This window comes from Pinus tabuliformis, chromosome Q (genome assembly GCF_031772625.1).
Source record: "Pinus tabuliformis cultivar Carrire ecotype Pingquan chromosome Q, CPIR1, whole genome shotgun sequence".
Taxonomy (NCBI): domain Eukaryota; kingdom Viridiplantae; phylum Streptophyta; class Pinopsida; order Pinales; family Pinaceae; genus Pinus; species Pinus tabuliformis.
The window spans coordinates 506241753-506313841 of NC_142296.1; the positions used below are offsets into that span (position 1 = coordinate 506241753).

Here is a 72089-nt window from a genome sequence, read left to right on the forward strand (position 1 = left end):
GTCGTAACAGAGGTTAATGACTTAGGTATAGGCCTTGAATATCGTGATGAGGCTACATGAAACCCAGATGCAGGATCCTAACTTGGGAGTTTAGCAGATCCACGCACAATTGAAAAACTTATGCCTTGAGATACAGAGTCTGAAACAGGACAAAACAACCCAACCAGAAGTGCGCGAAGAGGTGTGGTGCGTAAAATGCAAGGGTCAGGGTCATGATAAGGACCACTGCCCTGTGTTTGTGAATTACCTTGCGGGAGGAGGACAAATGCCATTAAGGCCAAAAGCACAAGCAAGACCTAGCACAACACCTACTTTGTGGTGCATGGTTTTTCAAATAGGAGGAAAGCATGATATGAAAAAATACCATTTGTTGTAGAAGTACATGCAGAATTTGCAACAATTGCTCTGTAATTTTTGTAGATCGGTTGGACAAGATGAGCGAACTTGTAGAAGCTATGAGCTGATGATGGACAGAACTCCCACCTATATAGTTCAGGCTAAAACGCAGCCCATAGACCAAAACATAGGAGTGGAGCGAACCGAATTTCAGGGGCGTGGATGAGGCCGAGGTGGAGAAGGACCTGGAAGAGGTCATGGAAAACTAATATGCTACAATTGTGGAGGGCTAGGACATTATACCCATGGTTGTACGAATCCAATGCGCCCATCATGTCTGTATTGTACCTTATTTGATCATGAGATGGAGTATTTTCCTACGTTGATGGCTAGGATACACAACAAGGGAGCGCTACCACCTCCCCTGACTCAAAACCTGTAGATGATGAGGTCTGAGCCGCATGAGGAAGATCCAAATGTGAACATTGTGCTTCGAAGTGGAATCGTGACATTGAGAGATGATAAAGGAAAACAACCCGAAGATGGTACTTGGGTTCACAGGGCTCCAACGAAAGAAGTAGAGTTTTATTTGGAGCACGCTAAGGAATCCTTCATGGAAGCTAAGAAGATCTTCGCTAATGCCTCCACTTTAGAAAGAAAAGATAGACCAGAGCCATACATGGACCCATCTATGCTTACGACATTCTTGGAAACATGCATGAAGCTACTACACAATAGTAAGGCTGTAAAAGGATTGCAGGAATTCATTAACAGATGCGTTGGGACTGTGACAGGAGAATTGCACGTAGTCCAGAAGATTGGAAAACACAAGTCTAGGACAGGAAGAGAAATGAGGTTAACTACACACATTGGAGAATATGAGGTGGACCAAGTAATTCCTGACTTAGGATCGGATGCCAACGTTCTGTCGAAGTAGACATGGGAGTGCATGGGGAGGCCTACACTGCAATGGTCTCCTATTCAGATACGAATGGCGAACCAGCAAAAGATAATGATATTGCAGGGAATCACTATGGATATTGAGGGAGTGAGCATGCTAGCAGACTTTGAAGTAATAGAGATTATTGATGACAATAATCCCCACCGGTGCTCTTAGGAATTGATTGGGCCACTGACATGGATGGGGTGATTAATCTAAAGAAGCACAATAAGATTTTTGAGAAGAAGTCTTTGCACATAGTTATACCTTTAGACCTTGCTGAGGGATTGTGCTACACAAAGTCAGTGCGTGACTATGAAAGTGATGATTATTTGGACTGCATCTACAAAATAATTGTGCGATAAAAAAATTGGATAAATCCCACTGTGGAGGGATGGATCTGATGGGAGTGTGAAAGATCTTGTACTTCAGATTCAGATGAGGAGATAGAACAATGATAGAACCAGTTACACGAGGTAACCACACTTAAATGTAACATGAAAACAAAGTCACTACACTGTGTATCAACAGAAGTAAGGGAGGTGCTAGAAAAGCAACGTTTCCAGGCCTTGAATTGGGTACTACGCGCTACACTCACAAGGTGGTGGGGTATGCACAAAGGGAGCTTTGAGGATTGGCACGAATGTAGGAGAATGGTGCGCATGTAGTTTGGGAAACCTAGTGTGCGATTGATGGATAAATGAAATGAGCAGGATAAACCACACACAAATCTAGCCAGGTGGATGCCGATATATGGAAAATAACCTACGTAGATGCACATGAACTTCACGTTGGGAAATATGGTCAATAAGCATGTGTTGGGAGTGAAAATGCATGAAAGGTTCCTCAAGTTGGAACGATAGAGTGTGGAGAGAACAAGCATCCATGGGGAAGCATTTAAGGATGTGTGCAGAGCACTGAACAAGGTATATAATGCGCAATGAAGTGATTGGGACCTATGTTTACCAGCAGTTTTATGGACTTATAGGGCGATGTGGAAGAAACTGATGGAACAAACGCCTTCTAGGCTAACCTATGGAGCGAACATTGTAATTCCAATGGAGTCCATCATGCCTAGTTTGCGCATAGCAGTGCCCATGGATATGACAGATCGCGGAGCCTTGGAAGAAGGGATCACATAGTTAAACGAAGAAGAATGCTTGGGACCTAATGAAGACATCCAGCAAGGTGATCTTAGGCTCCAAGAACTCATGAAGGAAAAAGTTCGTTTAAGGGCGAAAAGCATTGTGATGAAAGAAGAAGTCAAGAAGCTTGAGGAAGGAATAAAGAAGGACTTTCTTGATAGAAAGGTCATGGTGATAAGATAGGAGGCACACAGTTCCATTGAAAAATTTAGGAGCTACCACCAAGAGTTGATCAGTGTGATGCCTTGGATCGGGTCATATATTACTAAAGGGATCATCGATGGTGGCACAATGCAGATGGTAAAGTGCGATGTAGATAGTAAAGTTAAAAGGCATACTTTTCCCAGGAAAAGTGATTGATGGTCAATTGAAGCCATATACAGGGGGCCCAGCTACCTGACTAGCCATGCGAAGCACAGTCTTAGTGCTCCAGGTAGTTAGAAGGAGGTGCCGGACTATAAACTACTCTACCCAAGAGCTGCGTGATGATAGGACTCCACGCAAGAGCGAAGTGTCACAAGGTCCACAACAGCGCAAGGGTAGCTGCACTACCACACGGGTTGGTTGGAAAGTGACCGTTATAGTCACTATTCATGATGTGATTCTTGGTATGAGACCAAATGGAGTGGGCGGCAGGTATTTAAGGTAGACTTTATGGGCTAGATTTGGGAAAATCTGTCACCAAGGGAGCATTAATGAACTGGATTTGGGGGGAACGATTGAATTTGAATTCAAAAGGCACTATAAATTTCAATGGGCTACCTAGCAAACAACACTTGGCCATTTGAGAATTGAGCTATTGTGCACCCAGAGATCTATGAACCCATATTTGTTTGATGTTTTGAAGTCAAAGGCATTGTTTGAGCACTTACCTGAGCCATTGAGAGATTTGTGGAACAGCAGTATGACCACACCAGAGGAAGCCATGGATATCAGCGAAATGACCACTGAAGAGGTTGTGTAGGCCATGACTATAGGAGATGCCCCCAAGAGCATAAGGATAGTCACGGAAATCCCTAAATCACCATGCATGCTAAGACCCAAGAAAGATAAGCAACCCATGGTCCCGATGCGCGTGTCCCCTAGAAACCTACTGCGAACTAAACTGACCCTGGAAGAAAAGGGGAAAGAGGTTAATTTGGAAACTGATGAAGAGGAGGAAGACCTTGAGGAAATACTTGTCGAAGAGGAGGAGGACAAAGACATGGAGGTGGAAACTGATGATGCAGACCCTCTAACCAAGCTGCTTGCATATGTTCCTCCACAAAAGGGAAAGGCGAGGGTGCCCAAGGACCTAAATCAGAGCAAGAGCTCTTTGCAAACTCTACTACTACATGACGATATATTTTTTGAAGAATCACACTTGGGACAAGTGCCAAGTCTAAAGTTTGAAGAGTAGGATCTCACAGACAACAAAAAATTCCCACACTTGGCAACTATGCAACTCATGAAGCCAAATAAAAACACTTTGTCAGGAGTCATAAAGTTGGAGCCGCCCAAGTGGTTGTAGAGAAAGCAGGGTTGTTGAACCTGCTCTAGGTGCCACATTACCATCGCGCCCCAGTAACTATCTTTGTCATCAAGAAGCTACTCTTCCTGGTGCATGATGGGTGTTTGTGGCCGGAGGAGCCCATCCCCATCACGGACCACTTGATTCATATAATTACCCAACTCCCTCGCAAGGGGTAGGACCCAACGGATATTTTAGAGGGTAAGAGAACCCAATTGGCCATTGTAGAGGCCATGAAGGAAAAATTCAAGTTGGAGAAGAAGAAGAGAGGGTACACAATCTCCAGTATCAAGAATAAGGTAGTCAAATTTGTGACCCAGATATTGGCTGGCGAGGTTATGCAAAAGTTCCACGCAGATGAGGTGCCCATGCCGGTGGTAGCACTTGCTATGCAGTGTGCAAAGGGCATCTAGTTTAACTGGTAAGAGTACTTGTGCAAGGAGTTCTGGAGAATTTCCACGAGGCACAAGAATATGGGAAGACCTTCCACTATGCATGGCTTCTGCTGTCCATAGTGCTAGTAGCTTGGGAGTTTCCTGTGGATAGCCAGTTCCCTATAATTGCATGGGACCTTCTAGAGGCAGTGAAGTATGCTTCGCTGTGGAACACTAAAGACGTGCAAAGGATCTGAGGTAGTAAGATATTCTAATTGTTCATGGACATGAACATTAGAATGGGGATTAATTGCAAGCTGTGGTTATCACCCACTGTCTATAATAGCCTACAAAGATTCACAAAGTTCAAGTCGGACATCCATCACGTGTACATCAGGGCATGCAAGGACCCCATGAAGAAGTGGAATGAACTTCCGTACCTGACCATGGACAATGTTATATTCATCGTGCTTGAGTCATGGCCACCAAAGTGGTGCATTCCAACCATCTCCGCAATGGAAACATAAAAGTTTGCTGCATAATGAAAGAAGGAGGAGGCAAAACTGTAGATGGCACAGTTGGAAGAGAAGAGAAGAAAGGAGGTAGCAACAGCTAAGTAGCAACAGGCAGTAGAGAAGAAGTGTGAGGGCCATAAGTCACTATCACCTGAGGAAGAGCTTGAGACATAGGAAGGTGGCACGGACCCAGAAACAACATCCACACAGTTGAAGCACCAGCACCTGAGACAGTAGGTGGGGCCGCAAAATAAGTTGAAAGCTTCTAAGACTTCTTTTGACACGATCACCCTCACTGAAGGAGATATCCATGATATAGGGGAGACGGTGTGCGATGTCATCGTGGAGGCCTTCCAACAGTTTGCGGAGGAGAATCATATTGTTTTGGGGGCCCTCCGGGCACAGATACAAGAGTTGCATGTGCGCACTCCTCAGGCTGGTACTCTCTTGACCAACCTTGTAGTAGGAATGGCCGCAGTTGAGGAAATGTTGCGCACTAGCATGACCAAAACCATAGTGCTACTAGAGGGGGCAATAGTTATAGTGAATGAGGCCAACAGGCCTATGGTTAGTTTGTTTAAGGGAGTAGGGATCAACATGGCTGCGCTCCCTTGGGAGACACTCTATGTCTTGTAGGACAAAGTGACTGTAGAACTGCGGGCTAGGGAGGGCTGCACACTTCAGGTCTTGAGCGAGTAGAAAATTCATCTGGAACTACTGAGCCAGTAGCCCAATGAGGTAGTGGCATAGAATCGATAGATGGTGCAGGTGGTTGAGGAGGCCTACTAGATGGTCCCTAAGTTGTCCATCCCAGCAGAGGCAACAGTAGAGGCGTGCATCTAAAGGTTAGCATCAAGGGTGAATGAGGCACGAGAAGAGATGGCTAAGGTTCATATGGAGTTGAACCTTCAAATAGTAGAGCTGTGATTGAAGGGGCAACCTTCAACTCCTCCAAAGGTGAGGGAACAATGCACCAGCACCATTACATCGGGGATGGAGGAGATCAACAGTGCAGAGAAGGACTGCACCAAAATGTTGGAAGAGTCATTTGAGGTCCTCACCACTCCGCAGGAGGAACCAAACATACAACACTTAGAAATAGAGGTGCATGAGCTAAAACAAAGATATGATGATATAAAAGGGACCGTGCAGATGGTGGCCCTTACATAGAGGCTTGCGCAGATGCAACAGGCTAAAGCGCTTAAGGAGTAGGTAGATGCAGCGTGATATAAAGAAGCAGTTTTGAAGGTGTGCGTCCAGCCTTGTATCAATGAGGAATTTGTCAATACAACCTTGATCGAATCCAAGCTTGCGTGGATGCAGGGAATGCAAGAGAAGATACAAGGAAGTAGTTCAGATACAACAGTCTCTAAACAGCACGTGTAGGAGATACAACAGGAAGTTGCTCAGTGTCCTGCCAATCTTGTAGCAGTTTGGGCAGAATTGGGAGGTCTCCATGTGAAGATATATGCACTAACAGAGTGACTTGAGGGTGAGTCACGAAGTTTTTGTTGGGGGCTTGTTGGGCGCGAGATCCCCCAAGGCAAGTTGTTAGGCTTAAAGCCCAGATTTTGACCAAATCCGATATAAAGACTCTGCGTTTTCTGGGCACGGAGCGCGAAGATTGTAAATGATTCATAGGGTTGTCCACCCTAATTTTTGTAATGTAATGTCAGATTTAGAAACCTACCCATGGTCCACGGACCATGGGATTGTATGAATAGATCAAGGCTCTAAGTTGTAAAGAGGGAATGATAGTCATGAATGAAGGATGAAGAATTGAGTCTTATCTAAGTGTAGAGTCAAGTCTTTGCATCGTAGAGTAGGAGAAGGCTCTGTAGCTGAGTGCATAGAGGCCTAGTACTCTACAACTGTGTGCGTGGACCCCTACAATATAGTGCATAGGGTGGGTCGAGTCTGTAACCTTTGGAGAAGTCATAAAGAGAAGTTTTACATCATTTATGTGTATATTTTTCCTATTTTGTGCATTGAATGTATCGGATATAAATTGCATTTCTATTGTCTATATGATGTGCTAACTTTATATGAATGTGTTGATAAAGTGAATATAAGATAAAGTATCTTTTTACATGAAAAATACTAACTGTTATAAGAAGATAATTAAGATCCGCGGTCTAACTTGGGGAAGTAACGCAGATTACTGCTAGAGCAGCGCGAACTCACCTCAACCCCTGGTGAGGGCTGTACGAAGGTGATTATAACAGATCACGAAGGCCTCACAGGTCAGGATAGTGTGCGAAATGACCTGCATGAAGGTGTTCACTGTTGGACTAAACTAACCCCTCAGACATCTCAAGGGTGCGGAAACTTGGTTCTAGCATCCCCCCATACTTCTTCGGGTAAGACCTCAGTTCACGCTCCGCAAGCTATTGCAAAAAGGGCTAGTAGTGTAGGGATTTGTTTGCCTAATTAAGTTCAAACCTGGGTCAAGCCTCCTCAAGCCAACACATGAAAATCACACAAATTCCATTCCTAGTGAATAAGAAGGCCATGCAATATTTCTAGGGGAAAATCAATTTCCTCCACAAGTTCATCTCTGACTATGCCCAAATTTCCAAACCAATACAAGAGTTGGTGATGAAGGATGAAATCTACAAATGGGACAAAATGGAAAAGGGTGTGTTTTCCCATATTAAGTAGGCTATAGCAAAAGAACCCACATTGTACAACCCAGACATCAATAAAGATTTTTTGCTCTACACTTTCACCTCAAACACCTCTCTTATTTATGTACTCACGCAGAAGGATTAATTGAACAATGAGATACCTATCTCCTTCATGAGCCATGGGTTACAAGAGTACAATCTACAAATCAATCCAATTCATACTATCAAGGGCCATGGTCTCTACTGACTGGAAACAAAAGTAGTAAATATGAAGGAGGAAGAAGAAGAGATTTTAGGATGGGAGTGAGAAATTGAGATGTATCACATTGATAAAGCCTCCCCCACTACAAGCATAAACTCTTGGTACATCGATGTGCATCAATACCTTTAGCACGACATAGTTCCCTCCCAATTTTTTGCATCGTAGAAGAGGGTACTCAGACTTAAAGAATTATCCTATTAGTTGGTGCATGGGGTGTTTTCTAGAAAGCACCACAGTGGAGTACTTCTCAAGTGTTTGGAAGCACATGATTTAGAAAAGGTATTGCATGATCTCCACAATGAACCAGTCGAGGGACATTTTGTATAAAAAACTATAGGGCATAAGGTTATGCGAGATGGCTTTTATAGGTCTACATTATTCAGAGACGCTCATGAATATGCCTATAAGCATTTCGTCTATCAAAGGTGTGCCAGCAGAAACAAGAAGGAAGTCACCCCACTGCAGCCCATTGTAGTGGAAGAACCCTTTGAACTCTGGGGCATGGACATTATTGGGAAAAATTTCCCACACTCATCAAAGTAGCACCGCTACATCCTAGCTACCTCATATTACTTCATGTGGTGGATAGAAGCAGTGCCTCTCAAACAGGTGAATGATCATGAGGTAATCATCTTTCTATAGTAGAACATCGTTACCAGGTTCGATGTTCCTACTTCACCTTTTTTTAGAATGCAACATATTGTTCATTGTTAAAACTCTATGATTTTGCATTAGAAAATGGTATAATATTGAAACACTCAAATAATTATTATCTACAGTGGAATTGTCTTGCTAAATCCATGAATAAGAATTAGATATGCATTATAAAAAAGACCATATTCTCTGAGAAGCGAAATTGGCACTCTGCTATGATAAATGCCTTATGGGCTGATCAAGCCACATTGAAACCATCCCTAAACACCTCTCCTTACTTCCTGGTGTAATGAAAAGAATCCATCCTCTTGCCAAAAATCTACTTTCCTGCTCTCCAACTCTCACAAGAATCCCAAGGCAAGCCATGTAAGTTAGTTCAACGTAGGATGGACACCCTTCACAAGCTAGAGGAAGAAAGGTTGAAAGCTAAAGAAAAAATTTGACTTTACCAAAATCATATCAAGAGGTGGTTTGACGAGAATTCTACAAGGAAAAACATCTTCAGTGTGGGTGACTTAGTCCAAAAGTGGGACAAATCCCACGAGGACAAATTCAAACACACTAATTTTCAGTACCTGTGGATTGGGCCATTCATGGTGCACGAACATATTTTCCAACACACGTATCATCTTTAATCAATGGATGGGAAGATTGAATCTCTTCCTGTCAATGGCCAAGACTTGAAACATTATTTTCAATAAAAATATGGGGTTTTGCCCTACACTATGTAAATATTCTTTTCTTTTGTTATTTGTCGTTTGTTTGAATTTTTCCCATTACGTGAATAAGTGTTGTGCATGAATATCTTGTGGCTTCTAAGTATGTGTGTGGCTAAACTGTAAATAGGCTTGTGACACTTCAACATTTGGCTAGCCTTCTATCTGTCTTCCTTGTGTTGGTTACATGTTTTAGAAAATGAAGTTCCGAACGAAAAATATGGTCCATCTGTAAGGAGAGTTTTTCTCCAACCATGAACCCATGTCTAGTCCGGAAACCTCATGCCTATACTTGGTTTTTTATTTTATTTTGTTTTCTCAAGATTATCCAACTAGTAGAAATAGAGAAGAGGAAAAATCTAAATGAGCAAACCTAAATTATAGGTCTCTATATGCTTCTCTGAAGGAACAACCTCTCATGCACTCAATAAGTCGGGATCCCTCTTCCTCCCCAAAATAAATAAGTGTCGATGCACAATTATCTTTAAATAAATAAATAAAAGGTGAAAGAAGAGAATGGCTTCCTACGTAGAGAGGTGTAGCAAGCAAATCCACTAGGGTAGTGTCTGTTAGCTCTGAAGTGTAGCGCTGCCATATTGGAGGCTAAAGGAGGGAGATGATCTGCTTTGTTGTCCCAAAAAGGGCCCCACACGGGCCATCACCCCACTTTCCTCACCCTTCCACTTACCTTCCATTCCGCTCATTTCCTAACCCAACCCTCACATCCCCACGGGACCCTTTTTCTCACCTTAAGCCTAAATAAATTAACCCAAAAACCTTACTTTTCCATCCATATGTGCCCTCCACACGTTTTCCAAGGACATATTGTACCACCGTGTCCCTCCACCATTGATTTTCCCTCCGCTGATCCAATGGCCCACGTCTCACCCGATCAATGGAACCTTCCCGATCGTTCCCCGCCGTCAGATCACCCCTGCCAGATTTGACGGCTATCGCTCATATCGCATAGGGAACTAGCGAGAAGAGTACACACCCTATAAAGGCGGTTTTTCTCTCTCTTCTGCTGTGATGTGTCATTCGTTGAATGGAATTGGGCGGACTCCACCATTTACCACTTACCACCCGATGAGCACTTGATATAAACCATAACCGCTTGAGCCAAACCACCCCTTGGTGTTATTGTTCGCGGACCTCCTCCACCCGAACCATTCGATCTACTCACCCGCCAGATCTAACGGCCCGGACATGTTCTGCTCCCACCATGACCTTAATCTTTCTACACACGTTCTCCACCATGTAGTCCCCTTGATCTGATGACCCTCATTCACGACCGCTCCTGATCTTCCTCCATCTCTCTGTTACTTCTTTGTTCGTCTGATTTGGCACGTCCGTCCCCCCATGCACCTCATACTCCACTCCCTATCTGTTACCCAATGGAGAAGGTGGTTGGCTCTGTCAGTACGATGACAATCTGACTGCTGAGCCGAATTAATGGAAAGCATGGCCAAAGGAAGAAGGACACAGCATGACCTAACAATGGGAATTAAATAGCCATGGAGCTCCACTGTCATAATCAAGCCAACTACCTAATAGGGTAGCGCAGTACCAGAATTGATTAATGTTTTCGTGATGGAAAGGATATTGCGCCCTGGAACGCAATCAGATAGTTAATGATAGTAGGTGGTCGATTAAGACATCTCCAGCCCTAAAATGGCTAAGGATCATTGTAAAGAAAAACTGTAAATAACCGAAAGCAAGATGTAATCAGGGTTCAACTTCTAGAGACTGTAGATACTTTGTTCCTTGCAGCATCTCATCTTCATTTTCAATAATACAAGCTTCTTTTGTTGTTACATGCTCAATGTCCATTTCCCTTTTGTTCTAAACTTGCACCTGGATTGGTTTATTCACGCTTTCTCATATGTCTAATGCTAGATAACTATCATCTTATCTCTGCATTGGTGGATTGGGTCTGCTATTGAATAGGTCATCCATGTTTCTTCTGTATCTAATGCTAGATAACTGTCATCTTATCTTCATTTAGATAGATTGGATTTACAAGTTTTATTCCCTGGCTGCAGCTGGCCATCATATGTTATGTATGCATCTGATGGTGTGGTTAGTATCCTTCATTCATTCACTTAATCTGCAAACTATTGAGCATTAGTGGTCTAAAGCCTTGTAGGCTGAGGGTGTTCATGCATGTATGGAGTGAAAACAGAGTTGAAATGGTTATCTGGCTTGAACCGAGCCATCATCCATTCCAATAGTTCTTAGAACAATATTGAAGATTATATGTTACCAGGCATCTCCGAGCTACAACCTAAAAAAGTTTCCTGGAGTGATAACATAATTGGCGCCATTGTTGGGGAGATGAGATTGAAGCTCAACTTCCCTGGGAGACGACATAGATCCATATTTGATGATAGACAAAGTTTGGACACATTTTTGGTCGCAATCATCTATCTGGCGACTTTACTGGAGGCCGAATCTCTTGGCAACTCCACTTCATAATTATGGTTCAGTTTGTGAGGCATACTTGGAGAAATCCTCAGAAGTCACCAGTTGACCCAGTACCTGACACTGAAAATATCATCAAAGAAAGAAAGGTATCATAGAAAGGAGCATTAGGATTAGGTAAATCTAAACAATCCCCTATATCTCTACAAGAAAGGCTTGTAATAGAACAAATACAAGTCGAGAGTATAGCCTCTAACACTAGTAGTGAAGAAAAACTTTCAGAGATTCATAAAGCTCCTTATTCTTTAGGTTCTCCTCTCGCTTTAAGCCTAAAGGAAACCTCACCTCCTATCCCTCATACTCCTTTAGTCCTGTCAGTCGCTCCTCAGCTTTCTATCATTCAGACTGTCAGTACTCTTCCATCCACCATAGCTATGGCGGGTCCACAAGCACTCATAAAAATGGAAAGAATCATAGCTGCTAGCTATGGACCTCTAGTACTGCCCACTCCTTTGAATGCAATGCCTACTGGAGAATATCAGAAATACATTCCTAAGTTCACTGGGACTAAAGGGGTTACTTATGAAGAACATCTTGAGTCCTTTTATAGCTATGCCGATAATCTAGACATTAGTGAAGATGATGTGTGGATGAGAGTATTTGTCCAAAGCCTAGATGGAGATGCAAGAAAATGGTTCAGAGAATTGACCCCTAGATCTATAACAGATATTGAGGCCGTAGATGATGTGTTCCTGAAGCATTGGGGGGATAAGAAAGATCTTCTCTACTATCATACTAAGTTTGGGAACTTGAAAAGGGAAAATGGGGAGTCACTTTTTGATTTCAATAAAAGGTTTAACCGCATGTACAACAAGATACCATCGGAAGTGAAACACACCCCTACCTTTGCTAAGCTCACATATGCCAAAGCCTTTGATTCTGACTTCTGCCTACTATTGAGGGAGAGAAGATGTGCTTCTTTGGCTGAAATGTAAGATGTAGCCTTAGAAGTAGAGTCCAACATCATGGCTGCAGAGAAACTCAAGGGACATGTTGATCGAAGGAGGCAGAGGGGTGAATCTTCTTCATCTTCAGACCCCAAGATAGATAAAATGACCAAGATGATAGAGTCACTAGCCTCTGAAATCTCCAAATTAAAGGTTGAGCAGCACCCAGGGAAAGGAAGAGTCCCTAATACCTTTGTTCCTAGGAATCCCAATCCATATAGAAAAGCCAATGAGCAGTTGCAGATTATGCAAAGGAGCAAAGATGCCAATGAAGACCAAAGGGTGAAGACCCCTTTCCAAAATGTAGTCATGGAAGAGGAACAGTTTGATGAAGATGATGAGATCCATTGCATGGAAGACAAAGGCAGTGCCTCCTTCTTGACCTTGGCTGCCTATGAAGAGTTGTTATTTAAGGACCAGAGCAGCCATGAATGGGATGGTGGGGCTGTTCTACAAACTGAAGATCAACAAAGATACAATTTGAGGTTGAAGACGAACAATGCCAAGGAAACCCATGTTCAAAGAGTTGTTGTCCTTGCAATGCAGCAAACTAATAGGCAAAAACGACCAACAACCGATCCCATCATTCTCAAAGCTCTAGCTCAAGAGGTAAGAGGTCCTAACAAGTTCCCTTCTCCTTTCAGTTTTGAATCAAAAATCTAGAAGCTTAAAATATCTATACCTCTGGTAGAACTAGTGAAGAATGAAGCCTTTAAGAGACCCATCCTTGAGGCCTTGAGATTAAGGCCACTCAAGCATCCAATGACTATGTGAATTTACAAGATGACAAACCTGTAGTCGTTCTTAGCCCAATGACTGAACCTCCTGATGACAATTCCCCATCATTCTATGTCTCCTTAACTATTAATGACAAAATCCTTCACAACTGTCTGCTTGAAACAGGTGCCATCCATAATCTAATGCCCAAGACTGTCATGGATGAGTTAGGCCTTGACATCACTAGGCCTTATCATGACCTATTTTCTTTTGACTCTAGGAAGGTGAAATGTTTGAGATTAATCAAAGACCTAGCCATCACCCTGTCTCAGCTGCCTATGAAGAGCATGATAATGGATATTGTGGTAGCAGTTGTTCCCCCTAAGTTTGGTATGCTTCTTTCCAGGGGATGGATCAAAAGATTGGGTGGAACGTTACAAAATGACCTGTCCTATGCTACTGTCCCAGTTTTTGGAGGTGAGAGTAGGAGATTATACAAGGAAGCTCAGTTAGCTTATATTATCAGTGATGAGAAGCATCCCACTAATCATCCCATCTATGCTGTTGACATTGATGTTGGAGCCTATATTCTCCAAATAGAAGAATCCTAGTTGGCCTCCATGCAGCTCAGGAAACTAGTTTTCTAGATCATAGAGGAAGAAGGTCCACAAATTTGGGACATGTTCTTTGATGGAGCTTGGAAGCTACAGGAGCAGGTGTAGTTCTAGTATCTCCCACACAAGAATGCATACATTTACCTTTCAAGCTAAATTTTCAAGTCACATATAATATAGCAAAATACGAGGCTTTGATCTTAGGCTTGAACACTGCTAAAGAAATGGGCATCAAATATCTAAAGGTGTTTGGAGATGCAGACCTTATTGTTCAACAGGTGAATCAGACATTCCAGGCAAGGCATCCCAGGCTGAAATCATATAGAGATGAGGTATGGAAGCTTAAGGATTCATTCAATAGCTTTAGCATTTCATACATCCCTAGGGCTAAGAATCAGCTTGTTGATTCCCTTTCTATGTCTGCTAGTATGGTTGTTCCTCCTAGGAGATGCAGACCTTATTATTCAAGAGGTGAATCGGACATTCCAGGCGAGGCATCCCAGGCTGAAAGCATACAGAGATGAGGTATGGAAGCTCAAGGATTCATTCAATAGCTTTAGTATTTCATACATCCTTAGGGCTAAGATTCAGCTTGTTGATTCCCTTGCTGTGTCTACTAGTATGGTTGTTCCTCCTTTACCCCCTAGGTTGACTTATGAAGTCCAAGTAAAATACAGACCATCATTGCCTCATAATGTCAAGTATTGGAAAGTCTTTGAAGATGATGACGAAGTCAATAGGTTTCTCCAAGCCATTCATGAATTCTATGAAATGAAAATTGATCAAGAGAATGAAACCATGGAGGAATGCCATAAGTCTCAGTTGAGAAACGAAATTGGTCAAGATAGCATTGTCCAACTGCCTAGTAATCATATACCCAAAGGGCTCGTGCCTCTAGAGAAGTTGTTTGATCATAATGATGTACCCTATAAACCTGCCCAGAAAGAGAATGAATCTACAGCCCATAGACATAATATAGGGAGCCCATATCACCTAAAGTACATAAATCTATCCGCCCACTTGTCTGTTACCTAAAGCTCTAAATATTGCACCTCGATGAAGCAATTTACTAATGTCTTTTCCTGGGAATACAATGAACTTAAGACTTATAACAATGTAAACTTTGAAACGAGAACTGATACTGTTACCCATTTCATAGAGATAGTAAAAAATTGACCCAATTTTGAAAAGGGGCGATGCAGAACACACATAATTTTTTTAGAATTAGTTTTTGGCATTTTAAATAACCGACACAATTACTCGTTTCATAGGAGTAGTAAAAACGTGACCGGATTTTGAAAAGTGGTGATGCAGAATACAATTCTTATTTTTTAGAACATATTTTTGACAATTTAAATTTTCTTATGTATCAAATATAAATATTTGTTTTTAAATGTTAGTGATTTTTATGCTAATTTTGAAACGTGTTGATGCAACGTGTTATATAGCAATACCTTTTTTTAGACGACTTATTATTCACACTTTAAAATTTATTATGTCCAAAAAATTATGATTACTTAACGAAGTTTCAAATTGTTTTATTTTTATTTTTTTAAATGTTGATTACTTCAAGAAAAAAATATAAAAATATATATTAAAAAAAGACAAAAAAAATATTAATAAAAAAAATCATCTCGTAAACCATAAAAGAATTTGGAAAGAAAACATAATTTAATATATATATATATATATATATATATATATATATATATATATATTATATAATTAAGTAAGTCAAAAAAAAAACAAACAAAAACAAGAAAATAAATAAATAAAAACAAACTAGATTAAAAAAAAATAGAAAATTAACGAAAATAAAAATAAAAAACTAGTAAAATTAATATCAAAAACATTTAAAAAAACTTAAAAAAAAAAAAAAAAAAATTTAAAGAAACATGTATTTTTCTATTTAAAAAATAAAAAACAAAATTTATTAAACTTACATTTTTTTTTATTTAAAAAAACTATATATTAAAAAATAAAATAAAAAAATTAAACCATTTATTTATTTATTTAAAAAAAATAATAATTATTATTATTATTTTTATTTAAAATTTTTTTAACATTTTTTATTTTCAAAAAAAATTATTAAAAAAAAAAAATCTCCCTCCTGGCCGCCCGTGGTGGCGCAGCCTTGAGCGAAGGGCTTGCATGGAATCGCCCCTCCACCCTCTCGGCTGCTTGTGGTGGCGCGGCCCCAGGCAAAGGCCTGCATGCAGGCCCTCCACCCGGGGCCGCGCCACCACGGGCGACCGGGAGGGCGGTTTTTTTTTTTTTTTTTATATCTATATATAAAACAAAAAAAACTTGACTAAAAAAATTAAAATATTTTAAACCATTTTTATTTAACATTATTTGTTTATTTATTTATTTATTTTAACATTTTTTATTAAAAAAAAGAAAACAAACAAACAAACAAAAAAAACAAAATGGTTTAAAATTTTTTAGTATATATTTAAAAAAAAATGTTTAAATAAAAAATTTAAACTTTTTTTTGTGTGTTTTAAATAAAAAAAATGTAAGTCTAATAAATTTTATTTTTTATTTTTAAATAGAAAAATTCATGTTTCTTTATAAATTTTAAATGTTTTTTTATTTTTATTTTTTATTTTATTTATTTTTTATTTTTTTTTAATTTGAGAAGACATATATTTTGAATATATATATATATAGTTTCATTTATTTTTGTTTTTTATTTTTTTTAAATGTTTTTAATATTAATTTTACTAGTTTTTTTTTTTTTTTTTTTTTTGTTAATTTTCTATTTTTTATTTTTTTAATCTAGTTTTTTTTTAATTTTAATTTTTTTTTTTTCTAGTTTTTGTTAATTTTTTTGTTTTGTTTTGTTTTGTTTTGTTTTGTTTGTTTGTTTGTTTGGTGTTTTTTTTTTGTTTCTATTTTTATTTACTTAATTTTATATATATAATTTTTTAATTTTGTTTTTTTTCCTAATTCTTTTATGGTTTATGAGATAATTTTTTTTTGGTCTTTTTTATATATATTTTTAAGTAATTAACATTTTAATCTTAATTTTAGTAGTTTTTATTTTTATTTTTTGTTAATTTTCTATTTTTTGTTAAATTTAGTTTGTTTTTAATTTTCATTTTTTTTTATTTTTTTGATAATGTTTTTTAAATTTTTCTATTTTTACCTACTTAATTTTATAGTTTGTTTTAATTTTTTTTTTTTCTTTTCCATATTTTTGTTTTTTTCTTTTCCATTTTTTTAAATATGTTTTTTTTACTATTTATTTGTTTATAATTTTTAAGGTTTTTTTTTAGTTTTTTAATTTAGTTTTTTTTTTTTTTTTTGACATTTTTATGATTGATTTTTTTTTTTTTTTTTTTTTTTTTTTTTATATTTTGTTTTTAGCATATACTTTAATTTATGTTTTGTTAATTCTTTAACATTTTTTGTTTTGTGTTTTTTCATTGTTTTAATTTTTAATTTTATTTTATGTTTTCATTATTTTTTTGAAATTTTAATTTTTTTCAGGGTCATATAAAATATTTTAAGCTATTATTTCGAAATGTTGAAATATTACTCTTGAAAAAAGAGTGTTATCCCAACGTCAACACTTTTTGTTTTGAGGGTGTATTTTGGACAATTTTTGCACAAAAAACTAGTTTTCACCGCCATTTTTAAAACATGTTCAAAATTAACCCTAGGAAAAAAAAGAGTTATTCTAGCATCAACACTTTCATTTTAGCACTGTTTTTTATGTTTTTAAGGGTTTTTTTTTGCTAGAGTTCCCGTTTTGAGTTTACAGTTCCCGTTTCAAAGTTTACATTGTTTTATGACAAAAACATCATCCAGCATAAGATTCCACTAGAGAAGGACACCATCCCTTTTAAGTAGAAGTTGAGACCTATCAACCCTCTATTACTACCTTTGATTGAAAAAGAAATTAAGAAACCGTTGGCTGCCATGATCATAGTCCCCCTAAGGTATTCAAAATGGATATCTAACTTGGTGGTAGTAAGGAAGAAAAATGGAGAAATCAGGTTGTGCGTTGACTTCATGAATCTGAACAAATTCTCTAAGAAGGATAACTATCCCTGCCCAAGATGGAACATTTGCTGCAAAAATTTTAGGTGGCTAGAGTCATGTCTCTCTTAGACGGTTTCTCAGGTTACAACCAGGTTCTTGTACACCCCGAGGATCAAGAGAAGACTGCCTTCACTACTCCTTGGGGCACTTTCATGTACTCCAAGATGCCTTTTGGGCTGATGAATGCTAGGGCTACTTTCCAGAGGGCCATGGACATAGCCTTTGTGGGAGAGAAGGCAAGTTTGTCCTTATTTACCTTGATGACACAATAGTCTTTTCCATCAGTCACATGGAACACTTGCAGCATTTGAAGAAGGTGTTTCTGAAGTGCAGAAGGTTTGGAATCTCAGTAAATCCCAAGAAGTCACAGTTTACTCTTAAAACAAGGAAAAATTTTAGGACATATTGTTTCTACTACAAGTGTCAAGATTGACCCAAAAAGGGTTCAAGCAATACAAGCATTGCCCATCCCAAGGTTGAAAAAGGGCATTCAATCTTTTCTGGGCAAGATCAACTTTGTGAGGAGGTTTATTCCAAATTTTACAGAACTGGTGAATCACATCACTTCCATGTTAAAGAAGGAGTCAGAGATAAACAGGATAGAGGCTGCAAGAAGATATTTCGAAGCCATCAAAAGAGCTATCACGGAGGCTCCCACTTTAGTTAGCCCAGACTACACCAAGGAGTTTTATATTTTCTCTTTTGCTTCTTATGATAAACTCACAGCAGTCTTGTTGCAGAAAAATGATGAAGATATAGAACACCTAGTGGATTTCTTCAGCAAAACTTTCAGGGATGTTGAATTAAGGTATGACCTCGTTGAAAAACAAGCATATTCCCTCGTAAAGTCTTTAAAGGCATTCCGAATTTACATTCTACACTCAAAAGTAATTGCCTATGTACCTTCAGCTTTAGTAAAGGATGTCCTAACACAGCCAGATGTTGATGGAAGAAGGGCCAAGTGGATTGCAAAACTCATAGACAGCATAGAGGTAAAGCTCACCAAGCTTGTCAAAGGCCAGGGCCTAGCTCAGCTAATGGCTGAGGAAAATTGCAGTTTGCTGGAGATAAATTGCATAGGTGCAGATTCAAGTGTTGAATAGACAAAGGAGGCATCAGAAGAACAAGGGAAATGTCAGTCATTAGTTGAGAATTTGGCTACTTGTGAGTGGCATTCCAGTATATCTCATTTCTTGTTGAAGCTAGAAGTCCCTCCAGGGCTCAGCTTAAGTCAGGCTAGGACCATCAAGCTCAGAGCAGCCAAGTTCTGTATTAACAAGAACTTGCTTTATTGGAAGGATCCATCTGGAATCCTCTTGAGGTGTCTGGAAAAAGAACAATATGTCAAAGTCATGCACCAGTTTTATTCCAGCATCTGTGGAGGGCATAATTATTGGAAAACCACAACCCACAAGATCCTAAGGGCTAGGTATTATTGGCCTAATCTATTCTCTAATGTATTTTCATTTGTGAAGTCTTGTGATAGATGCCAGAGGTTTACAGGAAGACAACAGATGAAATCTTTGCCCCTGAAGCCAATACACACCAATGGTCCCTTCCAGCAGTGGGGTTTAGATTTCATAAGGGAGATTAATCCACATTCCAGTGGCCAACATCAGTGGATCTTAGTAGCCATTGACTATTTTACCAAATGGATTGAAGCCATACCCACTAAGAAAGTTGATCACCAGGTTGTCATGAAGTTCTTAACTGAGAATATTTTTACTAGATTTGGATGCCCAAACAAGATAGTTATTGATTATGCAGCAGCTTTTAGAGCAAAGGAATTGATGGACCTGTGTGAATCAATGGGCATTAAATTAATGCATTCTACCTCATATTATCCTCAAGGAAATGGCCTGGTATAATCATCCAATAAAAACCTGGTAAGGATAATCAAAAAGCTGCTGGAGGACAACAAATGGAACTGGGATTCCAAGCTAAAGTTTGCATTGTGGGCTGACAAAGTTACCACCAAGAAATCCATAGGCAACTCTCCATTCAAGTTGGTATACGGTACTGAGGTTGTTTTTCCAATCCAATTGACTCTCCCTGTGGCCAAATTCTTGCAAGAGGAGCAGGATGGGGGAAATGACATGGCAAGGAGGATGAATGACTTGGTTGAAGTTCACCAGATCAGAGATCAACTGATTGAGAAGTCAATAGTGCATCAAAAATGTTGAGATTTTCTGTTTTATTAAATTTGGGAAAAATCTCATGTATGTGACAACAATAGGATTAGTTGCTATATTAGCTCCAATATTTTTTGAGGAGGAGTTAATGCATCCTATATTTGTTGTGAGGGAATTTATGATTCAGTTTTATGCTCGAGCTATATAGAAATGAAATCCCGTAGAGGATTGTAAGAGTGTGTAGAGAAAGTAGAGAAAATAGGGGAGAGCTGAGAGCATGTGTGAATTATTAGATTTGTTGTAATCTCCTTTGAATAATAAGATTGCTAATGCCTCTGTTCTGGTGGACATAGCCCAGATTGGTTGGGTGAACCACGTTAAATCTTTGTGTTATGGTTTTGTGTGGTTTTTTGTATGTGTTGTGTATGTTTATATTTATTTCAGCTACGCTTTGTTTAGTCTAACAAGTGGTATCAGAGCGGCGCAGCAGAGCGTGGAGGGCCCATAACCTACAAGTCTCTGGTTGTGGAGCTAGTGCATGTGTCAGATCGGCTGAAGGTGGAGTTTCGGCAATTGGCGCGGTTTTAGCAGAGACAGTCGTGCCAATTTCTAGTAGTGAACAAGTTGGCACGGTTTATTTTGGAACAGAAGCGCCAATTGGCACGGATCCGAGTCTGATATTCGCGCCAGAGCTCCAATATTTTGATTGGCGGGGAATCGACGGGATTAAGCGAGCCAATTTTGCGACACTTACACTGATTTTTCTCTAGCGCGGTTTATTGGCTGTCAGAGGAGCGCCTGGCAATGGATTTTGTTTTAGGCACAGTTTTTTCACTGTCAAGTAGCGCCCGACAGTTTTTCCCTCTGGTAAAACCTGCAATTTTTGTTTTTCTTTTCAAATTGTGTTTACACGATACGATAGAGGAATTTTTATTTGAATTGGAGATTTTTTAATTCAACATGACAAAAACTCAAAGCGCTCATTTTGAGATCGAGAAGTTCAATGGAAAAAATAACTTCGAGATCTGGAAAGTGAAGATGCATGATCTGCTTGTGCAACAAGGCGTGGAGAAGGCGCTGTTGGGAAGATCCAAACAGCCTTACCCCATGACAAATGATGAATGGAATGAATTGGATGGAAGAGCTCTGAGCGGTATTCGACTGTGTTTGGCGGATGATGTTTTGTTTAACATCGTGTCAGAGAAAACTGCTGCTGGTTTGTGGAAAAAGCTGGAGAAGCTGTACATGACAAAATCCTTGACCAATAGGATTCTTCTGAAGTGAAAATTGTACAGTCTGTGTATGAAGGAAGGTACAACTATTACTGATCATTTGAATGTCTTTAATACTCTCATGGTGCAATTAGAAAGTATAGAAGTAAAATTTGAATCAGAAGATAAAGCTATAACTTTATTGTGCTCGTTGCCCGAGTCATGGGATCATTTTGTTACTTCTATCAGTCTAAGTATATCAGAAACCCTTGACTTTGATGATATTGTTGGAGCTTTATTGTTTGAAGAGACAAGGAAGAGGTCAAATGTCGACAACTCTACATCAGAAGCAATGATGGCTAGAGGTCGTTCGAGAGAAAGACGCTCTGGTAAGCACAACGACTCACGATCAAAATCGAAAGGGAAGAAGAGTAAGGTAAAGTGCTGGTTTTGTGGCAAATCGGGACATTTGAAGAAGGACTGTTGGAAGAGACAGAAAGCATCCAAAGAAGACTCTTCGACAGCGAAGCAAGAAGCAAACACGACAGATATAGGTTCGGCATTTGGTTCAGGTATGAGTGATGAAGTGTTATCAGTTAATTTGTCAAATCATGATCAACATTGGCTGTTAGATTCTGGTGCATCAAACCACATGTGTATTCATAGAGAATGGTTTAAGACATATACATCAATTAATGATGGAGTCATGTACATGGGTAATGATGTCACATGTAATATTGTGGGAATAGGGAGTATATGTTGGAAATAATACTGAGAGGGGGGGTGAATCAGTATTATCAAATTCTTTTCAATATACCTTCCAGATTTATACTTTAATTTATTCTTCAGATATTGATCATTAATTTGTATGTCAATGCCATATAATAATGAACAAGAACAAGAAAAATAGATAGGCACACCAAAGAACACCATATATAAGGTGGAAACCCAATGTGGGTGAAAACCACCTGCTGCAATATGTCTCTATCTTCTTTCAATTAGAAACTTCTTTTACAAGGATTTTGTACTGGTGCAGTCCTTTACTAGTACGCAGGCTGCAACCTGTAGAGAGCTACAAATCTCTCTCATTTTCTAGTCTCTCCTGGAAGGGAGCTACAACCCCCTTTGCTCATTTACTTCTTTAGGGATCACGTTTCATTAATTTTCAAACTGGATCCAAGAAGATCAAATAATCATCAAGTACATGCAAATCACCCAATCTCCTTATACAATCAACCAATGAATCACCCAACTTTTCAGAAGGCTGTAAACAAAAAGGTAATACCAGAAATCTAAACCCAGAACTCTGCAGCAATAGATAAAAGACAGCCAAAAAAAGTTTCAAGATAGGTCCACAACTTCACCAATAGTGGCCTGCGAATACCCACAGCTCTTCTGTGTCTAAACTGTGCAAATCCGCACCTGGTCGGTCTACTGCTCTGCGTATCTCCACACCACTCGTTCTGCTGCCCTGTGTACCTCAGCTCAGATCCGCACCTGCACTGCCCGCCTGAAAGCGTACCTCCGCGACTTGTTCTTATGTTTCCCTGCGTACCTTCTCATTGCGCCTTCTGCTGCGCTGCGTACCCCCGCACTGCGCCTTCTCTTGAGATGCGTACCCCCACACTCATGCCGTGGATCGCCTGCGAACCTCTGATTAGGGCCAAATTAATAGTCCTCCAATGTGCCATAGTCAGTCAGATCCACAGATCTGATCATGCGCCCAAGAGATCACGACTTACCAATAGATTCGCCTTAAATTTTCTCCTTGATTTCGATCTAGCTTTTGAAACCAATCACCCAAAATTTCAGATCTTAAGATATTCAAATTTCACAAGTGTCTAGCCAAGTGATCTCTTTTCCTTTTTATAAGCAAGCCCTTATTCAAACCATGGGACAAAACCATCGAAAACCAATACAAGGGATCCAAATAGGGGTTCAAATAATTTAGATCCTAAACCATGGGCCAAAACCATAGGAATGAACGAGGGGCTAAATACCAAGGGCCAAACATAAGAAACCCCACGTGAGCACGCTTCTTTGCATTGGAGTGAGTGAACTGGGGGACCGCACCTTATGAACGGATAACTTGCGGGTATGTCCGCACTTCCTGGACGACGAACCTGCGGGTCTGCACCTTTTGAACGATGCACCTGCGAACCTCTTATTTTCCATCATTTTGAGAGCCTGAACAGAATTTTGCCACTTGAGTGATTTGCCATCAAGTACAACACCTGTACCATAGAGCCAAACCAGAATCATAATGCCAACAATCTCCCCCTTTGGACTTGATGGCAACCTCAAGATCCTCAACGTCATTCTCCCCCTTTGACATCAAGGGAAAAGGGTTATGCTCCCCTGAGAACATGCTCCCCCTGACTATAAACCAGATCTGCAAAAGGAAACAAATTTCTTCAAGAAGAACCATAATCCACCAAACACCATAATTGACCATGAAAGAGATAGAGACATATTGCAGCGCTATTCAGATCAGCATCCATGATCTCCTTCTGTACTTCCTCCAAGATCTTCTACCATAATGCCAACAATGCATTATATGATCCCCCTGAACCTGTGCCATTCGATCTTCGACCAGTCCGCAACCCAGCAAATGTACGTGTATACCCCATATGAAACATACATACAACCAACAATCTCTGAAACAGATGAGATTCAACAATAGGATGATGCATCAACAACCCCCATCTTTTTCCTGAGGTATTCAAAGGTCTCCCTAGGAAATGGTTTGGTGAGTATATCAGCAACTTGTTCCTTAGAAGGAACATACTCCAACTTGACCTTTTGTTCAAGCACTTGTTCCCTGAGAAAGTGATACTTGATCGGTATGTGCTTGGTCTTTGAATGCATGACAGGGTTCTTTGAAATGCTGATTGCACTTGTATTATCACATAAGATGGAGATAGGTGGAGTACAAGTGATCTGAAAATCCTGCAACGTCTGCATCATCCAAAGGAGTTGAGTGCAGCAAGATGCAGCAGCCACATATTCCGCTTCAGCTGTAGATAAAGCAATCGAACTCTGTTTCTTGCTAAACTAAGATACTAATCTGGAACCCATAAAGAATGCACCACCACTTCTGCTCTTCCTGTCATCCATGCTTCCGACCCAATCTGCATCTGTATAAGCATGAAGTGTGAGATCTGTATCTCTAGGATACCATAAGCCATAGTTTTGAGTTCCTTGAAGGTACTTGAAAATTCTCTTCACTGCCTGAAGATGAGTTTCCTTTGGATTTGCCTGAAATCTTCCAACTATTCCCACTGCATGCATGATTTCTGGTCGGGTACCTGTCAAATAAGGTAGACCTCCAATCATAGATCTGTAGGTTGGTTGATGCACTGTTGTTGATTCATCATTTGCACTGAGGCTACATCCTGTGACCATGGGGTACATACTGGTTTTGCATCTTCCATGCCATATTTCTTCAAAATCTGCTTGAGATACTTGGTTTGAGACAAGAAGATCCCGCCTTCATTTTGTTGGATTTGCAATCCAAGAAAATATGTCAGTTCTCCAAGAAAAGACATTTCGAATTCTTTCTGCATCACCAAGGCAAAGCTTTGACTCATAACTTCTTCATTGCTGCCAAAGATAATATCATCTACATACACAACACGTATTAGTAATTTGTCATTTTCAATTTTTATATAAATATTGCTATCAGCTGATCCTCTGAAAAACCTTGTTGATGAAGATATTTTTCCAAACGGTAGTACCATGCCCTGGGAGCCTGTTTAAGACCATAAAGAGCCTTTTTTAGTCTACATACAAGATTTGGATCATTCCCAAGGATGAACCCATCTGGTTTCTCAATGTACACTTCTTCTTCTAAGTCCCCATTCAGAAAGGCTGATTTTACGTCCATTTGACATACTTTGAACTTCTGAAAGCTTGAGAGAGCAAGGAACATTCAGATGGCCTCAAGTCTAGCAACGGGAGCAAAAGTTTCTTCAAAGTCTATTCCTTCTTGTTGAGCATACCCTTTACAAACAAGTCTGGCCTTGTTTCTAATTACTTCCCCATTTTCATTCAACTTATTTTTGAAGATCCATTTTGTCCCTATGACATTCTTATCTTTTGGTCTAGGAACCAACTCCCAAGTGTTGTTCTTTTCGATCTGCTCAAGTTCTTCATCCATCGCCTTGACCCAGCATTCATCTTTGCATGCCTCTCTTACATTTTGTGGTTCAGTGGAGGAGGTAATGCCAAATAGCTTGAGGCTCCTGCAATTGTTCTTCTTGTTTGTACACCTGCCTCTTTCTGCCCCAAAATCTGAGATTTTGGATGATTCTTCTGAACGTACCTGGAAGGAGTCTTCTCTTCTATCCTTATTTGTTCCTCTAGTGCCTCTTGAGGTTCTTCTTCATCATTAATCTGATTTGGAGAGTAGTCTTCATCCTCTTCGATATTTTCATAATTCACTTGCCTAGGAATGTATCCTTTTTCATCAACCACTACATCAATGCTGTCAACAATTCTTCCAAGTCTTTTATTGTAACACTTATATGCTTTACTGTGGGGAGAATAACCAAGGAGAATGCCTTCATCTGCTCTAGGTTCAAGTTTTCCAAGGTGTTCATCATTATTCCTAATATAGCATTTGCTTCCAAAAATTTTGAAATGCTTTACCGAAGGAGTCTCACCATACCAGAGCTCATGAGGAGTTTGAGTGTTGTTCACTCAGACATTTGTTTTGTTGAGAATAACAACCGCAACAAAAGCATCCTCACCCCAGAAGGTTGCGGGAGTCCCAGACTCATCAAGCATAACACGAGCCATTTGTTGGACCATTCTGTTCATCCTTTCCACCACTCCATTTTGCTGAGGAGTCCTAGCTGTACAAAATTCCCTTCTTATTCCATGTTCTTCATAGAAATCGAAAATTTCATTTGAGGTAAATTCCCCACCTCTGTTGGACCTGAGGCACTTAATTTTGTGATCTGATTTGTTTTCATCCAAGGCTTTGAAAGATTTGAATTTTTCGAATGCTTCGTCCTTGTGTTTCATAAGTCCCAACCAAACCATCCTGGAGAAGTCATCAATGAATAATATAAAGTATTCTTCTCCTCGAGGTGACCTTGTCCTAAATGGACCACATACATCTGTATGGACTAGTTCAAGAGGCCTGCTAGCTGATCCTTCCTTCTCAGGGAAGTTAGTTCTGGTTTGCTTACTAAACTGACGTGATTGGCATATGGTGTTGTCTGGAATTTTAATATCTGCAAGACCACGAACTGCCTGGTATTTGCATGCTTTCCTTATTTGCGAAAAGCTTAGATGCCCTAACCTCCGGTTCCATAACCAATGTTCATCATCTTTTCTCAAATAGCATTGTTGTTCTTCTTCTTCAAATATGTATATATTATTTGGAGTTCTTCTGCCTTTGATAATTGTTTTTCCTGTATCAAGATCACGAACACTACATCCATTTGATCGAAATATTACCTCTGTTCCTTGATCACACATCTGACTGACACTTAGTAGATTATGCTTCAAGCCATCAACATACAAAACATTTCCAGCTTTGACCTTTTCTTTCAACTGAGTAGTGCCTTTTCCTTTTATGGCTGCAGGGGTATCATTTCCAAAAGAAACTTTCTATCCCTTTTCTAAAGCAGTATATGATTCAAGTTTTTCTTGATCACCTGTCATATGCTTTGAACATCCGCTATCGATGTACCATAGATTTTCTTGTCCTTCTGCATAAAATGCTATCCCACATCTTTCTGTTTGTGGTTCCTTTATTCTCCATGTTCTGGTGCTTGAGGCTTGTTCCTTTGTTTGCCGAAACCTGCTCCTGCATTCAAAATCTTCATGACCGAAGTTATTACAAATATAACATTCAATTTCATTTTCAAGGGCAGAAAAGTTGTTATAGGTCCTTTTCGTAATCCCAGTCATACTTCTTTGTTTTTAAGATTCTCTAGTCATGATTGTCTTATAAGCAACACATTGAGTTGCTTTGTGACCAAAGTTATGGCAAGAGAAACATTGGCCATTGAAGAAACTTCTGCGATTATCAAATCTACCAGCCAAATGATTGTAATTTCTATTGTCATCCATTCTTGAAGCAAATTGAGAATATTTTACCTGTGGCTGGTTGTAGCTTTTGTTCACCCTTAATATGGATTGCCCTTGGTTTACCTAGTAGTCTTTGTTTGTTCTTGATGTAATTCGTCCTTGCCTTACCTAGTGATCTCCATTGGGCTTTTGCTCATTCCTCCTTGCTGCATCAAGATAACTCTTTGAGGTGGATGCTTGAGATGTTTCTCCATTATAACCCAAACCTGTCTTGATTAGTGGAGAACGTTGTACATTGATAATCTCATCCAGAGTTTCAGATCCTTTAACAAATTTAAGATTAAGAGTCTGTGTTTTCTCAATTTCTTTTCTAAGGCCAACAATTTCACATTCTAACTTCTCAAGAGATTTTTCTTTTTCATCAAGTTGGAATTGCAGAGTATCAATGATCATATCTTTTTCTTCTAAACATATTTTGAGTTGAGAAATCTCTTCATAAAATCCATCTACATCTATAGCTTCCATGTAATCATCATCTTCAAATGCCATTAAAAGTTTATGATCATTACCTCATTCGTCTTCGTCACTATTTGATAGGCCATCACTGTCTTCATGAGTGTAGTAACTTTTCTTAGTTGCATTCTGTTTCTTGTTCCATCTAACATGTTCCTTCCCTTTGTCAATCTTATCCTTGTGAGGACATTTGGTAGCATAGTGACCGACTCTTCCACAAGAAAATCATTTGAAAGGTAACTTACCTCGGAAACAACCAGTACCCCATTGAAGATTTCTGACAAAATTTGATTCTTCTTCTTCTTCTGACACGTGTCCTGACTCATAGTACTCTCCTTTGCCTGAAGCCTTCAAGGCAGCTTCTCTCTTGTCTGATAGACCTACTTTCCTCATTTCATAAGCAGTTAGAATTCTGTGCAGCTGTGACATTTTAAGGCTTTGTAGATTCTCCTTTTCTTCTATTGCAGAAACTTTAGATTCAAACCTAGGGGACAAAGATCTTAGAACTTTTTCAACCACAACAGCCTCTTTTATTTCTTCACCCAAATTTTTCATACAATTAACAATCTCATCTACAGGAAGAAAACAGTTAGCCACACTTTCATCATTATACATCCTGAGATTTTCATACTGAATCCTGAGGGTTTGAAGTTTTGCGCGTTTTACCTGATCATCTCCTTCATAGCTCAGAACAATCTTGTCCCATATCTCTTTTGCGGATTTAAACTGCATTACCTTGACAAATTTTGATTGAGATAGGCATCCTAATAGAGTATTGACCACCTTTGCATTTGTTTCATATTTCTTCCTCTCAGCCGGATCTGTAGGAGTTGCTGATGGAAAAGTATACCCTGTATCTATGATATCCCAGACTTCTGTACCAAGAGATTGAAGATAGGCAGTAACTCTTACCTTCTAATAAACGAAGTTTGTCCCATCAAAAATCGGTGGCCTAATTGATGCTTCCCTCTCGTAGTTGCTCATGATGAAAGAACTTTCTTCAAGTGATCAAGCTTCTTTTGAAGAACCTGCTCTGATACCAATTGTTGGAAATAATACTGAGGGAGGGGGTGAATTAGTATTATCAAATTATTTTCAATATACCTTCCAGATTTATACTTTAATTTATTCTTCAGATATTGATCATTAATTTGTATGTCAGTGCCATATAATAATGAACAAGAACAAGAAAAATAGATAGGCACACCAAAGAACACCAGATATAAGGTGGAAACCCAATGTGGGTGAAAATCATCTGCTGCAATATGTCTCTATCTTCTTTCAATTAGAAACTTCTTTTACAAGGATTTTGTACTGGTGCAGTCCTTTACTAGTACGCAGGCTGCAACCTGCAGAGAGCTACAACTCTCTCTCGTTTTCTAGTCTCTCCTAGAAGGGAGCTACAACCCCCTTTGCTCTTTTACTTCTTTAGGGACCACGTTTCATTAATTTTCAAACTGGATCCAAGAAGATCAAATAATCATCAAGTACATGCAAATCACCCAATCTCCTTATACAATCAACCAATGAATCACCCAACTTCTCAGAAGGCTGTAAACAAAAAGGTAATACCAGAAATCTAAATCCAGAACTCTACAGCAATAGACAAAAGACAACCAAGAAAAGTTTCAAGATAAGTCCGCAACTTCACCAATAGTGGCTTGCGAATACCTGCAGCTCTTCTGTGCCTAAATTGCGTAGACCTGCACCTGGTCGATCTACTACTCTGCGTATCTCCACACCACTCATTCTGCTGCCCTGCGTACCTTAGCTCAGATCCGCGCCTGCATTGCCCGCCTCAAAGCATATCTCTGCGACTTGTTCTTATGTTTCCCTACGTACCTCCGCACTATGCCTTCTCCTGAGCTGCGTACCTCACACTGCGCCTTCTTCTGCGCTGTGTACCCCCGCACTACACCTTCTCCTGAGCTGTGTACCCCCGCACTACGCCTTCTCCTGAGCTGCGTACCCCCGCACTCACGCCGTGGATCACCTGTGAACCTTTGATTAGGGCCAAATTAATAGTCCTCCAATGTGCCACAGTCAGTCAGATCCACAGATTTGATCATGTGCCCAAGAGATCACGACTTATCAATAGATTCGCCTTAAATTTTCTCCTTGATTTAGATCTAGCTTTTAAAACCAATCACCCAAAATTTTAGATCTTAAGATATTCAAATTTCACAAGTGTCTAGCCAAGTGATCTATTTTCCTTTTCATAGGCAAGCCCTTATTCAAACCATGGGACAAAACCATCGAAAACCAATACAAGGGATCCAAATAGGGGTTCAAATAATTTAGATCCTAAACCATGGGCCAAAACCATAGGATCATGAACGACAGGCTAAATACCAAGGGTCAAACATAAGAAACCCCACATGAGTGTGCTTCTCTGCATTGGAGTGAGTGAACTGGGGGACCGCACCTTATGAACGGATAACCTGCGGGTATGTCTGCACTTCCTGGACGGCGAACCTGCGGGTCCGTACCTTTTGAATGATGCACCTTCGAACCTCTTATTTTCCATCATTTTGAGAGCCTGAATAGAATTTTTCCACTTGAGTGAGTTGCCATCAAGTACAACACCTGTACCATAGAGCCAAACCAGAATCATAATGCCAACAATATACAGCTGCAAATGTTTGATGGGACAACCAAAATGTTAACTGATGTAAGACATGTACTAGATTTAAGGAAAAATCTAATTTCACTAGGAGCACTTGACACAAATGGATATAAAATGTAATTCAAGGTGGAGTAATGAAAATTTACAAAGGTATTTTACTAGTAATGAAAGCTAAGAAGGTAGGAAATCTATTTCACTTAGAAGGAAGAACAAGGTCAGATCATGTGTCTACGGTGTCTGAACATGACAATAGTTCCATTCGCTTATGGCATCAAAGGTTGGGCCATATGAGTGAAAGAGGGTTAAAAATTTTGGCTGATCGCAAGTTACTTCCTAATCTAAAGTCTGGAAAGTTAGATTTCTGTAAACATTGTCTATTTGGAAAACAAAGTAAGAAAAAGTTTAAAACAGGAAAACATACTAGTAAAGGAATACTTGATTATATCCATTCAGAAGTTTGGGGTCGATCCCCTACAACTTCATATGGTGGCTCGTCATATTTTGTATCGTTTATTGATGATTTCTCTAGGAAAATGTGGGTCTAAATGTTAAGGAAGAAGTTTGATGTGTTTACAGTTTTCAAACAATCTAGAGCATTGGTAGAAAACATCACTGGTAGAACTATAAAATGTTTAAGAACTGACAATGGAGGTGAGTTTACTTCCAAGGAGTTTGAAAACTATTGCAAGGATGCATGGATCGAGAGACATAAGACCACTGTTTATACTCCTCAGCAAAATGGAGTTGTTGAACGCATGAATAGGACTCTTTTAGAGAGAGCAAGGAGTATGCTGAGTAACGCCGGTTTGCAGAAGGAATTGTGGACAGAAGCGGTGGCTACAGCTTGTTATGTGATAAATTGATCACCATCCACGGCGATAGGTTGTAAGATTCCTCAAGAGGTATGGAAAGGTCACCCTTGTGATTATTCTAAACTCAGAGTGTTTTGTTGTGATGCATATGCTCTAATGCCTAAACATCAGCGAACTAAATTAGATCCAAAGTCAAAAAGGTATATATTTGTTGGATATGGTGATGGAACAAAGGGATATAGATTGTGGGATCCTACTACCCGCAAGATCATCATCAACAGAGATGTAAAGTTTAATGAATCCTCTCTTGTATAGTTAGATGTAGATAATAGATTGAAACATGATGGTGTCTATGATTTTCAGCACATTCATTTTGAAAGCACTTCTAATGATAGTCATGATGACCATAGTTCAGATACTAGTCATGAATAGGTTTCAGAATCAGATCATGAACATAGTTCAGATGTAGATCATGAACAGGTCTTAGATGCTGATCATGAAGCAGTTCCTACAGATGGTAGTCAGCCAATTGTGGAAGCACCAGAAACATCCTTAAGGAGGTCTACAAGAATCAAATGCCCTCCTAAAATGTATGATGATTATGTTACTTCAGTTGCATTACCGCTAATGACAATAAACCTCTGTGCTATCAGGAAGCTGTAGAAGGTTTGAAAAGTGACAAGTGGAAAGAAGCTATGAAGGACGAGATGATGGCATTACACAAGAATGGCACATGGGATCTGGTTGAACTTCCGAAAGACGGAAAAAATGTGGGATGTAAATGGGTTTTCAAGTTGAAACGGGGTGTGAATGATACTGAGGACAGGGACAAAGCGAGGCTGGTCGCAAAAGGTTTCTCTCAGAAATCACGCATTGACTTTCATGAGATTTTTTCACTAGTTGTTAAAATAGTTTCAATTAGAATTGTGTTAGCATTAGTCACTTTGCTTGATTTAGAATTGCAACAACTAGATGTTAAGACTACATTTTTACATGGATACTTAGATGAGGAGATTTATATGGAACAACCGGAAGGGTTTGTTCAACATCGCAATAAGAAATTTGTCTGTAGACTCAAGAAATCATTGTATGGCCTAAAGCAGTCGCCTCGACAATGGTACAAGAAGTTTGATTCTTTCATGTTGAGTCAGAAATATATAAGAAGTGAATATGATCATTGTGTTTATTTTAAGCAATTAAATGATGGCATGTTCATTATCTTAGTGTTATATGTTGACGATATGCTTTTAGAAAGCAAAAGCATAGTAGAGATCAACAGGTTAAAGGCTCAGATGGCAAGGACGTTTGACATGAAAGATCTGGGAGTAGCAAGACAGATTTTGGGCATGGAGATTTTCAGAGACAGGAGCAATGGTAAGCTGTGGCTATCACAACAAAAGTATATTGAGAAAATACTCTTGAGGTTTGGTATGAATAATGTGAAGCCTATGTCAGTCCCTTTAGCTTCCCATTTTAAGCTTTCTTCCAGTTTATGTCCTAATACAGATGAAGAAAAGGAATATATGTCTCGAATTCCGTATGCCAATGTAGTAGGATGTTTGATGTATTCGATGGTTTGTACTCGAACAAATATTTCACATGCAGTTGGGGTTGTCAGCAGGTATATGGCAAATCCAGGTAAAGAACACTGGTCAGCAGTGAAATGGGTGCTTCGGTATTTGAGAGGCACAAGTGATTATTGTATCACTTATAATAAAAGTAGTGAATTTGTTTGTGGATATGTTGATTCCGATTTTGCAGGTGATTTGGATAAGAGAAGGTCAACTTCAGGGTATGTCTTTACAATTGCAGGTGGAGCTATTAGCTGGATGTCAAAGCTACAGAATATTTTTTCTTTATCCACTACTAAAGCAAAATACATAGTTGCTTCACATGCTTGCAAAGAAGCGGTTTGGTTGAAAGGTTTGATTGGTGAGTTTGGAAGGTTACAGGACAACATCAAGTTATTTTGTGATAGTCAAAGTGAAATTCACTTGGCTAGGAATCTAGCCTATCATAGTAAATCAAAGCATATACCAATCAAGTACCATTTTGTAAGACAGGTTATCACTGAAAGAGGTGTTTCTCTTGAAAAGGTGCATACGAAGGAAAATTGTGCAGACATGTTCACGAAACCAGTTTTGTTAGAGAAGCTGCGTTGGTGTCTGGCTTCTCTTGGCTTGCAGAAAAGATAAAAATAATAAATGAACAAGGCATCAGGCTAATTGTTGTCAAGGTGGAGATTGTTGAGATTTTCTGTTTTATTAAATTTGGGAAAAATCTCATGTATGTGACAACAATAGGATTAGTTGCTATATTAGCTCCATTATTTTTTGAGGAGGAGTTAATGCATCCTATATTTGTTGTGAGGGAATTTATGATTCAGATTTATGCTCCAGCTATATAGAAATGAAATCCCGTAGAGGATTGTAAGAGTGTGTAGAGAAAGTAGAGAAAATAGGGGAGAGCTGAGAGCATGTGTGAATTATTAGATTTGTTGTAATCTCCTTTGAATAATAAGATTGCTGATGCCTCTGTTCTAGAGGACGTAGCCCAGATTGGTTGGGTGAACCACGTTAAATCTCTGTGTTATGGTTTTGTGTGGTTTTTTGTATGTGCTGTGTATGTTTATATTTATTTCAGCTGCGCTTTGTTTAGTCTAACAAAAAAATATCAAGGAGTTCCTCTATAAAAAAGCAAATATGGACAATTTTCAGGTTGGTGACTGGGTTCTCAAATGGGATGCATTAAAGGAAAAAAGGGAAACCATGGTAAATTTGATGCCTTATGGATAGGACTGTTCATCATTGCTCAAGCTCAGATGAACAACACTTTCACTTTGCAAAATTTAGAGGGGGAAGGTGTCTTTGATGACCCAGTCAATGGGTGGTTTTTGAAACTTTATTTCGTTTAAGGCTTTAAAGCCTTGGTATTGTAAATATGTTTTTTCAGTTTATTTCATACTAGTTAGACTCCATGCCCAATGGAACACTATGTAGTAGTTTTAATCTTGTTGTTTACTGGAAAGGCAATGGTCTACAGTTCTTGAAACCTCACAGGGAGGCTTTCATCCCCAGAAGGAGCCAGTGTTAGCTCTGAAGTGCAGCGTTTCCATATTGGAGGCTAAAGGAGGGAGATGATATGCTTTTCTACCAAAAAAAGGGCCCCACACAGGCCATCACCCACTTTCCTCACCCTTCCACTTACCTTCCATTCTGCTCATTTCCCAACCCAACGCTCACATCCCCACGGGACCCTTTTTTTGCTTTAAGCCTAAATAAATTAACCCAAAAACCCCAAAAATCTTACTTTTCCACCCATACGCGCCCTCTGCATGTTTCCCAAGGACATATCGTACCACTGTGTCCCTCTGCCATTGACTTTCCATCCACTGATCCAACAGCCCATGTCTCACTCGACCAATGGGACCTGCCCGATCGTTCCCTGTTGTTAGATCACCCCTGCCAGATCTGATGGCTATCGCTCATATTGCATGGGCAACTAGTGAAAAGAGTACCCGCCCGTTAAAGGCAGTTTTTCTCTCTCTTCCATTGCGATGTGTCATTTGGTTAATGGAATCAGGAAAACTCCACCATTTACCACTTACCAACCAATGAGCGCCCAATATAAACCATAACCGCTCGAGCCAAACCACCCCCTGGTGTTATCATCCGCGCACCTCCTCCACCTGATAATCATCCAATCTGCTCACCCACCAGATCTAATGTCCTGGACATGTTCCGCTCCCACCATGACCTCAAGCCCCCTGCACACGATCTCCACCGTGCAGTGCCCTTGATCTGACGGCCCTCATTCACGACTGCTCCCGATCATCCTCCATCTCTCTGTTACTTCTCTGTCCGTCTGATTTGGCACATCCGTCCACCCATGCACCTCATACTCCACTCCCTATCTGTTACCCAATGGAGAAGGTGGTCACCTCTGTCAGTCTGATGGCAGTCTGACCACTGAACTGAATTAACAGAAAGCATGGCTGAAGGAAGAAGGATACAACATGACCCAACAAATAGAAGTAAACATTCATGGAGCTCCACTATCATAATCAAGCCAACTACCTAACAAGGTAGCACGATACTATAATTGATTAATGTTTTCATGATGGAAAGGATATTGCGTCCTATAACACAATCAGATAGTTAATGACAGTATGTGGTTGATTAAGACATCTCCAACCCTAAAACGACTAAGGATCATTGTAAAGAAAAACTATAAATATTATTGTTTTTAGGCTTCTGCGATCAATGATTTGTGTGTAGTTTTCTTCTAGAGTTCTCGCATCCATAATTATTTGCATCGACATTTTGAGCCATCCATCGTGGCTCATCATCAGGATAGATCAGTAATTGTGTAAGACAGACCTCAATGGTATGAATAAATAGAGTTTAGGGGGATGTAAAGAGAATGGAAGTCGATGTTAAAAAATGTGCAGCAAGAAATGTTAAATTTAAAATGTGCTAAAAATAGACCTGATAAAAATAGCATGTATAAAAATAGCAGTTTGGCCAGTGAGGTCATTGGCCACATTGGGTGAGAGGTGAAACTGCTAAAAATAGAAAGTTCTAAAAATAGCATTTCTAGGTCCCTTCCTATTTATAGCAGTCCCTAGTCTATCTATAGGAAGTAAAATTAATTTTGGTCTTAACATGGAACTATTAATTAATTAATTCAGTTGAATTAATTAGTTGAGGAAATTCGAATTTGAAGTCTTTGTGAGCATGCACATGAGTTGTCCCACTAATTGAGGAATTTATCCATAATTTCCTCCACTGATTGAGGGAATAAGTATGAGTTCTATAATGAGAGAATTAGTTGACTTAGTTCTAACTAGTCAAGTCCAGTTATATTATTTTAACAAGTTGTTAAAATAATAAAATATAGTTCGTTAATGCTTGCATGCATGTGACAACTATTATTTTAGATAACTGAGAATTCACTCATGGATCACTGTTGCATGTCATTTCTGTCAAAGACTCAGTTGAGATCAGATGTGGGACAGTGTACTATTAGATGCTAGGATATTTCTAGTAAGTATTCCTTACATGAGGAAGAAATGTATTTTCTTCTATGAATACGTAGGTGGACCTGAGGTGATAGCAGGTATGATTAAGCAAATTTTCAGCCTATACAATGAGGCCTACATAGTCCATGATTTTCATCTTCTGATTGAAGATCATCAGGATCTTTTGATTACAAAGAGATTAGGATAGCTATTGAGCTAATTCTTTTTGTATGTTATTGAGGATCTGCACTTGATTGATAATACATGGTTGGGGTTTTATGCTGGTGCTTCCCCCTGGATATATATTGTGTTATGTGTGATTATTTCTCTTGATAAGTTATGCATGTTTCTACTTGATGTTGCTCATGAATTCGATTATGCTTCCACTTAATGTTTTGTAGAAGTAGAATAAGTACTATGCTTTAGGACATTGCATATATCGGTTTGTTCTACAGGTGAAATTTCTACATGGTATCAGAGCACGTGTGATCAAGCAAGAACAATCTTCTAGTAGGAGAAATTCGAAGTTTATTATTCGGGATATAGATCTCAATTTCTTATCAAATCTATTTCATCCATGGCATTCTATGGTTTGAGGCTTGAGTGTGCCCTTGATGGCAGCTCAAACTATATAGCTTGGAAGGATCACATGGAAGCAATTTTGGAAGATAATGGCCTTAAAGATTTCATTGATCAAGAAATTCCTAAGCCTATTGACAAGACTGAGCAGATCGAATGGAGGAAGTGTGTGGCTAGGGCTAGGAGAATTCTCTTGGAGGGAGTGCGAGATCACATTGTCTCAAGCCTCCATGGGAAGGAGACTCCACATGCAATGTGGAAAACATTGAAAGATTTATATCAAAATACCAGTGATCAGAGGAAGCTGGCATTTAAGGACAAACTTTGAAAGATCAAGTGTGAAAGGGATGAGACGATCTCTATGTATCTGACCAAGCTCATCACATGCAGGGATGAGCTTGCAAGCGTAGGGGTCCTAACATCCGATGAGGATATGGTAGAGTCTAGCACTCCTTGGCCTTCCTAAGAGTTGGCATAGCTACCAGGACTCGGTGAATGGAAGTGAGAAATTGCCAGATTGGGAATGACTATGGTCGGATTTGATGCAGGAAGAGATCAAATGGAGCACCGGAGACAGTTCTTCATCCATGCATGATGAGGAGAACTGTGCCTTAGCAAGTAAGGTGAAGAAGGGGAAGGAGAAGGTTTCTATTTAACCTAGTTCTTCCAATAATGGGAAGAAGGTTGACAAATCGAATGTGTGATGCTTTCATTGTCATGAGGTGGGCCATTATGCTGCAAATTGTCCACGGAGGAAATCCAAGAAGGGATCTGGGGAAGGATCTAAATTTGAGGCATTTGCTTCATAGATTGAGTTGGATTTCACACTCTTCATATGCATGGTTTCATCCATGGTGGGAAGTGGCTAGTTTCTTGACAGTGGATCTTCTTTCCACATGACTAGAGACAAGAGTTTGTTCAGTACTTTAGTGAAGAAAGATCTCCAAATACTCATAGCGATGGGCAGTGATGAGAAGTATAGTGTCTCAAGTGTAGGCACAGTTATTTTTCAGAGTGAGCATGGAGCTTGAATTACCTTAACCGATGTCAAGTATGTACTAAGACTGAAGAGAAACTTGGTGTTGATCATGATGCTGGAAGACGGAGGCTATGATGTAGTCTTCAGTAAGGGAAAGGTTTTCCTTAGACACATCATCACTAGACAAGTGAAGCAGATTGGTTCATGTGTCAAGAACTTGTATGCTCTTGAGGTTCAAGATGCATGCAAAGTCTTGAGCAGCAAGGCAACTGATGGAGACTTGGTGGTTGAGAGGGAGGGTATATTACCTCTCAACATGCAGAGCCAGAAGAAGTCTCAGACAATTGTGGAGGAGCCACAATTGGTGCAGCAACTTCAGGAGGTTGTGGAGCAACCACAACAGGGGAAGCTGAGTGGAGATCGAGTAGAGACATCTACTCATGCAGAGACCTCCAGTAGGGGGAAACTTTGAGCCAGGTGGATTGAGGGATCACATGCAGCCATACCTCCAGGTAGGAGGTGGGGCGATATAGAGTGATCGTCCCAAGGAGGAGGGGTAGGATCCTTGAGGTACCCAACCTCTTGGATGATACCTTGCTACAGGAGCCCTGATGTGGAGTAGCAGGAACTGACTGATTGGGTAGAGACAGATGCAGATGGAGCGGCAAATATAGCAACAATATAGGGAGTCATAGGATAGTGCATAGCTAGCAGGCTGTAGCAAGGCGAGAGGCACAAGTGTTTTGCACAGTGCTAGGTGGCACATAAATGTGTGCAATGGTGCGAGATGCATGGAGATGTTGCAGTAACACAAATGTCAAAGAGGGAGCACTTGTCAGTAGCAGGTAGAGCTTCAGCATCAGAGTATGTTCCTAGCCCAACAGAGTGGTCAGTTGGGAGTGTTTTTGTTCCAAGTGTTATCGGAGCAAGTGGACTAGGTAGATGTGTTACGCGCAAAACATTCCAGAGTTACATGATCAAGTTCGAGAGAAAGCCTTTTCTGTTGAAAGGCAGTGTTGAAAAATGTGCAACAAGAAATGTTAAATTTAGAATGTGCTAAAAATAGACCTGATAAAAATAGAATGTCTAAAAATAGGAGTTTGGCCACTGAGGTCATTGGCCACATTGGGTGAGAGGTGAAACTGCTAAAAATAGAAAGTTCTAAAAATAACATTTTTGGGTCCCTTCCTATTTATAGCAATCCCTAGTCTATCTATAGGAAGTAAAATTAATTTTGGTCTTAGCATGGAAATATTAATTAATTAATTCAGTTGAATTAACTAGTTAAGGAAATTTGAATTTGAAGTCTTTGTGAGCATGCACATGAGTTATCCCACTAATTGAGGAATTTATCCATAATTTCCTCCACTGATTGAGGGAATAAGTATGAGTTCTATAATGAGAGAATCAGTTGACTTAGTTCTAACTAGTCAAGTCTAGTTAGATTATTTTAACAAGCTGTTAAAATAATAAAATATAGTTTGTTAATTCTTGCATGCATGTGACAACTATTATTTTAAATAGCTGAGAATTCACTCATGGATAACTGTTGCATGTCAGTTTTGTCAAAGACCCAGTTGAGATTAGATGTGGGACACTATACTATTAGATGTGAAGATATTTATAGTAAGTATTCCTTACATGAGGAAGAAATGTATTTTCTTCTATGACTACGTAGGTGGACCTGAGGTGACAGCAGGTATGATTAGGTAAATTTTCAGCCTATATAATGAGGCCTAGGTAGTCCATGATTTTCATCTTTAGATTAAAGATCATCAGGATCTTCTGATTATAGAGAAAGCAAGATAGCTATTGAGCTGATTCTTTTTGTATGCTATTGAGGATCTACACTTGATTGATAATAAATGGTTGGGGTTTTATGCTAGTGCTTTCCCCTGGATATATCTTGTATTATGTGTGATTATTTCTCTTGATCAATTATGCATGTTTCTACTTGATGTTGCTCATGAATTCGATTATGCTTCTGCTTAATGTTTTGTAGAAGTAGAACAAGTATTATGCTTTAGGACATTGCATATATTGGTTTGTTCTACAGGTGAAATTTCTACATGGTATCAGAGCACAGGTGATCAAGCAAGAACAATATACTAGCAGGAGAAATTCAAAGTTTATTATTCGGGATATAGATCTCAAGTTCTTATCACATCTATTTCATCGATGGCGTTCTATGGTTTGAGGCTTGAGTATGCCTTTGATGGTAGCTCAAACTATATAGCTTGGAAGGATCACATGGAGGTAGTTTTCGAAGATAATGGCCTTAAGGATTTCATTGATCAAGAAATCCCTAAGCCTAGTGACAAGACTGAGTAGGTGGAATGGAGGAAGTGTGTGGCTAGAGTTAGGAGAATTCTCTTGGAGGGAGTGCGAGATCACATTGTCTCGAGCCTCCATGGGAAGGAGACTCTGCATGCAATGTGGAAAACATTGAAAGATTTATATCATAATAGTAGTGATCAGAGGAAGCTGGCATTGAAGGACAAACTTTGAAAGATAAAGTGTGAAAGGGATGAGACGATCTCTATGTATCTAACCATGCTCATCACATGCAGGGATGAGCTTGCAAGTGTAGGGGTCTTGACATCAGATGAGATATGGTGAGTCTAGCACTCCTTGGCCTTCCTCAGAGTTGGCATAGCTACCAGGACTCGGTGAATGGAAGGGAGAAATTGCCAAATTGGGAACGACTATGGTCAGATTTGATGCAGGAGGAGATCAGACGGAGCACCAGAGACAGTTCTTCATCCATGCATGATGAGGAGAACTGTGCCTTAATGAGTCAACCAAAGAAGGGGAAGGAGAAGGTTTCTCTTTCTGAATCTGGTTCTTCCAATGATGGGAAGAAGGTTGGCAAATCGAAAGTGTGATTCTTTCGTTGTCATGAGGTGGGCCATTATGCTACAAATTGTCCGCGGAGGAAATCCAGGAAGGGATCTGGGGAAGGATTTGAAGGTGAGACACTTGCTTCGAGTTGGATTTCACACTCTTCGCATGCATGGTTTCTTCCGTGGTGGGAAGTGGTTGGTTTGTTGAGAGTGGAGCTTCTTCCACATGACTGGCGACAAGAGTTTTTTCAGTACTTTGGAGGAAAAAGATCTCCAAATACTCATAGCGATGGGTAATGATGAGAATTATAGTGTCTCAGGTGTAGGCATGGTTATTTTTCAGAGGGAGCATGGAGCTTGAATTACCTTGACCAATGTCAAGTATGTACCAGGACTGAAGAGAAACTTGGTGTCGATCGCGATGCTGGAAGACAAAGGCTATGATGTAGTCTTCAGTAAGGGAAAGGTTTTCCTTAGACACATCCTCACTAGACAGGTGAAGCAGATTGGTTCACGAGTCAAGAAATTGTCTGCTCTTGAGGTTCAATATGCATGCAAAGCCTTGAGCAGCAAGGAAATTGGTGGAGACTTGGTGGTTGAGAGGGAGGGTATATTACCTCTCAAAATGCAGAGCCAGAAGAAGTCTCAGACGATTATGGAGGAGCCAGGATTGGTGTAGTAGCTTCAGGAGGTTGTGGAGCAGCCACAATAGGGGAAGCTGAGTGGAGATCTAGTAGAGACATCTACTCATGCAGAGACCTCCAGTAGGGGGAAATTTTGAGCCAGGTGGGTTGAGGGATCACATGCAGCCATACCTCCAGGTAGGAGCTGGGGCGGTATAGAGTGATCATCCCAAGGAGGAGGGGCAGGATACTTGAGGTACCAAACCTCTTGGATGAGACCTTGCTATAGGAGCCCTGATGTGGAGTAGCAAGAATTGACTGATTTGGTAGAGACAAATGTGAATGGAGCGACAAAGAGAGCAACAGTACAAGGAGTCCCAAGACAATGCATAGCTAGCAGGCTGTAGCAATGTGAGAGGTGCAAGTGTTTTGCGCAGTGCTAGGTGGCACATAGAGGTGTCTAATGGTGCGAGATGCATGGAGATGTTGTAGTAGCGCAGATGTCACAGAGGGAGCACTTGTCAGCAGCAGGTAAAGCGTCAACATCACAATATGTTCCAAGCCCAAAAGAGTGGTCAGTTGGGAGTGTTTTTGTTCCAAGTGTTGTTGGAGCAAGTGGACCGGGTAGATGTGTTGCATGCAGAACATTCCAGAGTTATAGGATTAGGTTTAAGAGAAAGCCTTTCTTGTTGAGAGGGAGTGTTGAAAAATGTGCAACTAGAAATTTTAAATTTAGAATGTGCTAAAAATAGACCTGATAAAAGTAACATGTCTAAAAATAGTAGTTTTTCCAGTGAGGTCATTGGCCACATTGGGTGAGAGGTGAAACTGCTAAAAATAGAAAGTTCTAAAAATAGCATTTCTGGGTCCCTTCCTATTTATAGCAGTCCCTAGTCTATCTATAGGAAGTAAAATTAATTTTGGTCTTAACATGGAAATATTAATTAATTAATTTAGTTGAATTAATTAGTTAAGTAAATTCAAATTTGAAGTCTTTGTGAGCATGCATATGAGTTGTCCCACTAATTGAGGAATTTATCCCTAATTTCCTCCACTGATTGAGGGAATAAGTATGAGTTATATAATGAGAGAATCAGTTGACTTAGTTCTAACTAGTCAAGTCCAGTTAGATTATTTTAACAAGTTGTTAAAATAATAAAATATAGTTTGTTAATGCTTGCATGCATGTGACAACTATTATTTTAGATAACTGAGAATTCACTTATGGATAAATGTTGCATGTCAGTTCTGTCAGAGACCCAGTTGAGATCATATGTGGGACAGTGTACTATCAGATGCTAGGATATTTCTAGTAAGTATTCCTTGCATGAGGAAGAAATCTATTTTCTTTTATGACTACGTAGGTGGACCTGAGGTGACAATAGGTATGATTAGGCCAATTTTCAGCCTATATAATGAGGCATGGTAGTCCATGATTTTCATCTTCTGATTGAAGATCATTAGGATCTTCTGTTTACAGAGAGAGCTGGATAGCAATTGAGCTGATTTTTTTTGTATGTTATTGAGGATCTACACTTGATTGATAATACATGGTTGGGGTTTTATGCTAGTGATTTCCCCTGGATATATCTTGTGTTATGTGTGATTATTTCTCTTGATCAATTATGCATGTTTCTACTTGATGTTGCTCATGAATTCGATTATGCTTCTGCTTAATGTTTTGTAGAAGTAGAACAAGTATTATGCTTTAGGACATTGCATATATCGATTTTTTTTACAGGTGAAATTTCTACAGTCGTCCTATCATAATTGTTGTTTTATAATATTTGGTTTTTTTTTTTTGAAATATATAATTATATGATGAGAATTTTATTTATTTTTTATTTAAATTGATTTTTATTTAGTTTTATTTGTGACTAGTTATTTTATATTAGATTTTTTTTTTTTTAATATGATTTTGATTTATATAATAATGATAGAATATAATGATTTAAATTGAAATATTTAATTATGTAATACTAATTTTAATTATTTTGATTTAAGTTGATTTTTATTTATTTTTATTTGTAACTAGTTTTTTTTTTTCCACAGAAAAAAATTGGACTTTCCATATATATTAGAGAGTCTCATAGCATATGCATTGCATTACAAATCAACTCCCCATCTCCTTCAAGTGAGGGAGAAAAGCAGTCACGGCTTCCTTGGGTACCCATAAGCATCCCTAAGGCTGCCAAAGCAGAAAAACTTCTTCTCAAAAAGAGGGCACTTCCAGTCTTTCAAATCTCCCGGCATATCACCGAAATAGAGATAAGAGAAAAAGACAGAAGCATGCCTTCATCATCTAAAGAAACAACAAACATATCAAAATGTATATTCCTGTAGAGACCAGTAGTAGGCACTATTCCGGTCTCAAAGTTACTTGAAAAAACAACACAGAAAAAGTTTTTTGTGAAAATTGTGTCAACAGGCCTCCTCATATGAGGAAAACAGCCCTCAGAAAATTAAACATAAATGATATAGTCCATAGTTTGGTAGAGAGACATAACAGATTATATGTAGTTCGAAATAAAACTAAAATAACAGCAGCAGCATGATATTAAGTAGAACATCAAAGCAGAACAATGTCATCCGAAGACTGGTTGGTCAATATGATTGATCACCCCCTTGTCCATCTCTGTTACTGACCAGGTCCCCAAATCTTGTTGTACACCTGTTTTAGATAAGTTATCTTCCTCCTGGTTTCTTTCCTTGTAGATGTGGAAAACAGTGATTTCATTAAAAAACTTTTGATATGCAAAATCTCATTAAGCAAAGGAAGCAAAATATAATTTCTGCATTGTTGAGTCCTGTTGAACCAATTCACAACATTCTTTGAGTCACCAAAAATCTGAACCTGTCTCAACTGTTTCAAGGAAAGCCAGCAAAGAAGGTGATGTAAAGCCTTGAGCTCAGCAAAATTATTAGTCCCCTGCCCAAGGCCAATTGAGGCACGAAAATATTTTTCTGGAGTAATATGAATGACCAAACCTACTCCGCACTGTCCATTTAAGTCTGCAGCCCCATCAAAGTAGGCCCACGGAACAGATTCCCTAATAAATTCAGTTTGAATAGAGCAGTGGATGGAATGTCCAGATGAGGATGGGATGCTATTGTATATTGCTGCCACTTCCACAACCAGTTTTCCAATAGGGAAGGGAAGATCTTTGAAAATTACTTGGTTCCTTGCTAGCCAAGTGCCCCAGGCTATCAGGAGAGGGATGGAGCGGACTTTGTCATTAGAGGCCTCCTTCCACCACCGGAACCATGCTTGCTGGATACTGTCTCCTTCCCACCTGAGGGGAGAATTCATGAGTCTCAAGGATTCAGCCCAAAGGCTGACATTGAAAGGACATGTGAGAAATAAATGCGTTTTTGATTCCTCATTTTCTTTGCAAAGAGAGCACCATCCCGGGCCTATTTCCCCCTTTTCTGCAAGAAATCCCATGTTGGCACTTTTTTCTAAAGGATGCACCAGAAGAAAAGTTTGGTTTTTGCAGGGCATTTCAACTTCCAGAGAAGTTTTGACCACCATGCAGGGTCTTCCCAACCTTTTTGGGACATCAACCATTTGTAGCCCGTCTTAGGTGATTAGCTTCCTCTTTGTGCATGGACCCAAACTAGCTCATCCCTTGCTTCTGAAATCCGGACAGAGGAGTTTTGGAGGTACAAGACAAAATGGCTCCATTCCTCCCTCCATCTCTCCTCCAAATGAAGATCAACTTCTGTCAACCACCCTTGTCTCCAAATGGTAGTAGTCCTAGGATTGGCCACCTGATTCAGAAAAAGATATCCCCGTTCAGTTAAAAATAATTTCAGGTCATGAGATAAGGCATATTTTTCCGAGCACCCAGCCCAGGGATCACATCCTACCCTCACCCGAGTACCATCCCCCACTTTCCATGCAAGTCCTTGTTCAATAGTGTGAGCTGAAGCAACTACTGCCTTCCAGACCACCGAGGCATTTTTGGAGGACTTTACAGGATTTCAGACTCATTCCATTGCAGTGGCTGGAGCTATGTAATTTCTTTTTGTAACAGTGGACCAAAGAGAATCGGTTGATATAAGTCTCCATGCAAGCTTGGCTGCTAAGGATTTTGAAAAAAAAGACAAATGCTTAATTCCCCATCCTCCCCATTCTTTCGGTCTCGAAATCTTATCCCATGCAACCCAGGGAGTCACATGTTCTACTTTAGATCCAGCCCATAAGAATTTGCCACATAGTTTGTCTATGGAAGCTAGTATACCTTTAGGTACCCACATGAGATTGGCCCAGTAAACAGGAATTTCCATCAGAACTGTCTTTATTAGGACCAACCTCCCTGCTTGAGATAGCCATTTATGACTCCACAAATTTAGTTTCTTTTCTATTTTTATCAGGAGCCATTTCCAATCCTGTACCCGGTAAGTATCATGTTTCAACAGGAAGCCCAAAGTATTTAAAGCTTTCCTGCAGAGATTTGATTTCAAATGGAAGAAGAACCCCTACTCTGCCACTTTCCTCCAAAGACATACTCGATATTGTAAGGGTCGATTTTTTCTCATTGATTTTAAGACCTGTAGCTTTAAGAAAAAGGTCCAGGATGCTCTTTAGAGCTCTACAGTCCTCCACACTTCCATTGCTGAATATAATGATGTCATTTACAAAGAGTAGATGGGTTACCCACAGATTAACAGCCACTTCAATTCCTCGGAGATCTCCTTGTCTTTTTTCCCTACTAATCATCAGACTCATCCCCTCTGCGGCCAACAAGAAAAGAAGGGGGGACAAAGGGAATCCTTGTCGCAACCCTCTCTCCGGATTGAAAAAATTTGAAGCTGCTCCATTGATTAATAAGGAGATAGAGGATGAAGTAATGCAACTCATAATCCACCTTACAAAATCGAATCTGAAACCAAGGTGAGTCAACAGAAGGCGCAAGTACATCCAACTTATTCTGTCGTAGGCCTTTGATAAGTCAATTTTAACTATTGCCCCTTTTTTTCCATTCCTCTTTAAACTATGCAGGGTTTCTTGAGCAATTCCCACTGCTTCATGAATCTGTCTTCCATCCAGGAAACCAAACTACTCTAGAGAGATATGCCTAGATAAGAAGGGTTTCATCCTGGAAGCAATGATTTTAGCAATAATTTTATAGACACAGGTGCATAGGGAAATAGGCCCAAAGTCATCGAAAGAGGTTGGCTGATCAGATTTGGGGATTAGAGCCAGAAAGGTTGAGTTGAAGGGTTGATAGATAGATCCAGAGGATCTCGATTCATCCACAACTACAGCCAGATCATCCCCCAGGAATTCAAAGAAATGAAGGAAAAATTCCATTGTGCACCCATCTGGTGCAGGACTCTCGTCCTTCTGCATATCCTTGAGAATGTCCTCCACTTTCTGTTTAGAGACAGCTTCCATAATAGAGTCATTGTCTTCTTCTTCAACATATCTTGGAAAGAATTGAGCAACTCTGATGACCTCCGCTAATGATACTTCCTCCGGGGCTTTGAAAAGATTCTTAAAGTGGTTTACACCTAGAGAAGCCAGTTCTTCAAAGGATTTTTCCATTTCCCCATCCTCTTTTTTCAATTCCCAAATTGTATTAGCAACCTTTCGGCCCTTTGCATAATTCTGGAAAAACTTAGAGTTTTCGTCTCCCGCTTGTAGCCAAATGGCTCTGCTTTTCAATCTCCAGCTTTCTTCCCTTAACTGGAGAAGTTTTCGTCGAGATGCTTCCAACTCTTTAATTCTATTTCTTGAATCCAATGACTCATAACCAGATCCATCTAAGTTTTCCAACAGATCTAATTCGAAGTTTATACTTTTGAGCTCCTCTTCTCCCTTCATTTTCTTCTGATGCGCCCATTCTTTTGTTGCTTGCTTCATTCTCTTAAGATTGTTCGACAAGTGGATGCTTCTGCTTCCTTCTTCATTATGATTTTCCTTTCTCCATGTATCATGGAAAAGAGCTTCAAAGGATTCATCCTTCAGCTAGGATGAGTTGAATTTAAAAGGGGTTCCTGGTTTTTTTGCATCTCCTTTCAATTCCAGGAGGACCGGGAAATGATCAGAGTGACCCCCTTCCCTGACCCAGTGTCTGAAAACTGATAGAAAATCCACCAGAGGCTCACAGAGAAGGAAGTGGTCTAGTCTTTTGCCCACCCAATCGACACCGAGGCATCTGTTTCTACAGGTAGGGCGCAATTTGATCAAAGGAGCATCAACCAGGTGGTAGGAAGCAATTTATTCATGAAAAAAACAGAGAGGGGTCCGAGTGGGCATTAGCACCCCAAGATTCTGAATCCCCCAAAGAGAAGTCCAGGTCACCTCCAATGATGAGGTAAGGATGGGAGAGGCAAGAGAGGCTGAAGAAAGAGTTCCAGAAGCGTTCCCTCTCCAGATAGGGCCCATAGATATTCAAGATAAGGAAGGATATACACAACTCTCCAGAATAGAGTTCCATTGCCAAACAGTTTACAGAACCCCAAGATGAAACTTCCTTGAGCTTCCTCATATTGTAACCTGTAACTACACCCCTCGACCTGCCTTCAGCATCGAGAGCTAAGAATACCCACCCAGGCAAAAACTTTTGAAGAGTACAGATAACATCATCACTTTTCCCCAATTTTTCTTGGAGGAGAATAACATTAGGGTTATAGGAGTGCACAAGGTTTTTGAAGGCTAGTTTTTTCAGCTGGCTAGCTAAGCCTATGTAGTTGAAGGAAAGTAGAATCATCAAGGAATAAGGGGGGGTGGTGGCTCCGCTCTAAGCACCCCAGGAAGAGTTTTCTGCTTCCCATCAGCGATATCAATGACAGCTTTGAACTGGGCTTTTGAGAGTAAAGATTTTCTTCCCCTTAACTTCCTTGGCCCAATAACCACTGGGTCCAAGGAAATTCCTCCTACAGATTGTCCCTTACCCTTTCTATTGGCCAAAGGGCAAAGATTATAAGGTGGGTTATCCAAGATATGAACACAGGATTCAACAGAAGTAATAGCAATCTCAGAGGGATGTAAGGCATTGTCAGAAGGAAGGGAGACCGAGATAATAATACTATCAGAGGAGGCTTTAGATAAATTCAGCGCAGAGAAATCATTTAAAATTTGCCTGGAGGGACCAGGCCTTTCTGAGAGAGACTGTAAAGAGATTGCAGAAGAACATTCGCAAAAATGAGGAAAAGAAGACGTACCCGCCATGGACGTCCTAGCAAGGTCATCAAGTAAGGGAGCCAGGGTGGTCGGCGGATTAATCTGAGTGGCAGCTGCATTTTTACCATCCAAGAGGTCTTCCTACTCCATTAGATCGATTATTTCTGAAGCCCTCGCCTGGTCTACAGATTGCACTGAAACCTTCTGCTGAGCCCCTCCTGCTTCCTCTGCAGGAGCCCCTTGAGGTCGAAAGGGTCTCATCTGATGGCGATGACGACGATGTCCCAATAGGCATTCCTTCGCAAGATGACCATACTTATGACGCCGAAGACAATGGAAAGGGAGGTTTTCATAGTCTAGAGTTTGAAGGAATTCAAGGTCCCTGTATTTTAACGTCATCACATCCGCCAATCCCTCCCTCGAATTTAGGCTTACAAGCACTCGAGCCATACTCCTGTCCTTGGTTATGATGTAAGAGTTATCATAATCCAGAAATTTACCTAGGGTAGTACCAATAGAGACAAAAGCAGATTCCGTCCAGAATTGTAAGGGAAGTCTAGGGAGCTTTACCCAGACAGGGGACTCCGCCAATTTCTCCTTCTGCGCATCAAATAATGGAGTCCATCTGCGAAAAAGAATGGGACGCTTTCCAAAACATCAGTTCTGTTCAAAGACCCAGTCCGCATGTGATTTGCTGTCAAAATGAATACTAAACCAACCCCTTTCCAAAACAAGAATCTTTGATGGCTTTCCCGGGGCTTCTTTCCACTCGGATTGGACCCAGTCCGCTATGTATTCGGCCAAGTACTTCCTTCCTCTTACACGGCCAACCAGAATAGTCTCAGTTGCATCCATTGTTTGTTCTATGTTGATATCTACCCCCAACAGATAGCATGGATGAAGCTCTTTCTTCTTGATGGACTTCGATTTCTTTCTCTTTGCCCCCATGACTTCCTTGAAGTCCGCTTCCGCTCCCACAACATTTGGAATAGGAGCATCCGGCGCAACCGAAACAGGCGGCCCTTGACCCCCTCCTTCAGGCACAGAAGGGACTTCTACTTCGTCCGACCTCCTCTGCTGGTTTCCTTCAACGGTCCCAACCTCCTTTGAGTAAGCAACAACCCGAGGGATCAAATTAGAGGTCGAGGTCCTAGGTTTTTTGTCAACCCCACCACAAGATGTGGCCCATGGCAGTCGATTTATGCAAGCAGCAACCGCAATGGAGCTTAAAGAAGGTCCACCATGTGAGGATTCTTGACCTTGGGGTGCGAAAAGCAGAGGAAATCCTTGCCAGGGACTAGCTTGACCTTGCGAGACTCCACCAACAAGAGCCACTTGATCCTCGTTCGACGAGATAATACGAGAGAAATGCTTCAAAAATTCTGCCCGATCTTTGACTGCCCGCAACTGCTCTTGGTTCTCCATAGGAGTAGCGCCCGCCCGCCAAACACCATTCCAGACACTCAGGAGGTTCTCATCTCGTCGACTTACCCCATACTGTCAGCCTCCCGCAATCGCCTCTTTACTGCGACCCTGGATGTTTACATTCTTTGGGAAAAACAAGTCAAGATTCTTGGAAGAGACCTCGTGTCCCCAGCACGTCAAAAGGTCCTCTAGCGTAGGCTCGAGCTCAAGAAATTTGCTATCAAACCCCATCTCTGCCGTGCCCAAACAAACTTAAACCGGCACAACAAGAAAAACGCAACCGTCTCAAAACCCTAATCGTCAAAACCCTTTTCAGTAAACAATGTCGGTTAAAAGGGATTAACCCCATCCTGTGGTTGTAAAACTAATGGCCCAAGTACCGACCTCGCCACTGATACCTCAGGGCCAGAGAAAAGTATGACATTTTGGGTGCCGAGTACTGAGAACTGACATTGAACTGTCGCCGTATTCAATTATGTGCGAGGGTCATGAGACCTAGCGCCGAGGCCTGAAACCCTTGGTCTCCATTCCCCAATGCAAGAGCTCCCAGGTTAACGGGATATTTGTAACTAGTTATTTATATTAGTTTTTGTTTTATTTATTCTATTTTATATAATTAATTTATTCTAGTTTTGTTCTTATTTTTAGAATAAATTAATTAGATTGATCTCATGTTAGTGTTGATTAATACTAGTTATTAATGTTAGTGTTATTTCTAAATTTTTTATAATTTTAATGATTTTTGTTTTATTTTGATTTTAATTTAATTCTAAATAATGATACTAAAATAGAGTGGTTTATATTGAAATATTTAATTCTAAATTTTAATTATCTTTGGTTTAATTTTTTTTTTTAATATAATTAATTATTTTATATTGGTTTGATTAATACTAGATATCATTTTTGGGATTCAACTGCGTTAAGTAAGTCATTCAAACGTTTACTAATACTAGTTTTATTTCTACAATATTATTATTATTATTATTATTTTAATTAAATTTTTATATAAATTTTGTTTAAATGATAATATAAATTAGTATTAATATTAATTGATATTAATGTTATTATTAGTAAAGGATCATAAAGAAGTGTTAATGTTAATGTCAATATTAGTAATGATTTATGGAACTAATTTCAATTATTTTAGAATTTAATTATTTAATTATTTTTATTTTTTTCTCAATTGTCTAAGGTTCTTTGTTTTTTAGTTAAATTGTGAATTAATTTTTATTTTAATTTTTAATTTTATTTTTTTTAAAGAGAGAAGGGAGGTCTGTTAAAGAGGTGATAGGTCGAGCATATCGGGGGAAGGGTTGAGCTAGGCGAGGGTGTTCTAGGATATTAAAGTAGGGTTCAACTTCTGGAGACTGTAGATACTCTGTTCCTTGCAGCGTCTCATCTTCATTTTCAGTAATACAAGCTTCTTTTGTTGTTACATGCTCAATGTCCATTTCCCTTCTGTTCTAAACTTGCACTTGGATTGGTTTATTCATGCTTTCTCATATGTCTAATGCTAGATAACTTTCATCTTATCTTTGCATTGGTGGATTGGGTCTGCTATTGAGCAGGTCATACATATTTCTTCTGTATCTAACGCTAGATAACTGTCATCTTATCTCCATTTAGATAGATTGGATTTATAAGTTTTATTCACTGGCTGCAGCTGGCCATCATATGTTATGTATGCATCTGCTGGTGTGGTTAGTATTCTTCATTCATTCACTTAATCTGCAAACTATTGAGCATTAGTGGTCTAAAGCCTTGTAGGCTGAGGGTGTTCATGCATATCTGGAGTGAAAATAGAGTTGAAGTGGTTATCTGGCTTGAACCAAACCATCATCCATTCCAATAGTTCTTAGAACAATATTGAAGATTATATGTTACCAGGCATCTTCGAGCTACAATCTAGGAGAGCTTCCTGGAGTGATAACAGTGTCTAGGCTTTGTGGCAGTGGAGAAATGTTTGTGTTTCTATGTGGCTCCACTGGGGTAATGTCCAGGCCTACTAGTAGTGGAGCAACACCAGAGATGAAAAATTATACTTTGAAAATCTTAAGGTCCCGGGTTACACTACCCTTTCCAACTCGAAACATTAAGATTATGTTGAATGTTATGTTATGTTCAACTTAGAAGATATACATGGGACAATGTTTGTTCATCGGGTAAGTGATAAGGCCAAAGTAATCTACATGAGGAATCAATACTCCATGAAGAACCAAGGCCCTGCACAGAAGAAGTTAACCAAGATAGATAAGCTGGAGTTAAACTAGTGTGTCTCCAAGTGTTGTAGTTGCTGCAACACCCTTCAATATTTTAGCTTACACTTAATTTTGGAGCCTTGGTATTTTATATTTTTTTTCAAAAACATTAGAGCTCAATTCATGAACTTTATTGTAGTTCTTTGGTTCCTTTTGCATGTTGTATTCACTGTCGTCTTTCGACATGTTTGGTTGCTGTCCAATCTTTACGAGCCTATTCTAATGGTTTCGAAGGTTGGTCTTTGTGTATATGAGTTGTCCAAACCATGTAAACATATGTCAAATCCATAAACAAAGTCTTGAGCATTGTCGCACAAGAGTTGTCACGGTCGTCCTAAAACCTATCTTAAGTGTCACACTTATCCTATTTTATCGTGAGGTAGTCACACTAAGGGAAATGATTTTTTCACGTGTTTCGATGATATATGTTGTCATGTTTTCAATGTATGCTAAGTGTGTGATCACTGTCATGGTTTATCACAGTTCATTACCAATCCCACGCTTAGACATTTTTGGAAAATATTCCCAACCAAGTAACTTAGCTTCATCGGGCCCCAACTAAGCTATGCACTACATAGTCTCAGCCCTCTAAGTTGTGAGCTTGCTATAGGAACTACGCAATGTGAATTCCATCTCTCCTAGGGCTACTACACTATGTAATTATAATGCTTGACTCCTGACCTTGACCCCCAGAATTGCGAAATTATTTTCCCAACGTTCCTTGAACTGTGCATTTCACATCTTCAACCCTCAATATTTTCCCATGGATACTACAAATGTGCAATGTGTAGAATTCGAGCCTCCCTTGACATCCAAAACTGTGCATTTGGATTTCCCAGTGTCCTTTCCCTCAACCAGGCCCCACTGTCTCCAAAAAATGCACAATCTTGTCCTTCAGGCCTCCCTGAGCTGCACATTGCGTAGTCTCTGAGCTCAAGCTCTCCCCCTGAATAATATAACTACATAACGTACATTAAGTGAGCCCCTCTTCATAGCATGTCATTTGTCTTGGGCTCACTTAATGGACCAGAATTAATCATCTTAGACTAGGGGGTTTTCCTATTGATTTCGTCGTGTCATGAGTGAATTGCTGGAACATGTACACTATCATGTCATGGAAAGATTATGGAGAAGGAGAAGAAGGAGAGAAACATGCCTAAAGACTCTCTTGTAGCTGAACTTACAACTTTATTAATCAAGAGAAATCAAAGGGACACAAGTTTGTGACCACCATCCAACTTAGACTAAAGATCATTGAATATTATGCATCACCAAGCCATGCAGAGGTGAAGAGTAATCCTATCCAAGAAGACATCCAACCATTAGAAGCAACAGTGACTTACCATTGCCACATCATCAAGCAATCCATGTCATTAGTGTCATGTCATATCATGCCATGAGTGGTCATATGCCACATCACTGTTGTGGACCATGTATATTGTATTCAAATGTATTGTAAAGTGGAAGTCCAAATGACACACATGATGTAAAGAGTCATGTAAGTTGAAAATTCATAGGAAGTCAAACAATCATGAGGGTAGTCGGAGATTCGCCCTTGGTTATATATACTCCCTCATTGTATGAGAAAAGTACTTTTCACCTTGGCTCCTCCCGCAAGGCATTGGAGAGATTAGCTAGTTCTTTAAGGAGCAAGGAGTGGCTCCAATGTCCCACTATTGGGGTTAGCGATGTAAATTGTAAACATGTGTCGTAGAAATTTTACTTAATAATAGAAGCCTTCAAAGGCTAGCACTTTCTCCATGCATGGAATATGAATGTTTGTAAGACTATTCTATGGATGTTTGTATTTCATGTTTTCTTTGACATGTGCTAAGATAATTGAACTATTTATGTGATTTTAGTACTTATCTTATTGATAATGTGTTATAATTTTTGTTATTGTTGTCCCATCCTTGTGGAATATTCTGCAGGATATTAACATGAATTTCTTTGTTTATTTGTTATAACAGATTGATAATTATCACATAGACATAACATAAAAAAAATAACATTTATTCTTTAACATGATTCAGTTAACAACATGCATAACAATATCATTAACAACAGAGAATGAATACAGAAAGGTACAAAATACTTCGCCAAAACTTCTTCTTTATTAATAATGATTTTCAATACATTCTCTTCCATGACATGTGCACCTAGATGCAGGTGGTCTGCACACTCAACTATAGACTTTTCAAGGCCTCTGCACACTCAACTGTGAAGCCTTCCCCAAAAATACAGACTCAAGACAAATAATATGAACAATATATGCTTATTTCTTCTATTTCTTTCGAAAAAGTATTACATGTCCTTATATAGGTTTCGATACTACAAAAAAATGGTCCACATACTATGGCTCTGACAAAACAATGACTAAAACCCAACACTCATTACAAAATAATGGGCTTTGACTCGCCCTAAAGCCCCAAACATAGTGCTTGATGAATATAACTTCGTCGGATCCACTCTCTACACTACTGAAAATGCGGAGTCTTTGACCCAAAACATGGGCCAAGTTGGGTTATGCCTAATAGGCCCCCAACTCTCACTCATGACCCATCTTGAGTCACTCAGCTTCGGTTCCCTTGATTTCTGCTGCAATTCCATTGTAGACTCCATTATACTACTAGACTGTCTCTACCATTTGTTTCTCTTGTTTGCATACTTCCTCCAAAAATTCTTTTTTGGTTGGGCCAACATCCTTCTGCAGTACTTCTGCCTCCGATTTCTTCAACTCTTTGAGCCTTTTTCCCATTTCCTATGATATTTTAAGGGCGTCATCCTACCATAGCTCAGTCCTTGCCTGCAAAATTTTCTCCTTCCTCTGAAGATCATCTATCTGCTTTTGGAGGTTCTTCCCTTTAGCAATACTGATGATTTTTTGTAAGACTGGTAGGGTCTTTATAGCTACCAATATTTCATTACACTGCTTCTGCTTCACCTGTAATTCTTCCTCAATCTTTCTGATGTTTCCTACAGAGGTCCAAATCTACATCGTTGCATCCAATAATTCCCCCAACTTGTCACTGTTTCAGAGATACTTTTCAATGTTTCCTTTAAGTAATTCTACCTCTACTCCTGCACTTCTAGTGGTGTGGTAGGCTACATCCTTATTTACAGCTTTGATATCTACACTTAATACTCTAACTTTATCTTCCCCAATGTATTCTTTAAATCCTTGATCACGAGGATGAGCTATGCAGCCTTCTCTGTTGGTGGTTCCTCCTCACCAACCTTCACATATAGGATTGTGTTGCAACTTTCTTCAATGGATTTTGCCAATTATTCTTATTGTTGATATGCCTCGTCTCTTTTCCTAGCCACCTCCTCTAGCTTCCTCCTTAGTGCAACATTCTCCTTTTCTGTCTGCATGGTCATCACCATGGTTCACTACTCCAACTCCTACAATTCACTGGAATGGATCCAACCTCCTAACTCCACTTTCTGGGTACCGAACCTCTTTCAAATATCTACATGGTTCAAATTGAGGATATTTTATTCGATTCTTAAATTCCCAGTCTTCCATCTTTAGTTGGGGGATCCTCCCCAACACTTCACCCTCAAACAACACTTCCTCTAGGAGCAACGAAGTGAACACATCCAACTTTCCATCCTTGGGATCCTTAACTGGCTTGGCATTTGTTTTTCTTGGTGGCATGTAAGCTGGGAGCACAATCAGAATCTCTTTGTCCTCTCTCTGGATGCGTTGAAATTCGGCCTCCTCTTCACTATCATTGATCTATTGATGTGTCTTCTACTGTATTGATTTCTTTCGTTTTTGTATCGGCTTCTTCCCCTTATCTTCTTTGTTCTTTGTGTGAACTTCAATATTTGTTTTCTTCCTCAGGGATGTCTTGAGTTCTACCCAAATGACCTCAATTGGTCTCTTGTCCTACTTCTTCTATAGTTTTGGTTTTGTGGGTACCTTCTATCTCAGTGACCTTTGGCACCTTGGGGACATGGGTACCTTCACTCCTTGTGCCTCCATAATACCTGCTAATCCTTTCTCTACAAATATTCCAACAAGTTCCTCAAAACTCCTTTTAGACATACAATAGCTCTCTTCTATGCAATTTCTCAACTTCTCCAAATAGAAAAGTGTCAAATGTGGTGATAGATATGGTTTTTATAATAAATTTTAATTCCAGCCTCATGATTTCTCCAATATTTTCTCATTTAATGCAGGTATGGGGCGAGATACAACAAGATGTGCTTAGTAAATGCTATTTTCCCACGTCCCTCAACAACAAATTCCTTTTAATGGTACCTTTTTCCTTTCAATGGTCATATTTCCAGCCAACTTTGATGAACCTTCCCTCATATCACAGTCACGTTTTCTTTATCGTAGCTCCTTCAAACTTCATCATACTTCTTAGTATCACGTAATAATATTCCTTTGACAAAGTCCTTTTCTGTATAGAAGTTTATAGTCACATGCCCAATTTCAACTACAAGTGGTACTAAGACTTCCTTCCCTTCAATTTTTAGTGTGAAGCTCCAAGGACAGAGTTGTCCCTATATATCTTCAATCTACTACCATTCACTCATCCTGGAATCAGCTGACCATTCAAGTTCACAAACTGAACTGCACCGCCATCAGAGATGTGCTTGATGATATATTTTCCTAACTAATGTGTTTTAAGTTTTCCTAGGAACTTTACCATTTTTTTGTCATATAATAATGCAATATCTCATTCCTAGAATGTCTTGTTCTTGATACACCTGTCATGTTAGGCTCTCTCCCTTACTTTCTGTACGTGCTGATTGAAACCTGCTACGAGCATGTCTTCTTCTAGAGCTAGTATCTGTGAAATTCTTTCCTTCATAGTGTTAGGGTCTGCCATATCTATGAAAACTACATTTCCCAAACTTGGAACAATGTATTCCATCGGCTTGACTTCCTCTTGTCCATATACCAACCTAAATGGTTGCTGCCCTGTGAATTTCTTGCATGTTTTTCTATATGCCCACAACACCTTTGGAATTGTTAAATCCCAATCATATTTGTCCACATTGCATACCTTGGTCAATGAATTCTCTAGAATATTATTGAAATATTCCACTATTCCATTTTCTTGAGGAATAAGGAGTGCTCTTCTAGTGGTAAACCTAAAATTCCTCAGTTAGTGCTTCAATGTTTTTTCAAGAAATTTGTTCCTTGCTCACTCATCAATATCTTCATATAGTAAAACCTGGATGATATATATTCAAATATGATTCACAGCAGTTTCTACACTACAATCCTTAGCTGGTTGTGCCTTAGGTCATATTATCAAATAATCAGTTGCAGTGATTATATACATCGCAATAGTCTTCTTTCCTGGAAAACTAATAGGTCCAACAAAGTTAATCACCCATTTTTCAAAAGCATACAAAGTTACTTGTGGCAGTAGTGACATCTCATCTCCTCTAGATGGCTTTCCTATTCTTTTACATACATCACATGCTTGACAAAACTATTTTGCATCCTTATGTATTATGGGCCACCATAACCGAGCTATCAAGATTTTATGCATAGTGGACTTTCCTGCATAATGAACCCCTTGTGACTCCTCCATGATATTTTGTCAGAATACTTTGTCATTCATGCTCAGGGACATATCTGTGCAGTACTTCATCTAGTCCCATTTTGTATAAGTTTCCCGCAATCAACGAAAAATCAGCTGCTTGAATGACCAACTCCTCCTTTTGCTTCATAGTGTACTCCGCAAGCACCATTCCTATGGTCAGAAACAGAATAATATCTATGAAGTGATCATCTGTGCCTCTAATTGCGAATAGTTGTGAATCAGGACAATTATCTTTGATATTTGTGGGTTATTCTCTTGTCTTTATTCTTGATAGATGACTAGGTCTAGCATTTAATTTCCTTAGCTTTACTATAACTTCGAAGTCATATTCCTCGAATAATAACAACCATCGACAGATCTTTCCTCCTAAAACAAATTTATTCACCAAATATTTCAATTGCAGAGTGATCAATGAACATTTTGAAATGCACCCCCAACAAATAGTGTCTAAACTTTTGTAAAGCATACACCATAGCTAATTCCTCTCTTTCCTTCTTAATATAGTTATTTTTCACATTGGACAATTTCCTACTTGCAAATTCTATGGGATGATCAATTTCCCTTTCTCCTGGCTTTGGTAGCACTACACCTAATGTTATGCAAGATGTATCAACTTGTATATGGAACTCCTTCTAGTCTAGGAAAACAAGAATACGTGAAATTACCATCTTCTCTTTCATTACATCCAGGCTCTTCCAACACTCTTCATTCCATTGAAAAGTCACATCTTTCTTCAGCAATTTCTCCATCTACGTAGTTATCTGTGCGTACCGCTTTATAAATTTTCTGTAGTAGCTAGTGTGTCCCAGTGTGGTGTAGAGTTGTCTCACTGTTTTTGGTGTTGGCAGGTTCACAATAACTGCGATCTTCATGGGATCCACCATTAATCCCTATTTACAAACTACATGTCCCAATAATATACCAAATGGTGCACAAGAGATTCACTTCTTCAATTTCAATGAGATATGTTGCTACCTCCACATATCCAACATCAACCTTAAGCTTGCTGCATGCTTCTTTAATAGACCAAAGGTTGTCCAATTGTCGAAGCATAATTCCAGAAACTTGTGTATATTTTCCTCGAAGGCCACAATTACAACTCTAGAAAATATAGTAGGTGCATTCTTAAATACAAAATGCATCGATATGTACTTATAAGAGCCCCACTCTATCACAAAAGTTGTTTTATGTCTATCTTCCGAAGCAATTCTGATTTGATGGTATCCTGAAAAGCCATTTGTGAAAGAATAGGCCTCATGTCCTCCTACATTGTCCAATACTTAATCTTTAAATGGTGTAGGGAAGGGGTCATGTAGGCATGCACCATTAAATTTCTGCTTTTTCCTTCTTTTCCTGAACCACGATGGGACTTACCCATTTAGACTCTTCGACAAGTTCAATTATCCAAGTTGTTAACATTTTGTCTAATTCTTCTTTCACCTTCTCCTTGTATTTTGGATTCAGTCTATAAGGTCTCTTCTTGAGAGGCTTCACATTCAGCTTCATAAGAATCCTCATGACTCCCAAATCTCCTAATATGCTTTTCATATCAGAAAACTTAGTAGGGAACAACTCCTGATATTCATGAAAGAGATCTATTATCTAGCTAACTATGTCTTCATCACAATAATCTCCTATTGTTGCATACTTCAGTTCAAAATCTGATCCTATATTCACCTTTCTCATCTTCAATGGCTTCATTATATCAGTTTTCGAAATATGCACCCATTCTTCTTGTGGAATTTCTCCACAAGCTACCATACAGAGCTATATGTGGTCTCTAGGACCATTTTGGCCATCATTCTTGTGTATGAGCTCCGTTTCTACTTGACCAAATCTTACCCACATCAACCTTCTACATTTTTTCCAATCTCCTATATTTTTCTTATGAGTACCCCACCATCTAGTTATTGATCCAGAGTTAACAATCTCTGACATTCAGGTACCCATCTTTCATAATATGTAAAGAAGGTATTTACATCACTCAAACCATAATATAAAGGTAAATCATGTACCTTAGTTGTCATACATAACACTACTTTAGTGGTCCTTGTACATCGCCTTGTAGACACTTCATGCAACATCTTCTCCAAGTTTTCAAATTCCTCTTTTGAATCTAAAGTGTGGGAACTTTCTTGTTCCCAAGTTAGTTTTCCATCTACAGTAGGGTTAATCCATTCTTCTTCTTTTGCAGTTATCTGATAATTGTTTTCGATGTCGTTCATGCTACTCTGACAGGTTCAGTATATCTCACTCCCTTTGATGGATCTAATGGAACAATAATTGTCATATTATTGCTTTCAAATATCATTTTCCTTTTCTTCAAGTTAATTATAGTCATGTTATAAGAAGAAATTTCCATGTAAATCACATTCAGACAACGATTTTCTGAATGTGATTTACGCCGAAATTTCTTTTTATAATTGTTATGGATCACAGAAGCCTTAATTCAACTATAGTCATGTTAGCAAATGCCCAATCCAATCTAAGAAACGTTGGGTAGGGATTTCTATCATCCATAATCTCAATCACTTCGAAGTCAGTGGTAGTGTGCACTCGATTAATGTCTATTGTGATACCTGATAATCTTCCTAGACAAATGATCTTTTTTTGATTCGCCATCTTCTGCTGGATAGTTGACCATTGCAACTTTGTCATACCCATCAATTCCCAAGCTTTCTTCAGCAAGACATTGGCATCAGATACCTATTAATCCTTTCTCTATAAATATTCCAACAAGTTCCTCAAAACTCCTTTTAGACATACAGTAGCTCTCTTCTATGCAATTTCTTAACTTCTCCAGACAAAAAAGTGTCAAATGTGGTGCAAGATACAAAATTTATAATAAATTTAATTCCAGCCTCATGATTGCTCCAATATTTTCTCATTTAATGCAGGTATGGGGTGAGATACAACAAGATGTGCTTAGTAAATGCTCTTTTCCCACGTCCCTTAACAACAATTTCCTTTTAATGATACCTTTTTCCTTTCAACGGTCATATTTCCAACCAACTTTGATGAACCTTCCCTCATAGCACAATCACCTTTTCTTTGTCGCAGCTCCTTCAAACTTCATCATACTTCTGAGTATCATGTCGTAATATTCCTTTGACAAAGTCCCTTTCTGTATAGAAGTTTATAGTGACATGCACAATTTCAACTACAAGTGGCACTAAGACTTCCTTCCCTTCAATTTTTAGTGTGAAGCTCCAGGGATAGAGTCGTCCCTGTATATCTGCAATCTGTTACAATTCACTCATCCCAGAATCAGCTAACTATTCAAGTTCACAAACTGAACTGCACCGCCATCAGAGATGTGCTTCATGATATATTTTCCTAACCAATGTGTTTTAAGTTTTCCTAGGAACTTTACCAATTTTCTATCATATAATAATACAATATCTCCTTCCTAGAATGTCTTCTTCTTGATACACCTGTCATGTCAGGCTCTCTCCCTTACTTTCTGTATGTGCTGATTGAAACCTGCTACGAGCATGTATTCTTCTAGAGCTAGTATCTGCGAAATTCTTTCCTTCATAGTGTCAGGGTCTGCCATATCTGTGACAACTACATTTCCCAAAATTGGCATAATGTATTCCATAGGCATAACTTCCTCTCATCCATATACCAATCTAAACGGTTTCTGCCCTGTCAATTTCTTGCATGTTGTTTTATATGACCACAATACCATTGGAATTGTTAAATCCCAGTCATATTTGTCCACATTGCATACCTTGGTCAATGAATTCCCTAGAATATTATTGAAATCTTCCACTATTCCATTTTCCTGAGGAATAAGGAGTGCTCTTCTAGTGGTAAACCTAAAATTCCTCAGTTAGTGCTTCAAGGGTTTTGTTCAAGAAATTTGTTCCTTGCTCACTCATCAATATCTTCAGATACTAAAACTGGGACAGTATATATTCAAATATGATTCACAATAGTTTCTACACTGCAATGCTTAGCTGGTTGTGCCTTAGGCCATATTATCAAATAATCAGTTGCAGTGATTATATACCTTGCAATAGTCTTCTTTCCGAGAAAATTGATAGGTCCAACAAAGTTAATCACCCATTTGTCAAAAGCATACAAAGTTACTTGTGGCACTAGTGACATCTCATCTCTTCTAGATGGCTTTCCTATTCTTTGACATACATCACATGCTTGACAAAACTATTTTGCATCCTTATGTACTATGGGTCACCATAACCGAGCTATCAAGATTTTATGCATAGTGGACTTTCCTGCATAATGCCCCCCTTGTGACTCCTCTATGAGCTTTTGTCAGAATACTTTGTCATTCATGTTTAGGGACATATCTGTGTAGTACTTCATCTAGTCCCATCTTGTATAAGTTTCCAGCAATCAATGAAAAATCAGCTGCTTGAATGACCAACTCCTTCTTTTTCTTCATAGTGTACTCCACAAGCACCATTCCTATGGTCAGAAACAGAATAATATCTATGAAGTGATCATCTATGCCTCTAATTGCGAATAGTTATGCATCTGGACAATTATCTTTGATATTTGTGGGTTATTCTCTTGTCTTTATTCTTGATAGATGACCAGGTCTAGCATTTAATTTCCTTAGTTTTACTATAACTTCGAAGTCATATTCCTCGAATAATAACAACCATCGACAGATCTTTCCTACTAAAACAAACATATTCACAAAATATTTCAATGCGGAGTGATCAGTGAACATTTTGAAATGTACCCCCAACAAATAGTGTCTAGACTTTTGTAAAGCATACACCATAGTTAATTCCTCTCTTTCCTTCTTGATATAGTTATTTTTCACATTGGACAGTTTCCTACTTGCAAATTCTATGGGATGATCAATTTCCCTTTCTCCTGGCTTTGGTAGCACTACACCCAAGGTTATGCAAGATGTATCAACTTATACAAGGAACTCCTTCTTCTAGTCCAGGAAAATAAGAATAGGTGAAATTACCATCTTCTCTTTCATTACATCCAGACTCTTCCGACACTCTTCGTTCCATTGAAAATTCACATCTTTCTTCAACAATTTCTCCATTTACGTAGTTATTTGTGTGTACCGCTTTATAAATTTTCTGTAGTAGCTAGTGTGTCCCAGTGTGGTGTAGAGTTGTCTCACTGTTTTTGGTGTTGATAGGTTCACAATAACTGCGATCTTCATGGGATCCACCATTAATCCCTATTTACAAACTACATGTCCTAACAATATACAAAATGGTGCACAAGAGATTCACTTCTTCAATTTCAATGAGATATGTTGTTGCCTCCATGTATCCATCATCAACCTTAAGCTTATCGCATGCTTCTTTAGTAGACCAAGGATTGTCCAATTGTTGAAGCATACTTCCAGAAACTTTTGTATATTTTCCTCGAAGGCCACAATTACAACTCTGGAAAATATAGCACGTGCATTCTTAAATACAAAAGGCATCACTGTGTACTTATAAGAGCCCCACTCTATCACAAAAGTTGTTTTATGTCTATCTTCCGAAGCAATTATGATCTGATGGTATCCTGAAAAGCCATCTGTGAAAGAATAGGCCTCATGTCCTCCTACATTGTCCAATACTTCATCTTTAAATGGTGTAGGGAAGGGGTCATGTAGGCATGCTACATTCAATTTCCACTTTTGCCTTCTTTTCCTAAACCACTATGGGACTTACCCATTCAAACTCTTCAACAAGTTCAATTATCTGAGTTGTTAACATTTTGTCTAATTCTTGTTTCACCTTCTCCTTGTATTTTGGATTCAGTCTCTAATGTCTCTGCTTGAGAGGCTTCACATTCGGCTTCATAGGAATCCTCATGACTCCCAAATCTCCTAATATTCCTTTCATATCAGAAAACTTAGTAGGGAACAACTCCTGATATTCATGAAAGAAATCTATTATCTAGCTAACTATGTCTTCATCCCAATAATCTCCTATTGTTACATACTTCAGTTCAACCTCTGATCCTATATTCACCTTCCTCATCTTCAATGGCTTCATTATATCAGGCTTCGATATATGCACCCATTCTTCTTGTGAAATTTCTCCACAAGCTACCATACATAGCTATATGTGGTCTCTAGGATCATTTTGGCCATCACTCTTGTGTACGATATCCGTTTCTACTTGACCAAATCTTACCCACATCAACCTTCTACATTTTTTCCAATCTCCTATATTTTTCTTATGAATACCCCACCATCTAGTGGGAGTAGCCCTCAGTTCTTGATCCAGAGTTAACAATCTCTGACATTCAGGTACCCATCTTTCATAATATGTAAAGAAGTATTTGCATCACCCAAACCATCATATAAAGGTAAATCATGTACCTTATTTGTCATACATCACACTACTTTAGTGGTCATTGTACATTGCCTTATAGACACTCCATGCAACATCTTCTCCAAGTTTTCAAATTCCTCTTTTGAATCTAAAGTGCGGGAACTTTCTTGTTCCCAAGTTAGTTTTCCATCTACAGTAGGGTTAATCCATTCTTCTTCTTTTGCGGTTATTTGATAATTGTTTTCGATGTCGTTCATGCTACTTTGATAGGTTCAGTATATCTCACTCCCTTTGATGGATCTAATGGCACAATAACTGTCATATTATTGCTTTCAAATATCATTTTCCTTTTCTTCAAGTTAATTATAGTCATGTTATCAAATGCCCAATCCAATACAAGAAATGTTGGGTAGGGGTTTCTGTCATCCATAATCTCAATCACTTCGAAGTTAGTGGTAGTGTGCACTCAATTAATGTCTATTGTGATACCTGATAATATTCCTAGAGGGATGACCTTTTTTTGATTCACCATCTTCCGCTGGATAGTTGACCATTGTAGCTATGTATTACCCATCAATTCCCAAGCTTTCTTCAGCAAGAAATTGCATCAGATACCTGCTAATCCTTTCTCTACAAATATTCCAACAAGTTCCTCAAAAATCCTTTTATACATACAATAGCTCTCTTCTATGCAATTTCTCAACTTCTCCAGATAGAAAAGTGTCAAATGTGGTGCAAGATATGGTTTTTATAATAAATTTTAATTCCAACCTCATTATTGCTCCAATATTTTCTCATTTAATGCAGGTATGGGAGGAGATACAACAAGATGTGCTTTGTAAATGCTCTTTTCCCACATCCCTTAACAACAATTTCCTTTTAATGGTACCTTTTTCCTTTCAACGGTCATATTTCCAGCCAACTTTGATGAACCTTCCCTCATAGCACAGTCACCTTTTCTTTGTTGCAGCTCCTTCAGACTTCATCGTACTTTTGAGTATCACGTTGTAATATTCCTTTGACAAATTCCATTTATGTATAGAAGTTTATAGTCACATGCCCAATTTCAACTACAAGTGGCACTAAGACTTCCTTCCCTTCAAATTTTAGTGTGAAGCTCTAGGGATAGAGTCATCCCTATATATATTCAATCTGCTACCTGTCACACGAAATGAGTCGATCTTGCAGACAAGATAGACCTTCCTAGAATCTAATGAGACCTAGTGACAAGCAAACTAATAAAAAATTATCTTTCTCTAAATATGCATTTATAAATAAAGGCAAAAAAGTGTTTTAGGCCTACCTTGGGTCCAATGCAAGTTTGTGGAATTCTCGCTCCTTTGATCCAAGTGAGCTCCCTTGTTGTGAATCTGCAAACACAAACAAGCAAACAAATTAAATTGCACCTGAAAAGCCAATATCATAGAACATATTTAACATGAAGATCAAGGAATTCATGAAACAAATGACATAAGACAATTTGTTGAGAAAAATGAATTTGATTGTATTAATTCAAATCAAAGAAGAACTTTACAACCTGTGCCTTGATGCTGTACAAGCTCCTCCCAGGGTCCAAAAAGAAGTCTCCTCTACTTTGACAAGTTTCACTCTCTTCCCAATGAAGCCAAAAAGGTATGTGATCTCTCCTCTCAAGCTTAACTAGGAAGTCTCAATTCCACCAGCATTTACCCTAAAAAATGTTCAACTTCTAACCTCTCTAGCAACCAGCCCAATGCCTGAATTTATAGTGCAATGGAGGGAAGTTACTAGGTCCTCCTTCAAAGGGATAAAGCCCTCCTTCAAAGGGATAGCTCCTCTCATCAATTGATTAGCTCCTTCTCTTTTGGGATGCATGAACCACCTAAGAGCGACCAATCCACATCAAAATTCCTTCTAGAATAATCTAGAATTAACCCAAAGTGAGCTTTTTAGAATAAAATTGCGCCTTTTTGACTTTCACAGGGGTCTGCATCCACTCCTTTAGGGACAGAGCGGGCAGGTCCGCAGTTTTTGTAAACAGGAGGTGCGGGACCGCAGGCAACAGTGAGAGAAAGTGCGGAACCATAACTTTGTTGATTTTCAATGTCTTTCTCTCATTTTCAAAGCTTGACTTGAAGAGCTGAGGTCTGAGACTTGCTTAGGAGGATAGTACAAGTGATGATAGACCCATACTGACTGCAAATAATCATGGTGACGATATTTTTGTGTAACAGATTGCCCCCTAAAGTGAGAAGTCTGTAGTAGATGAGGATTTCATTTATCATTTAGGAAGAGTGAAGTACTTTATCATTTCGAGGATCATCTTGTGGAGAGCCTAGTCGGAACCTGTAAAAACATTCAATGCAAGATATATATATATATATATATATATATATATATATATATATATATATATATATATATGAGATCATATCATCACTGAGGTAGGCATTCCCATACTCAGATCAAAACTGACTTAGAAAATTAACTATTGCTCTGATATAGGAATGATCTTGTAATACATCACAAGTATAGACTCATGTGGACACAGTATGGACGCAGCCATCTGTTTATGAATAGTCCATCATATAATGAATACAAAATTCCTTGCAGCCTGGATTGCAGAAACTAGATCCAGGGTCTTGATTTCTACTTCTCGAAACAGTACGATTCTATCCATGTGAATGAATGTGTTGATGTCGAACATGGTAGAAACCACTTGATTACCAGTCAATGATGTAAACTGTTGAATTGAGGCTTCTGTGATACATATCAAGTTTAAGAGAAATTCTTCGGCGTAAATCACAAGATAAATCATTTGCCGACGCGTTTCGAACCAACTAGTGTGGTTCATCGTCATGACAAGTTGAAGAGACAGATCCAGCTTAACATGCTAAGTTGGATCTGTCTCTTCAACTTGTCCTGACGATGAACCACACTAGTTGGTTCAAAACGCGTCGGCAAATGATTTATCTAATGATGTAAACTGTTAACAAGTGTGAGAGAAACCACCAGTGATGTCAATGGCTCTCAAAGTACCCAATACAATCCATGAGATGTGAATAAATGTGTTGATGTCGAACATGTCACGGAATTCTTTGATCGAAGGTCAATGATGCAACCTGTCGTCAAAGGCGAGAAACCTGCCATTGAGGCATGCAGATCCCAAGGTACTGATGAGTTCTAGATCATCTTTCTAGATAATGAGCTGAAGTCAATAGAAAGCGATCCGTCGCAGGCAAGCCCACAACATGAAATCATAGATCAAGTTGAAGAAATTTAGTTGCAAGGATTGACTCAGGGATGGTCAAGGTGGATGACGGATATTTTTCAGATGAATGGCTTATTGGCAGTTACTTCTTGAACACATAATGACACAACAGATGGTTTGGTGAAAATTGACCCAAAGTTAATACCCAGAAACCGGCTGAAGACTTTCAATGTGGTTTGATCAACTGTTAGGCAAATGATTTCCCAACCCAGGTGAATAAAAGTGTCATGTTCAAGAGTGGTTACAAAGTATGACAAACAGGCTCATTTTTCTCTCTTTTCCCCCACCATTTCTGGCAAGTACCTCTTTGTTTTTAACAAGATTGAGGAGGATAACATTTGCTTGATTATAAACTCATCCTTTGGATGAGTCCAACTTAGTTTAAATTAGAACCCTAAGAAGGAGTGGTTCGTTCCTATTTGTAATTGAACAGGTCCTTTACTGTGAAATTTTAACAAGTCCAGTATAGGAGAAACTCGGCATTTTTCAATTTTAGAGAGTCTGAAAAAACTTAAGAAGACTCCAGGGTTGACCTTTTTCGTAAATTTGTGTCTCCCAAGCCCGAAAAAGTATAAAATAATACTTGAGAGAACCGCTTGATCTTTATGACAAAGGAGTAATTTTCGTAATTAGTGCCCCTGATCCAAAAAAGTAAAAAAGTGATCAATGACACGTCATTTTATAACCAATATCGAATTTGAAACGAAAAAAATCTGGCAATCTTTTCATGTTTTTACGGTCAGAAAAAAGTTGTAAGTGGACCATCTTTTTAGTTCCGTTTTAACGAGTTTAAAAAGAAAAAACTCGGCGATCTTTTCATGTTTTAGGAGTCATAAAAGAGCTTAAAGGTGACTCTAAATGTTTTTTCGTCGAAAATGATAGATTTCGCCTGAATAATCCGTTATCCTGAACAAAAATGCAAACATTACCCATACCTGTTTGAAATGGATAAAAATGCTGCAAAAATTACCTTTCCAAAGTGAAACATAAACAAATTTGCAATTTATTTACTCAAAAAACTTATAAAAAGGGCTTTTGTCAATTCATTTTTACCGTTTGAGATTTGGGTGAGAAAATAGTGCTTTTGTTCAGAAACTTCTCGTGAAGATTGCGGAAAATCCAACCATCGGAATCGAACGTCATCTTCTCCAGGTAATCCACATCATCCTACTCTTCATTTTTAACCGTTTCATTTTTTGTTTTAGGCTTTCATTTCATTTTTTGTATGGTTTTTAGGCAAAAAACCCGCGCGCGGGGGCCCGCAGGCGTAACACTGGCAGCCCGCGGACCCTGACTTTTTCTCAATGGGGAAAAAGTCAGGGGTCCGCACCTTCCATGTAGGCAAGGTGCTGACCCACGCACTGTCTCTAACACAGAGGGTGCGGTCCCCGCAACAAGGTTTTATAACCCAAAAATTCTCAAATTTGACCCAAACAAATTAATTTCTTGCGTTCTAATTTATCTTTTTATTGGATGTAGAGGGTACATCATGCTAGATTGGCATGAACGAGAGCATGAGGACGTGGATCTTGCACGTTGAATCACCAACCTTCGATCGATGCATGAAGGCATGCGGCTTGTACAAATTCTGGGCCATACCTGACATGAGGGCCCAGGTGGATTTCTTACAGTGGCTGGTTGACAGATGGAGCATACAGGACCAGTGGTTCTTCATTGGTGGCCACCAGCTCGAAATCGAGCCGACAGACATATATTTCTTGACCGGTTTGCCTAAGAGAGGCAAAGACTTGACTCTATTCGGGACTAGGCCAGGTGGTCAGTCTTTCGATAGCCTCCGGCTAGAGTTCTGCAACAACCAGGCTAGAGACAAAGGGATAGACATTAAAACCATATCCCTTCCTGAACTCATGGTGATTGCGTTTACTGTCACCAAACTTTGCGGGAGTGCTGCATTACATATTGCCACTGGATCCCAAATGCAGATGGCAGTTGACTGCTTTCGAGGCACCATCTTCAACTGGTGCGATGCTGTGTTGGCCAATGTAAAAGGCCAACTGACCAGAGCCAAGAACGGACAACTGAAGACCTTTGTTTATGGGGTTTTGGTTGTGAGCTTTGGTCTGGAGAGGGTCCCCATGTTGATCCCACAACACCTTACTGTTGGAGCTGGGCTTCCTCGAGAGCCCAAACTGATGTGATGGGTTGCAGTTATGGCCCATCATCCGGACGAGGGGACAGAGGTTGTTCGATTCAAACTTGAGTATTTCCAATGGTTGGAAAACCAGGTTTTTTCTATTCAGGACTTCCCTTATGCTGGGGTAGATTTTCGTGGTGACCCAGACATGGCTCTTCCACCAGGAGAGCAATGGGATGACTCAGGTAAAATCATTTTCAACATTTTCCTATTTTAATTTTTTTTACTATTTTTCTATCGTCCTAAAACTCATAGTAAAAGTTTCAAATGCAGATGTGGGTCCACAGCGACCAGCCGCTCTACGGCCTTACGAGAGGAAACAACAAGTTGCAGCCGCACCAGCCCCACAGGACGAATCAGCAGAGGTTTTGGCCGAGTTGGAGAGTCATGTAGAGCGCTTGACATGAGATATTCTGGAGACTAGCATAGATGACATTCCTCGTCGACTTCAGCGCTATGTGATTGGGGTCCCAGGACCTTTTAGGAGGTTCCTTTGCAAGGTGGCCCGTGCAGTGGTTTCTTATCGAGATCATCACCAGTGATAGGATGATCGCCTATTGTAGGCACATATGACATTTTTTCTTTTTGTACTTATCATTTTTGCCGATCATAAGGTGTTTTTTAACCTATGATTGAGGATGATGTATTTTTGACACACTCCTATATCTATATCACTATTACCGACTTATCTTGTAAATCATGTTATGGAATGGTTTTAAATTTACATGTATGATTATTGCAAATGTCTACTTAACATTCGAGAAGCAATTGCATCTGCTAATGTATTTAAAGATCTTGGAATATGCTGATATTCAATATAATCAAATTCACGTTCCAAGAGACGCACTCTCAAAAATAATCTCAATAACACTGGATTTCTAGTGGCATACACTCTATTAAGCTGTAATACAACGAGTTCAAAATCTAACCTCACTATCAAACTTCGAATCCCAAATGAAATAGATTTAGATAATAACTCAATCACTGCACTATACTCGGCAATGTTGTTCGTTGTTTGACCAAGGCTTACCCCATGCATAGATACCAACTCGTCAGAGGGCGAATAGATAACCCAAGCTGCGGAAGAAATGTTCCGTGTATTACGACAAGCACCATCAGCGAAACCAATGTATGTTTGGAGAGGCATCGACATCTGCAATACCAAGAGTAAAACCAAGATAAGCAAGCATGATGACGAAAAACACTCTCTAAGCTAAGCACACTTTTTAAACTAAAACACACCAGCTAGAAAGAAAAACTATCCTAACTAAAAATTCTCCATACCCATTCTTTAAGCATAATATCTCTTCAGGTAAAGACAATTTCCGGGTTTACCTAAAGAGTCCCCGTCAAAGTCTACCAATTCATAGGCCCCTTTTGCTAGCTTTCACTTGACAACATAGGGACCATGCCACATAGGAACGAATTTTCCAGCGCCTAATTTATCATTAGCTTGATCGTAAACTAAGACTAGATCTCCTTCCGAAAAATTTCGAGGGGTCACATTTCGATCATACTGAGCTTTCATACATTTTGCGTGAGTTTCGATCGCCAATGCAGCATCACGTCAATTCTCATCTAATTGAGCCAAGTATAACAAACATTTTTCCTCTTCGAAAGTAGCTGGAAGTAACTCGATGGCCATTTGCAATGATGGGATTTTGCATTCAATGGGTAACACAGCTTCCAGACCATAAACTAGTTGGAAAGGAGTGAACCCTGTTGATGTTTTTACTGAGGTTCGATACGCCCAAAGCACTGAAAATAGCATGTTATGCCAATTCGACCGATGAATCCCAATGATTCGTCGGATCATGATGACTAAAACTTTGCTGATGGATTCAACCAGACCATTAGCTTGTGGATAATAAGGAGTTGAACTATCGTGACGCAAACCAACCTGGCCTGTAAGTTCGGTCATCATAACGTTTCGAAAATGATGCCCATGATCAGTGATAATCACTTGTGGGACACCAAACCTAGCAATTATATGATTGAACATGAAAGTTGCAGTTGTCTTGCCGTCTGCATCAAATGTAGGCATCGCCTCGGCCCACTTGGTAAAATAATCTACCGCAAGGATGATATACGCATGCCCCCCAGCCGAGTGAGGGTTACATGTAATAAAATCGATACCCCATTTGGAAAAAGGACCAACGGCAATTATAGGGTGGAGAGGAGTAGGTGGAGCGTGCATCTTTCGATAAAAAATTTGGCAGTTGTGGCATTTTCGGACCGCGTTAATACAATCTTTAAACAAAGACGGCCAGAAGTAGCCAGCGCGTAATATCTTTTGGGTTGTGGCATACCTAGACATATGACTGCCACACGCTCCAGAGGGACATTCATTTAGAACCCTTTCAGCTTCCTCATGAATTAAACAACGTAGAAAAACAGAGTTCGCCCCACGGCGATAAAGAGTATCTCCAATAATCCTGAATTGTTGAGACTGGAATCGTATTTTCCGACGTTCTGACCTTGAAATTTCTGGCCGAAAGGATTGGGTCTGGAGATAAACGATGATATCCCCATACCACGGATCTAAAGTTCTGATTAGGAACAAGGATTCGTCCGCAATGGGCTCTTCCGCCACAGTTTCCGTGTCAGCATGCGGGAAGTCACACATTAACTCCACAAAAACTAAAGATTTCTTAGACTTAGATTTTTCAAATTCCAAGTCAAACTCCTGTAGGATAACAATCCATTTAGAGTACTTGCGCCCTAGCAATTGCTTGGTAAAAATGTAGATCATAGGGTTG

General features: G+C 39.3%; 1 protein-coding gene across 1 annotated transcript; it reads right to left on the bottom strand.

Moving 5' to 3' along the window:
* Positions 1–19114: 19114 nt before the first annotated feature.
* LOC149220374 (uncharacterized) lies at positions 19115–47137 on the bottom strand. Its single transcript, XM_089387070.1, has 2 exons — positions 46538–47137; positions 19115–19213 (listed from the first exon to the last, which is right to left on the bottom strand). The coding sequence occupies exons 1-2, from the start codon at positions 47135–47137 to the stop codon at positions 19115–19117; spliced, it is 699 nt and encodes a 232-aa protein (XP_089243196.1).
* Between the last annotated feature and the right edge of the window lie 24952 nt (positions 47138–72089).

Excerpts from the sequence above, each read along its gene's own strand:
- LOC149220374 (XM_089387070.1), bottom strand. The coding sequence starts at position 47,137 with ATGAAGCAAGCAACAAAAGAATGGGCGCATCAGAAGAAAATGAAGGGA. Across the intron at positions 19,214-46,537 it reads TCCTGGGGGATGATCTGGCT|ACACCTCAAGAGGATTCCAG; the intron begins GTAGTTGTGGAT and ends TTCTTTTTCCAG.